The sequence below is a fragment of the Pseudorasbora parva genome, chromosome 20 (genome assembly GCF_024679245.1).
Source record: "Pseudorasbora parva isolate DD20220531a chromosome 20, ASM2467924v1, whole genome shotgun sequence".
Classification (NCBI taxonomy): Eukaryota; Metazoa; Chordata; class Actinopteri; order Cypriniformes; family Gobionidae; genus Pseudorasbora; species Pseudorasbora parva.
Genome location: NC_090191.1, coordinates 10,802,292 through 10,874,380, shown reverse-complemented (window position 1 = coordinate 10,874,380; position 72,089 = coordinate 10,802,292). Strand labels below are relative to the sequence as shown.

The following is a 72,089-nucleotide window of genomic DNA, read 5'->3' as shown; positions in this document are numbered from 1 at the left end:
AATGTCATGACACCGGAACATACCAGTTGAATAGGTACCGGTGCTATATTAGCACCGGGTTTCGGTACCCAACCAAGAAAGACCAATTATAACCTAAAGTTAGCCAGTCATTCATTAATGTCAATAGCCACGTTTACATGCACACTTTTTTGTCATTCCAATTAAAATAATTCCGATTGAAAAATTCAGTGGACTGTTTACATGAGACGTTATCTAAACCGATCTGGGGTTTACGTGTGCTGACTTTCAATCGCAATCATCACAGAGCAGTTTGTCTCCCGCATCAGAAATGTCAACGCTGTCCTCTCCAGCAGCTGGAATGTGTTCACGGATGCCATCAACTCTCAATGGCCACCAGGACTTATACGGTTTTATAAAAGCTATTTATTTATTGAAAAGTGTAATCATCTCAGAAAAAAATAATTCATCTGTCAGGCGCAGTTGAAGTAAAAAGTGCCTGGGACAAGCGCTGTCAAGATGAGAGGATGTAGCCGGGCTATGTCTGTCATTATGTCAACATTATCTTTATAACTTCTTACGAAATAAAAAGTTTACCCATCAGAAAAATTTACTTTCCTCTCAACAGCCTGCGTGTGAGCGCGGCGCTCGGTCAGTGGTGAAGGTGCATGCTGTGTATCACGTCATATAAGGACGCACACTGAAAAGAAATCGGGTCAGGTCGTTTACATTGTAACATTTTTTTGTTTGATCGGTTCATCAAAAGGTTTATCCCACTCCTCTTAAACCGATTACAATTTCATTTGATTTGGGCATTTTTATTCCGATTGAGGTGTTTATATAGAGCATTTTCTTTCGGATTGGACTTTTAAACCGATTACAGTGCTCCATGTAAACGCACCTAATGATAAGCATTTCAATAAAAAAATATAGAATAGCATCTATATTTTTATGTTAGTAAGTGGTGTTTAAAAGTGGTTTTGGTGTTCTGTGCATAATGAGATGGTGAAATGGAAAAACTTTTCTTCGAAAGCAAAACTAATTTCCTACTGTCAATGTAAAGCTGCTTTGAAGCTGTCTGTGTTGTAAAAAGAGTTATATAAATGAAGGTGACTTCATTAACATCATTAACACGTTCACGTAACACTTACAGTAGCTACATGTGTTTTATTGAACTAAATACTTTATAATCAGCCAAAACGAATACAAAAAGGTTTTTTCCTGAACAAGAGCGCTCCCCAATGCTGCGTTCCAGTTCGTTTTTATCATCGTTTTTATTTTATTTTTATTTTTTTCCTTTACGAAATTGTTTAATGCAGCATTCTATATGTATATGGATGTTGTTTTAAATGCTTTTAAAAATAGCATAGATTTGTTTGTGGTGGGGTAAATTAAATGCGATATGTGGGTGACGTCACAATCGCGTTGCATTGTGGTATATGAAGCTGCCTGAATTGTACATATGAAGTAGACTCGCTCACTCGGTCAAAATCGAGGGAGCAAGGGTCTGTCCATATAAACTTCCCTTGTCCACTTCACGAAGTGGAACGCACTTCAAAATGGAGGCCGGGATTCCCCCAAGGGGAAGTGCTTACACTCTAAAAACTAATACTATGATTTACTCAATTTTTTTGGTGAAACATTTTTACACTAAAAAAATTGAGTAAATTTTAAAGCAGTGAAATCAATTATAGACACCATAAGAACTGAGTAAATGTAAGTAAAAAAATTAAGTAGATCTGAGTAACTGCATTTGTTACATTAACAAATTCAATTGAGTAGAAAAAATTGGGTAAAAGGCATTTAAAAAAACAATATTTATGACTAATATGAACTGTTTTTATTTATGAGTATTACTAACTTGTATAGTATAACTTTAATTTCCTCTAAACCTTTGTAAAATACTCCACAGTCCACACAAACACACTTATACATGACATGGCCTTTATTGTCGACGAGTACAGCAATAACGTTACAGCATATAACAGTTATTAGGCTACTGTTTTGACATGTAAAGAATAACAGTTATTTTACAACATTTAAACTCATGTAACAAACATTTTAGAAGTAAAAATTAAACATTTAAAAGTAATTCAAGTGAAATCAACCGGTCTGTTATCCCATTTTCAACGTATCAGCGCTGTTTCTCGAGCCTGAGATGGACTTACGTTAGCGGTCTGCGGGTGGACTTTGAACTTGAGACCGCTGTCCTGCATTTCATTTGTAGCTGAAAGATGCTGCGAGGCGCCAGACTCCATAACCTGACAATAAACAAACAGTGCCCAGTTTTAATAAGATTGTATCATCCAAATTCATTATATTCATTATCTTTACGAATAAAGTTGTGTGTTTTGAGCAACACAGCAGGCGTTTCAAAGACCAACGCCACACGTTAACTTAAGGTGACTCACACTGTCCCTGTATGTTGTTTTGAATTAAATAAAATGCCTTTTAGCACAGTAATGTTTATATAGATAAAACAAAACATACAAACCTGAATTTCACTGAGGAAATGCCCCAATTCTGCGATGCTGAGAAGAAGAAACTGCTCTGGTGACTGAGGAGAATTCAAATATCCGCACTCACTCAACCGTCCAGCTGTCTTCACGTCAGAGGATGGGGGAGGGGTGCATTGTTTTAATCGAGTAAACTTACTCAATTTCTTCAGTGTGTGTTAAATATTAATAATCTTAATTTTAATTAAGTAATATTTGTGGTTCTTGAAACAGATCGATTTAATTATCCATTCTCAAATATTTTGGAAATAAATTTCACAAATGTATTAAGTATATTTAAACTAAATAATTGGTTATTTGAATACTAAATTATTTTAGTGAAAAAAACTTAAATATAACTATACATTTTAGACAAAATTAACTGTTGGATTTTTTGTCAATTATTTTGGTATGTTTAACTAAAAGCATCAAGTAAATGATATTGAGAGATTTTATTAAGTTAATAAAGTTAATTATTACTGTGATATTTACTAAGCCACTGAATTATTTTTTAGAGTGTAGTAAAGTTTGCAAGTGCGTGTCTTAAAGTGGAGTAGAACACAGCACAAGTCTGTGTTTCTGTCACTGTTTGTGTAAGTTGCGGGACAGTTCGGCACGCGCACAAAAAATACAAGGGGGTAATCTAGCACTCGGAAAGCGCTCCACCCCTAGGGGCTGCCATTGCTAACCAAGCCATCACCTGCTGTTAGCATCCCATTGACTCCCATTCATTTTTGCATCACTTTGACAGTGAATAACTTTACATCTGAGGCGTTTAAAGTCTCCATTTTTCCACTGTTTATTTCTAAAGAAACACGACTATGTATAAAAAGCTCCTTTACCTTGTATCTTACATTATCACCCCGTAGAAGCCGTAAAAATAGGCTAACGATTGCGTCATAACCATGCGACTCTCTGTCGCACAGTCGAGAAATTACCGTATAGACCGGTATAGACCATAGACCAGTAAAAGAAGCAGACAGAAGGAGAAGCTCGCAGGCAATCTTTATACTGTCTATGTAATCGGTGGGACATGGAGGTATAAAGTCAAGGGAGAAGCCCATAGAGATCCAAAAGCAACGGGACATAATATTTTAACAACGTTTTTTGAGGAATTTAAAAAATAATAATTACAAGTTTAAAATAATCTACATGAAATAATGATGTATGTGGTATACCTGTAATTAACAGACGATGGATAAATTATCAGGAAATGAATTATACATTCAATATAAGAAGAAAAAAACTCTATGTAATTTGTGGTTAATGTTATTCCTTTATTTATTTACAGATCTACGCTTGAAGATGATGTGATCCCTTCCGAAACCTCATGTGAAATAAAGAAAAACGTTTCTGTTGAAGTGTTTTTGTCCATTATTTATTAGCCCAAACTACATGATTTAATACCTAGCTCACAATTTTTTATATACTGGAATATTATGGTCAAATGTTTTAAGTGAATAAATCATGTAGAACAATGACCAATTTTAAGAGACAATTTAAAATGAATATACGAAAATGACATGGGGATAGATATGGCTGCGGGCTTTTATTAGGTTATTATTCGGTTTGATGTAAATAGAAAACGAAGAAGATCTGTAAATGGGAATAGGAAAACGATGTTGCGTATCTGTGGGCATAATATTTTAATCATCACTTTTATTAATATTGGAAGATTGTGCTGAGATGTACATGTACTATGTTATTTTTTGTGTGTATGAATCATATATATATTGTTGATGAACAGCAGGAACCCTCTGGCAAAAGGTTCCAAAGCTCCTTTGAGAAGTTGTAATAAACTTCACTTGCTGAGTCTGTTGGAGAGAGCTGAAAATTTCCTTCTGCCTGGGAGAGAAGGGGAAGACCATTGAACAGTGTTATGTCTACCAATGTGATCATATATATTTAAACTAAAGACAAAAGGCACATACACAACTCCAAAATAATTCAACAATCTTCAACCGTTTCATTTTTAAAACATGTTGAGAGGTTTAATCCAGCATCACCCCTACTAGATTAAGACTCTTAAACCTTCAGCTAAATTATTTTAAAAAATATCATTACCCATAGTAGATAAATGAACATTGTCCCTGAGAAACAGTTGAGGCTTGTTAAAAACAATTTGAGGGTGATGCACGATACCCCCCTGCATTCCCAAGACAAAGGTAGCCATGACACTGTTCACCCATTTACGGGCCTTATCAATTTTCCCCGGAGGGCCCGATCTCCACCGACGTCTCTGGGTGATGTCAGAAAATACAATGATCATCTGAGGGAAACGCCGACGGAGATGTTGCAGATCCTGCTTCATTGCTGCGACGAGATCGATGCTCTTCCTGAATCCCATGTCGTTCCCGCCACAGTGAATCAGCAGGACATCCGGGGCTGCTCTTCCGCTAAGGGACAGGTAGAAGAAGGGAAGGAGTCCGTGCCATCGCAGTCCACCATAGCCAAACCAGTGAACCTTGGCCGCTAGGCCAAGATCGGCCCCATGGTCTCTCTGGCCCTCTCTTCCCCACGACGAATGTAACTGCTGCCCATTATCCAAATCACTGGACCTGTTAATAGCATACAGCAATCACAATCAAAACATTGTTTTATCAGTTAGTACACATTTTAACTTTCTATCAGAAAAAAAGTCTATGCAGATATACAAAAACAAAACAAATGAATTGCTCTTATCTGTTCATTTAAATAATATGACAATATAGGTATTAACACAAAGTTCATTTATCATTTTATTCTCTCATGGTCAATGTGTTACTTTCCATATTTGATTTTAGGTTTTATTAGTTAGTGTATTAACTAACATGAACTTACCATGAGCAGTTCATTTGTTCCTGTATTTGTTTATCTTTGTTAACATTAGTTAATAAAAATCCAACTGGTTTGTTCATGTTGTGCATTAACTAATGTTAACCCCGATTTTAACAATGCATTAGTAAATGTTGAAAATATAATAAAGATAAATTAATGCTTTATTAGTGCAGCTCATCATTAGTTCATGTTAACTAATGTAGTTAACTAATGAACCTAAGTATGGCTTACCTTTGTTGTTAGCCATGGTAACGTAGTTCGTTCTTCAGTGGACACGTTTCTTTTACTGTCTATGAGGGGACAGTGCAACAATAAAACATAAAAAAGGGGCAAAATTAGATGTTATTAATGACGTTCGTTATTGTCCATTTATTATCTATATGTTATTTAACATGCCAAACCAGACGTTTTTGTCCAAAGTGATTCACTAAACTTTTTTAAATGATTGATTTATTTAATATCACATATGACTCCATTTCTCTTGCGATGTCGATAACAGTTAACGCCATTTTTGGTTATATTCGGCGACCATTAACGTTATACAACATCATGTGCATAAATTAACCATACCTAACAGTTATTGGGTATGAATTAATATCACAAGTTTCTTGAATATAATTTTACATGACTTCTTAATATTGGATTAACTTAATATGTCGTTAACAGGCGTTACATTTTTAAATAAATACTTATTAAAATACTTATTTATTAAATACTTATTTTAAATATTTTTTTAATAAATACTATGCAAAATAATTAATCAGAAAGAATACTTACAAAAAGTTGCTCCTTCTCACGCTTTCCGTCTCTGCTAGATTTGATGATGGTTGATCATAGACAGTGGGTGATGGGCGATTCGGCTGATTCAAATTTCCTTTTGCACAACTACTAGAAGACTTACAACTATAAGGCAGGTTGTTTACGTCACATGCGCACCTGCGCAGTACGCTCAGCCATCAGAAGTGAGTTCCCCTAGGTTGACTTCATTTTTTCGCCGTTGACGTCAATGGGATCGCTCTGTCCATTTCTTTTACTGTCTATGAAAAAATACCGGCAGTTCAATAGGAAACGCGCAGCTCTTAAAGAGGCCACACTATATTTCTACTCGTGGAATATGGGCCTCCTCTAGGTATGGTGTTACTGGTGCGCTCTCAGGTCCGTCTGCATGAAAGCTTTCACATTACCAATTTTTCATACGAACTATGCCCTGTTTTGAATTAAACTGCTAGTGTAAAAACTCCCTTTAAATACTTAAAATGAGTGAAATCACTGCTTATTCTAAGTTATTTGATAAACCTCTGTAACTTTTGATAGCCTACATGTCTAGTCTTCATGCTGCATTATTGATAATTATTGAATAAGTATGGTTTCACTAATAATAAACTTACATTTGCATAAATCATGCATATTTGTCCATACCCATGTTAATTAGAGAATTAAAAACGTAATTTAAACTTATTTTAAGATACATTTACAACTGATAAAAATGTGCGATTAAATTGTGATTAATCGCGAGTTAATGTATGACAATCGTGCAATTAATCGCGATTAAACATTTTAATCGATTGACAGCCCTAGTAATGAGTGCTTCCACTTGATGAATGTAGTGCGTTTTTTTTGCTTCGATGGCGATTTTTTTTTTTTACTTTCGCGGAGACGGAAAGGGTTTCAACCAATCACATACAAGGAAACAAAGGTGACGAAACAGCAACAATGACAGATCTTCTTATTGCTTGTGTGTCTACTCATCCCATTTTGTTTGATAAAACAAACAAAAACTACAAGGACAACGACATGAAAGACAATGTGTGGCGAAGCATTGCAACCAACTCGGCTATCATTACTGTGAGTATGTTGTGTGTTAGTAATTTGTCGGTGTATAATCCTGTGAACAGGGTCTGCAGCAATCTTGAGGAGGATCAGGTGATAGATGATGCAGGTCAGGGCACATCTGAGAGTGAGGAAGAGCCTTCCTGTCCACCTCCTCAGAAAAAGAAATCTAAGGGGATTAGATTTTTTGAGGATTATTTATTGAGGAAAGAGGCCAGGGAGGAGAAGAAAGTCAGGGAGCGAGAGGAGAATCATTTTTTAATGAGATCATTTTTTAATGAGCCTGGCCTCAGCCACAAGAAGGCTGTTGTCAGAGCGGCAGTCCTGGCTTAAAATTAAAATTCAGCAAATGGTTTATGAGGCTGAGTTTAGCCTTCTGTCTACGGCCACATACACTGACCTATAAATTATATTTTTTAATATTGTGTTATCAGTTATTCTTATTTTGTGTTCTTATAAAAGTGTCTGTCTGTTCTTGTTTAGTTATAGATTTCAAAAATAAATAATAATCAAGACATTGGTGTTTTTTCACTTTTCAATGATGCAAAGCGAACAAAAGGGAGTTAATTAAGAACTGGGGTTGTCAATAGAAAACTGTTGCATTAAATGGATTCACGATAAGTGTGCTGTAGCATGATTTTGTTAAATTTTGCATGATTAGAAATAAAACATCACTCGTGTCATTGAGAGAGACCTCTGTTCACATGAGGAACCTGCCATGGTACTTGGCCCCCAGGTGAACTAAAATAACGTCTGAATGTGTCCCGCACCCTCATTGCCTCAGCTGATGCCCTATTCCCTTGAAGACCTCTAATGTCACCCAGCTCATTGCCCTCTGCGGCATCAGAACTGTCAGGCTCTGCACCGTGGTTCCCATTGGCCCTTCGCAGGAAGTTGTGCAGGATGCAAGTTGCCTTCACAATGTTCTCGGCTGTCTCTGGAGCCACTTGCAGACGGCGCTGGTAGACTCTCTGGCACTGGTTGAGAATGCCAAAAATATTCTCAACTACATGCTGGTCATCTGGTAGGCATCTTCCAGGGAAGGGACAGGGGAGGAATATATTTAATGGAAATGCCTCATCTGCAACAATAACAAATGGTAACACCCCTAGCTCTGGTGCAGATGGCAGATGAGAAAGCTCTGGAACGTTTAAACTCTCAGTATTTAGGACCTGTCCCATTAAAGAACTGGAAAACATTCCACCATCGCTGTTGCTGCCTGATGCCCCTACATCCACCACTAGAAAGTGGTAGTTGGCATCAACCAAGGCAAGCAGAACCACAGAAAAGGTTCCCTTATGATTTAAAAACTGGGAGCCAGAATTAGCTGGTGCCTGAATCACAATGTGCTTCCCATCCAAAGCACTGATACATTTGGGGAAGTTCCATTTTTCAGAGACTCTTGGGGCAGTTGTCTTCCAGAGCTCCTCATTGGGGACTGGCATGTAGGTGTCTTTTAAACTGTCCCAGAGGACATCACATGTTTGCTTCACAATGTTGGACACCGTGGAAATTCCAAGGCGGAAACTGGCAGCTATGGTGGTGAAAGAATCCCCTAAGGAATCTGAGGAATATATATATAAGAATTGATTAGTAGATTTGAATAATGTACATTTCAGAGTATAAATAAACCATATTTTATTAAAAGTGAAAAATTGTTGTTCAGATGTGATAAATAAAAGGTAAAACTGTTGCTGGGATTTTCAGTTATTCATTTAGTTATATCTGTCATTGTGTGTTATTATACTCTTTTTTTAAACCTAGTTTAATGTTTATTTAAACTATAGGTCTAGTAGTTAAACTTCTATTTGTAGTCTATGTGCATACAATTTTCCCACTGTGGGACAAACAAAAGGTTTTTGCCTAGGCTACTTACAGTCCCCAAATACTGAAACGGTTAATGCGAGTTTCTTTCTTTTCTGTAAACGCAATGTCCAGTTGATGTCACTAGCTATACAATCAAAAATTAATCGTTGCCATGTATAACATTTCTTTTATACAGAATATTGTATGAAAATGTCAATTTAAAAAGACATACATAAGAATACATATGTTTTACAACACCCACGCGCAGAAATTAAGAAAAAAAGTGCCTGTTCTAATCTATGCTCCAAAAACCCGCCTTTTCCCAGAGAACGCGTCATATGACGCAACGACAGGCAAACATAGGCGCTGCAGCCCTGGCTCTCATTGTGGGTTTACGTAGTCTGAGAGGTGGAAACAAAAAATAGAGATTTTCGTTATCGTAATTATAGTTATAGTTTGAGTCGTCACAATGGTGAATTCTGTTGTCACAATGGTGAATCAATAAAAGATCGTTGTTACAATGACTGTATTTACATGAACAGCATATTCCCGTCCTAGCCGAAAGACTAACTGCTTTCATACACGTACTCCACAGTACATGTGAGCTCATTTACATTATGTCCGTCGGAAATACTAAAAGGTGAGTAGTATAACAGCCGACTAAGGTCGGAATTCCAGCTGTCCGGTTATGTTGTTCAGATATGCGGCCTAAACGCTTGACATCTGCAGAAGCAGAATATGCGGATCGGGCACATAGGTCTAAAAGTAGTTAATGATTAAACATCAGCTAGCAATTTCTACAAAATTTCACGATAAACTATGTTGTGTAGAAATGCACAGAATGTCTATCCCTATCTGACCGTCACATGTGTAAGCTATAGCCTACATCCTACAACATTCATTTAAAATCTGGGATCTAAATTAATTATTTTAAGACACATATTGCTGGCATAGATGGTGACAATCTACATGGATGCTTGAAAAACAACAAAGTCAACAATAATATTGCTAAATATGATTTATTAAAGATACTGCAATGTGATAAACATGGAGACGTTAGCCACAATTAGCTATAACGTTACCCTGTGGACACTCACCAATGCCCCTTTCACACTGCACGTCGGGCCCGCAATATTCCCGGAACATTGCCGGGTCGCCTTCTGTGTGAAAGCAACCACGTCGCGGAATTAATTACCGAATTGAACCCGGGTCTGGGACCTAGTAACATTGCGGGGTTCGACCTGGGACGAGCGCTGTGTGAACAAAAGCCAAAACTAATGCCGCAACGTGTACGTAGTTATCCCACAACTCTATCTCTCTCCTTTGTCCATTTACCCTTCCCCTTAACTCTCCCTGAACCCCCTCTCGCCTAGGCGGCTCGTAATTATACAGCAATAGCCCATCGTAAGAGTTGACATGTATCCCAACTGCAACCTCTTCGCTGTCTGACTCCATTACAAAGAGACGATGTTTACCGGCTGTTGCGTCACTTCCGATCAGAGCGTTTTTCACAATGGAAGTAATTTTACTCACAATTTCTTTTAAAAAACTGTTTTAATGCACATTTATGATTCATTTCTTCACGCAAGTCGAGTTCCTATACTATTTATCTACACGTTCATTCACAGTGATCTTCAACTTGAAAGATGGGCTTTAAGCAAACTCCCAGACGCTGCTCCGGATTGATTGGTTCCCTGAAGTTTGTGATTTTTTCCCCTTTAGATGCGGTGCCGCTGTCTGGAGGAGCTTCTCAAACTGTCCCACGGACATCCGAAAGTAATTTCGAGATTGAGACAAGATTGGCATACTCTCCTTCAGACTCTCCGTTCTTTAAGATTGGGTGCACCCAAAACCTTCTTTTCGGTCTTTGAAATAAAATGAAAAGCTTGTCTTCATTGGATGATGAAGTGTCCATGTTTACTCAGCTGTCGCCGTGAATGTTTTGGAATGTTGGAGGTCAAAAACGTCACAGACATCGCAAATTAGCGTTGCGGCTGATGTAAATGGTTTTTGATGGTTTTGATGTTTTTCTGCGTTGCTTTTCTTTTACACGTCCAGTGTGAAACGGCCTTTAGACTAAAACTAAGAAAATGTACTTTTTGCTTGTCTAATCTTTCATATTTTTACTTTGAAATTTTCAAATGTTTCATTGTATATTCATCTTCTTTAGTATGAGCTGAAGAATTTGACATGAATAGAAGTTAGAATCTTTTATAAGATTAACAAAACATGCACTTACAATGCTCTCAAATGCCGTTACTCAATTTCAGGCAAATATTGCTCTTTATGGCTATCTCTAATACTTGATCTGCTTTAGAGACGACATTTAAACATTTATTTTAAGACTTTTTACATTCCACTTAATTTTTTTTTTAAAAAGGGAACACATCATTTCTTGAACAACTGTAAACATGAAATTTAGATACCCTACTTACTCAAAGGCACAGAAGAGTGATTATAATTACACAGTTTAAATGAAAGCTCCAAGTATATGCTTGCGTACCAATATCTCTCACAACCAACAAAAAATTATTGGCACGCCAACTTGTTGCCTAAGAGGTCCAACTTGTCTTGGTGGACATGACAAACTGCCACATGAGTCTGTCTCTTTTGTGACATACTTGAGCGTAGCCATTTGTTTATAATCATTCTTAAAATTCTAACAGTAGAGATTATAAAAAGAAAGAAATTATTTATTGAAACCGCGATTCACTGTTTTAATGTGTGAGGCACTTAAATTTTGTCTTTTGTCATTTGTCTTTTGTCACTCCTACTCTTAATCTATGGGGTTTCTCTGACTTCCTTACCACTCAAGGACATTCAGAGTTGTCCCGTAGCCACTCTTTTGTTATCTTGGCTGTGCTTCAGGTCATTGTCCTGTTGGAAGATGAACCTTCGCCCCAGTCTGAGGTACAGAGCACTCTGGAGCAGGTTTTCATTGAGGATGTCTCTGTACATTGCTGCATTTATCTTTCATTCAATATTAAATTGAGGGACTGCAAGCAGGACATTTAAATGGCTGGACACCACAAAGCCTTTCAACCTCATGCTGGGCAAAGGTCCACTCCAGAAAGGCTTTCTGGAATGTGTCTCCACATATTTTACCACTCTGAAATAACCGAACCAATCAATCACTTTACGGAACAAACAGCATGTTAATAGTAAACACTGATTAACAACGTTTACCACGACATTGTGCTCTGTTCTTCGGTCAGACGTTCCAATGAATGCTTGCCAAAGTTCATAAAAGACCTAAAAAGGTCAGCCTAATATATAGTTTAAATTATATATTAAATTACATATATAAAATTTAGATTAGAGCGCAGTATTCTCTGCTCTCAAATGCTGAGAGCAAATTGGGTTTTTCTTTCGTTTAAAACCCATTTTCAACTACACATAGTTGCTGGTCTTCTGACGGCTTTAGTGTGGACTGCTGAATATCATCATTGCAACACACAAGCTGAGAAACAGAATATGCTCTAAATTGTTCAGATAACTTTTCTGTACAGTTGTTCATGAAATAGAATTGAAAACTCAAATGGATTACAATATCTTTAGTCACACTGTGAATTAAACTGTAGGTGCACCTGTTGAGAATGCAGGACAATAATTTACATTAAGCTGTATGTAAAGATAAACAAATGTATCTCCGACAATGATCATTACAAGTATGTATTCACAACCAGTGGAGTATTAGATCTCTAGCAATAAAACACTCCAACGTAAAGTCTGGCCGAACCCCTATTCCCTAAAGAATGCCCCAAACACCTACCAGGCAGACCATGGGCCACTGGAGATGAAGGAAAGAGCTGTGTAAATTAGACAATAAAATAATTAGTATAAATTTTGAATGTGTAGAAATTATGTTTGTGTTGAAATAGCAATACCTGTCTTTAAAAAGTCACATTATTTATTAGGGGTGTAACGATTCGTTTTAACAATGATTCGATTCGTATCACGATTTGAGGTTGTCGATACGATTAAAGGACAATATTGGTTCATTTAGAACGACATGATCCGAAACGATTCAGTGACTTGAAATCGATTCAGTAACTTTTTTAATCAGTGTGACTGATTTATTTCAGTCGAATCTAATCATTGTTAAAACTAATGGTTACAACCCTATTATTTCTGCAATCATATTACGAAATTATGTTTATTAATGTATACATAATGTTTTGATGAATTAAACTGCCATAGGTTCGAAGTCATGGTTCGATACAGGTTTAGCAGGGGAGAAAAACTATATATATTGTTTTATATATATAAATATATATATATATATATATATATATATATATATATATATATATATATATATATATATATATATATATATATATATATAATTAAATTAATAGTTTATGCATTATGCATTCCCTTTCATGAACAGTAGCGCATAGTTGCACTTTAACCTCTAGTGGACTATTGTGCATCATCCTATACATTGCAACCATGGCAAGCCATTGCATATCCATTTTTTCCCCTCCAAACCAAGATGGCCAATGGCCAGTCAGAAATGTCAAGTTGCTCCGAAATATCTACCCATTCCATCTATCTTAGGAGACTCTTGCAGGTAAAAAAAATTTTTTTGTAGCATCAACCAATATCTAATGAGTCATAACAGTCACATTTTCCAAGTATTGGTTTTAGATTGGGAGAAAATTCTGATTAATCATCTGTCCGCATCAACAGCTATAGTTTAGCTACAATTGTGACTGTTATTTGTGAAAATACCTAATCAGCAGTAACTTTTTTTGACTAAATACATTTATTTGTTATTTAAATTTAGATTCAAAAAGCTATATTGTCTATCTCCACTTGGGGTAGAAAATTGTCTTTAGATAAAGGCTCGGCAAAAAATTAATAAAAATGTATAATTCATCTTAAAATCCTATTTAAAATATCTAAAAGTCTTTCGTTCTTCCAGTTAGTCCCATAGAGTCTATGCTGTCAGTAACGGAAACAGAAAAGATTAGTTCTACCAGAAAGACTCGGGGAGAAATATATTAACAATAGTGCATTTATTAACAGCTCAGCAAGCTGATAGTGTACAGAGTCATTTTGGCGTAGGCCCCGTCCGAAGAGCATAATCCGAGGGTCTCGGATCTGCAATTCCTGCCTGAAGACGAGGGCAGGGGCGCAGCCGACCCCCAAAATGGGTGGAGTGTAAATCCACCAGGACGGGGCCCGCCAACCCCCAAAAGTTGGTAAATGGTTATACCCACCGGTCTAAAATCTTGGGATTCCTGAAATAGAGAATGAAGTTATTATATATAGAAGTAAAAAGGAGAAAAGATACAGCATGCCTATGTCTTAGAGTTTTTTTGTTTTGTTTTTTTTAATACATATAAGACGTTTGCCAGTTCACTCATAGGAACGCAGAGACAAGGTCTTATTGGATCATCCGAACGGCCGCCTTGGCGGAATAATAATCAGGCCTCATTTCACCACACAGACGAGCTGCAATTTTTTTTTTTTTTTTTTTTTTTTTTTAAATAACATTTGCCAGTTACTCCTAGGAAAACACAAAGACAAGGCCTCATTGGACCATTTGAACACAGAGATGAGGCCTCATTGGACCATCTGTACTGCCGCTTTGGCAAAAATAATAAACAGGCCGCATTGGACCACAAGACAAACACAGAGACAAGGCCTCATTGGACCATTTGAACAGCCGCTTTGGCAAAAGTAATAAACAGGTCACATTGGACCACATATAGCAGGCCACCTAGGGCCGTACAACACAAATTCTGGCCTCATTGGACCACATGGCCTTTATAGACCACAGAGACGAGGCTCTGATGAGCCACGCGGCCTCTACAGACCACAGAGACGAGGCGTCTAAGCCACAACGGCTGCTAATGCCACATAGAGACGAGGTGGACTGGACAGCACATGAACGAAGCCACTTGGCTAGATGAAAACAGGCGCTTCCTTAATAAAGCAAAATGCTACGGGTCTAAGACCACACATAACCTATGCCCCGAGGGGCGACTGGCCAACTTGGCATCTTTTAAGGACGAGACCAAGCCACTAGGGCAACACATAGACAGACCACGCAAAACACCGGCATCTAAGCCACATTGAGCATATGCCCCAGAGGGGCCACTGGCCGATTAGGCATCTTTTTGAAGGACGAGGCAAACATATGCCACAAGGCGCCAAGCCCCACATAAACACGAGGCCCACGTGGCCACAAGGCCACTAATGCCACACATAGACAGACATACTTAAGACAAGGCTACTAGGCCACATTTAACCATGCCATGAAGGCCACAAGACCACGAGACAAGGCCACATTAGGCTACACGGTCACAGTAGACCACACAGAACATAGACCGTTTCCTCGGCCATGATTCCACATTTAGACAAGACGTACAGACGACGGCTGTTAAGCCACACGAAACATGGTCATGAAGGCCGGACGTGGCACGAGGCAATATGTACCATGAGACTGACATAGAGACTAGGCCCCATTTTTTTGTCTTTTATCTCTTTTTTTTCTGGGCCACAAGGCTACTAAGCCACACTGAATGAGGCCAACGAGACAAAAGCCACTAGGCCACATTTAACCATGCCATGAAGGCCACAAGACCACGAGACAAGGCCACATTAGGCTACACGGTCACAGTAGACCACATATAACATGAATATCGCATTAAATATATGAATTTATTTATTAATTTTATTTTATTAATTTTTTATTTATTTATTTATATTTATTTATTTATTTTTATTATTTTTAAGATTTATCACACATAAGATGACTAGAGAGTCGTTGAGGAGTGCTGGCTATAATAATATAACGGGATGAATAAATAACGACACCACCACCAGTAGTTGCATAGAAATTTACCTTATAGTTACTGTAGAGCTTGCTGAGCTTGAAGAATGGTGTTAGAATCTGGTCTTATGTATGATTCGAAGGCCGAGGAAGACCATCTACCCAGAATCTTGATGGCTGACGTGGGGATTCCTCGTTCAGCTGCTGTGGTAGCTGCCCCAATTCTGAATGAGTGGCCGGTGTAGAGAGAGGGGGATAGACTGCAGCTTTTAACGACAGAATTTAAATGGGTTCTGAACCAGCCTTTTGAAAGAGGTGCACCGTTAGGTAAGATAAAGAGAGGGGCAACATTAGAAGTTTTAGGGCGGATTTTGTTATTGATTTTAGGGAAAGATAAGGTGACGCCGGAGCTTTGGGCGTCGGTTTTTTTACTCACTAAGAATTAGAGTGAAGCAATTAGGAGAGAAATGAATATCAGAAAAGGAAATACCGCGAGAAGGATCGAAAGTATTAGTATCTGAAGAGAATTCGCCTGGACGCATGAAGCCGTAAAAAGCAGCTAGAAACACTGCTTCTAGCAAGATATTGATGTAAAAGGAAAAGAGACCGTTGCGGACGAAATTGATGAATTTATGCAACAACGGCAGAGTAATGGGAAGACGTTTATCGATCGGTTTAATAGAGGATTTAGCTAAGCCTTTAAGGAGTAAACGAATGGAGGTTTCGGAGAAGAGACTTGTAAAATTAGGATTATTTATTTTTGCATAGAATTGAATGCCTGCGAGGAGTCGGCGGATGGAAGATATTTTTTGGTTTCTATTTTCGAAATTGAAAACGAGAAAGGAACAAACGGTCGAAATTAAAATGGGAAATACTGGAATTTGGAAGGCTAAACAGAACATAGAAAAAGCTGACCATGCGGACGTGTAAGCTTTGAAAGTGGAGGGGGCGACACCTTTAGACATATATCTCCTAGCCGATTTGAGCAGATCGTTTAATCCAGAATTATTGCTGCTAGGGGAGGGCAGGGTACTGGGTCCGGCTTGGCTAACGGGCAGATCCGTCTGAAAGTCTGAAACCGAAATCGAGACAGCGCGTCAGCAATAACATTACAGTGGCCAGGAATGTGTTCAGCTTTGATGATAAAATTACAAACGACTGATTGCCAGATTAACCGTCTCACTAAAGGCATAATGGTAAGGCAAGACGATCTGCCTTTGTTGATGATGGCAACTGTGGCTTCGTTGTCGCAGAGCATCAAGATGCGTTTGCGAGACCATGAATGGCCCCAGATCATGCTAGCGACGGCTATGGGGTAAATCTCGTAGAGCGCGGATGAAATTGAACCGGATAGCGTTTTAGGAAAATCGTTTGGCCATTTCTCTGCAAACCATTCTCCTTGGAAGAAACCACCGAACCCGATAGAGGGGGCAGCGTCTGTGAATAAATGTAAATCGACGGACGATTCGAAAATGTCGTGGTAGAAAAAGGAAATACCGTTCCATTCGCTTAACAAGCGCTTCCAAAATGTAATGTCAGACAGACACCCTTCGTCTAGATAAATTTGGTCGCTTAGTTTTTCTACTGAATGGGCCAAGGTAAGCAATCGAGAAATGAAAGCTCTGCCTTGGGGAATGATGCTCATGGCGAAATTGAGGTGGCCGAGCAGCGAAAGCATGTCACGCTTAGAGACAGTTTGTAGTGATGAGAAAGATTCGAGGAACGATCTAATTCTTGCGAGCTTTTCAGAGGGAAGAGAGGCTTGCATTAAAGCTGTGTCGAGGGAAATTCCTAGAAATTCTAATGAAGTGGAGGGACCCATGGTTTTTTCGGAGGAGAGGGGAACGCCGACGTCGCTGAAAATCTGTTTGAGGACGTCTAGAATTGAAGAATGTTGAGATGGAAAATCGATCAGCAGAAAATCATCGAGTAAATGTAAGACGAATGGAAGCTTACAGACGTTCAGCATGATCCAGCACAATGCTTCGGAGAGGCTGTTAAAGATGTGGGGGCTACTTCTGCAGCCGAAAGTGAGCCGTACTGCGAAATAAAATTTTGAATTCCATTTAACGCCGAAAAGTGGCCAGTCGGAAGGATGTATTGGCATCGTTTTAAAAGCATCGGTAATATCAGCTTTAGCCAACCAAGCACCTTGACCAGCGACCTTGATTAATTGTATAGCGTTATCTACTGAAGCATAATGAAGGGAAAAAGGTGTTAGTGGTATACATTCGTTAACACTCGCTGTGGAGGCAGAATGCGGAGAGGACATGTCGAAAATTAGACGTTTTTTCCCGGAGTATTTCCGCGTTGCAACGCCGATGGAATTGATCCGGAAAGTCGAGAAAGGAGGAGAAGCGAAGGGGCCTATTACATAACCTTTATTAACCTCTTTTTCTAGCAGAGTAGATACCACTTCTGGTTCTTTTATAGCTGACTGTAAGTTCTTAGCTATAAAAGAGGTGGTGAGATGGGAGAGGATACCCACCCGAAACCCCTGTGACAAACCTGTGATAAGGTAATCGACGAAAGTCGGGTCAGGGTGAGAATAGAGATAACTAGAGAGTTTAGAAATATTAATGGGGGTTGAAGGGTGCTTTTTTAGAATTTCCTCCCCCTCCCTCTGATTGGAGGTTTGTACCGGCGAGGGCAGACCGATTTCGGGTGGGGATCCTTGCAAAAGCTGCAGATGTGAGCAAATTTGCATTGAGAAAAAGTACAAACAGATTCATTGAAATTAGCACAAGGAAAACCATAGCTAGCTGGAGCGTAGCGTTTCTTGATCTCTTGTGGAAACCTTACGTTTTCAGCACCCTGGACAGCACCTGGCACTTGACTCGCAAATGCTTTCGGGCAGAGTGAGGCCGAATGTCCGTGAGCGCTACAAATGGAACATGCCAGCATTTTTTGGCCACCGAAATGGCGAACGAGCAAGTCCGTGTCGGTGACGGACCAGTCTAGTCTGGAGTTATAGAGCGAGATGAAGGAAGCGGATTTGGCTGAGAAGGATTTATGATATTCGTAGAATAAGGTTCCCCCGTACCTTTGGTTAAAGTCAGCCATTAGAGCTAGATACAGATCTAACTCTTCCCTCCGATCAGGAAAAGCCTGGCACAGTATATCTCTGTAAAGGCTGAATGCGATGACGAATTCGCCGAAAGAAAGATTCGTGTTTAGTCTGGGATCGGAAGTTTTGAGAAGCACTGCCACGTCACCACAGTCTACCATTTTTCTGTCAATGGCAGGTGAGGGAAGCAGAAGTGAAGCCAAGTTAATGTCCTTACCTTGGACAATGTTCGCTCTAATGAGAGGGGACACTGTGGCTGTGGCTGGAGAAACGAAACGCCTACCGAAAGACTGAGCTGGGACTGCTGAAGCAAGGTTGAAGGAGGAAGTTTCGGGTATTGGGGAAGCTTCCTGAAATGTTGAATCTGTCGGCGGGAGAAAAGTTGGCAGGGCAGAAGTAGAAGGCCCGTTTGATGTGTCGCTTGATCCGATGGCTGGTTGAGGGAGCTGGGAGTTAGCAGAGACGTTTGTAGCTGAGACCGAGCTGTTGGAGTTATTGAAGGAATGTTCGAATTTCGACATCTTTGATTCCAGTGCCTTAACGGTTTTAGAGAGACTTTGGACAACTTGAAGGATTTGGACATTAACTCCGGCGGGCTCGGTTGGATCCAGCGAAGTAGAAGCTTGAGGATGGTGCGTGGCTCTTTTTGTTGGGTGTGGCGACGAAGATTTAGTGGTTCTCTTCCTGCCGACTTGTTTCGTCTGGCCCGGTGCAGGAGCGGTTGCTGGGTTGGGAGAAGCAGGTTCTGGTGGATTGCCCAGAGTATTAAAGGCCAAGTGCAGGAGGTCCTCTCTAGATAGACTTCGGCTGATGGGAATACCGGCAGCCTCCACGGCTATGACAATGTCCTCCGAAGGCCAGCTTACCCATGGCGAGCCGCGGCACTGAATGCGCGAGCTGCGCCGGGTTGGATGAGGAGAAGGCGGAACGACAGCGTCGTCAGTATCTGAGTATTCGCATACTGCAGGCGTGTCAGTAGACATGGCGGTTTAGCAGGTGAGCAAGACGTAATCGTCACTTCAGTATCTGCGAACTCAAACATGTGTAAGTACAGAGCCTTTATACCGTGAGCATGAGAATATCATTGGATTAGAGTGAAGGCATTAAGTGACGTAGTAATTGAGTCTTCCCAGCAGAACTTATGCTAAAGCTTTCATTTCTTTTGAGTCTCGGGTTTGAGTCTTTCGTTCTTCCTGTTAGTCCCATGCTGTATGCTATATATATATATATATATATATACACACACACACACACAGTTGATTCAAAAGTCTGTCTAATTGAATTTGTAATGTTAGACTTGAATAGTCAATATATTTCCCATATTTGTATATGTCTGATATTAACTGAGAATTATATAAAATATAAAATATAAAAAATAACTACGTGCTTGTTACTAAAAATGTTGTGAACTAGTGTTCAATACGGTGACAAGTCACGTGACAAAAGAACGAACAACTCAAACTCGAGACTCAAAAGAACTAATCTTTTCTGTTTCCGTTACTGACAGCATAGACTCTATGGGACTAACAGGAAGAACGAAAGACTCAAACCCGAAAGACTCGTAAGCACTAATCATTTTTGTTTCCGGACCTGTGTTACATGGTTCAGGCGGCCCAGCCCCAGATCTGATCAGAGTCAGACACAGACGAGTCGACAGCTAACGTCTCGAGGAGTTCAAAGACACGAGAGGCCGAGAACAAACGTGATAAATATGAAGTTGCAAAAGAAAGAATGTCTCGGATCAGGAGGTAAGGTGAACTAACAGAGTTAGACTGCAATAGCCTGACCCAACAGCTAATCAATTAATTAAACATTTCAGTTTCTTATAATTTGGGTTTGGTTGCAGTACCCTATAGTTTATTTTTATTTAGTTTTAAAATGTAATCAACATTTTCATAAGTAGGCTACTAGATGTGTTGGGCTATTTAACATGTTATTTTGGTGAAATGAACGAAATGACTCAAAAAGATACGTTCATTTTGCTGAGCAAGACTCAAAGATCCAAGTCAGTAAAATGATCAAAACTTCCCTCTACTAATGAAGTCTGAGAAGTGGCCCAAACTTAACGAAAGGCTCTTCTTCTTTCACAACGAAGTATGCAATGTTCATCTTTTTTTTCAGCTGCCTCCTCTTCTCCTCCTCAGATAGCAGCAATTGCCTCCTCAAGGCTGCTGACACTGTGCCCGATGGTTTCTCCTGTCTCAGCAGGTACATATCTCTACACTGGATATGCCGCTGCAAGATGTTATGTTTCGCTAAGCTATTCTTTTCAAATGTGGATAACCTGACACGAACAACGACTTGCCAGCCTGTTTCTGCCCTCTACAATATTTGCAGAACATAAGGTTGTTCTCGTAAACCAGCCATGGGAAAATATTCAGCCAGTTTACATCAAAGTTATATGTTCTCCCTCTGGCGGCTCCAGAGGATGTTGAAGCGGCAGCGGGAGTCATCGTAGGTCCGATGCTCTCAGCCTCAGCTAAATCTTGTGAAGAAACTGTGTTCATTGAACCTTCCACACACCCCTCACCGGATTTCTCTCTGTCTTTTTTTTGCTCAAAATAAAAATCGATGTGCTTCATTTTCATCAAAGTAACCTATTATATCACTTGACGGACGCTTTACTACTATTTCATTTAAAATCCAGCTGTTCCCGCACATCCCCTCACTACTTCAGTGATTGGCTTATTGGTTGCAAAGGCTTTGAATCGTCGCTCTCATTGGTATAAAGTTAAGCGCGTCATCATGCTCTAGAGATCGTATTTAGGCCAAGCCCACACCGGGAGAAAACAATCCAATGCTCTCCATTGACTTTGTATTGCATGACGTGAAGCTCCCTCAGCTGTCTCTATGTTTACACCCCGACAACTTCACTTCCTTTCCATGTGAAAGCAATGCTGTTGTTCAGTGTATTAAAGGGTTAGTTCACCCAAAAATGAGAATGATCTAAAATACATTATCTGAAAATTATTTTGGAAAACAAAAGAAGATATTTTAGTTGAAAGCTGATGGCTGAGAAAGGCTTCAGATAGGCCTTGATTGACATTCAATATATTTTTTACTCACTTGCCCATAGAGGCTCTAAAAACGAAGCACCACGACGCATGCGCTAGAATATGACGCAGTCCACCGTTCTGACACGTGACCCAGAAGCGGGGAGGTTTGTTTACATGCAGAGAAAAGGAAGACACCGTATCTAAGCTTTTGAATTCTACACTGATCGTGGTTTAGTTCTTGGCTTAGTGGTCAAAATGGGGCGGCTAAAGTGTGCGTTTCCCTGGATGCCCGAACCGTGAGAATCCCATATATAATTTTTCTTACTTTCTTTTTTACTTTTATAAAAATAAAGGTTACAGAAGCATCAAGTTCTGTTGCAATGGAGCCCTTAGGCTTTAGGAGATGTCTAAACTCTATTTTGGAAAAGATAATTGACATTGAAGTCGTGACTACGGACCGATCGCGTCTATACGAAAGTTTGTGAGGGTTGATTATCCACAAATTCACCATGAGTTTGATATCTGGCATGTAGTGAAGGGTAAGTACATCTTGCATTACTAAAACTTGTTATACTTGTTTACGTGTGTGTATGTATGTATTTATATACTATAGCAGCACAAAGTTGTTTGTTGTGTAAAGATGTTGATATAAATGTATGTGGCAAGGGGGGCGTGGTTCAGCGAGGTCTGCAGCGGGAGAGAGGGCCGCGGGACGAGCGGTAAGGGAGTGGGTTGGACGCAGATTAATAACACCTGTCTCTTGTTCTAGTAATGAGCGCGGAGACGGGATAAAACACCAGCGGAACCGGAGAACAGGGAGAGAGAGAGTCGGACTGTTGATGCGACCCACTGAGATATCCGGAACCCGGAAGTGCGTGACCCGGAAGCGAAACTGAGCATATACAGAAACAGACACACGCTGAAGCGTGCACGTTGTGATTTGAGTTATTGAGAAAATAAAGAGCATCAACAGTCCTGCCGACCCCCGTGTCCTCTTCCTTCCTCACTATATCGAACTTGCTACACTGGTGCCGAAACCCGGGAAGGAAGCAGGACAGAGCCGCCGCCATGACAACGCCCTCCGCCTCGCCATTTGCGGAAATCATCAACTCCCTCGCGGTCCTCCACCAGAAACACCATAAGGCATTGCTGGACCTTCGGACCGAACAGGAGCGCCGCTTCGAGGCAATCGTCCAAGGCCAGCAAGAGGACCGCGAGCGGTTCCGGAGCTGGATGGACCGGGAGGTTCGCGCCGAGGCCGCTGGGCGGGCCAGCGCACCGGTGCACGTGCCCCTACAGAAGATGGGGCCGGAAGACGACCCGGAGGCCTTCGTGGATCTGTTCCAGAAGGCCGCGGAGGTCTGCGGGTGGCCCCGGGCACAGTGGCCGGTGCGCCTCATCCCCCTTCTATCCGGCGAAGCCCAGGCGGCCGCGCAACATCTACCGGTCGCGAACCTCCTGGATTACGACGACCTGAAGAGGGCCATACTTCAGCGGGTCGGCCGGACCCCAGAACAACACCGCCAGCGTTTCCGCTCCCTGGAGTGGGGTGAGTCCGGTCGACCCTTCGCATTGGCCCAACAGCTCCGGGACGAGTGCCGCAGATGGCTGCTGGCCGGCGGCAGCGACGTGGACCATGTTGTCGATCTGGTGGTGCTGGAGCAGTTTATCACTCGGCTCCCCAGGAAGACCGCCGAGTGGGTCCAGTGCCACCGGCCCACGTCGCTGGAGACGGCCATCCACCTGGCGGAGGACCACCTGGTGGCGTGCCCGGGGGTCGGCGAACCCCCACTAACTTCTCCCTCTCTCTCTCCCCCCTCTCTCTCTCTCTCTCGACCTGTCCCTCTCCCCAGGTCCCGCCCTCCAGGCCCTCCTCGCGTCCCCCCCAGAGGCCGGGGTGGGATGGGCCTTGGACCGTCTGGGAGTTCGCGGGTCCCGCCCAGGGGGGCGGGGCCGCTGGGGGCTGGTGGTGACAATGGCTCTGGTTCCGCCCCCTTTCCGCGCTCATCCTCCAACCCACTCCCCGCCGCCGGGGCGGCGGGTAGGCCTGGGCTGGCCTGCTGGCGGTGCGGCGATCCGGATCATTTTGTGGACCGATGTCCGATGATGGACATCGGAACAATGATCCGGATCCCGGACGTCCAGCGGACCACCCCCGATCAAGCAGGAGAGTACCAAATTCCTGTAAGTATCAAGGGGGGTACATATCAGGCCTTGGTGGATTCAGGATGTAACCAAACCTCGATCCATCAAAGCCTGATGCAGCCTGGGGCATTGGATACAAGCCGCATGGTTAAGGTGCGGTGTGTGCACGGGGATGTGGTGGAATATCCGGTTGTCCCAGTCACGATACAGTTTAGGGGGAAAAAGCATAATGTTGAGGTGGCGGTTAGTCCCCACCTCCGGCATCCGCTAATTCTGGGGACGAATTGGCCCGCCTTTTCGGCGTTATTGGGGTCGTTATGCGCGGATGCCGCTTGGGGAAACAAGGCTAGGAACGGGGCGGTGCGAGTGCAGGTTGGCGAGACTGATACGGGACCCTTGGGAACAGCTTCAGAGGAACCGAGCGGGGTTGAGAGACTGATTCTCTCGGACCGCGATGACTTCCCTCTGGAGCAGTCCCAAGATGAGACTCTAAAACATGCTTTCCAACAGGTCCGCACTATCGACGGTCAGTCCCTCCAGCCCGCATTGCCCGTCACGTATCCTTATTTTGCCATAATTAAGGATAGGTTGTATCGAGTGACCCAAGACGCTCAGACAAAAGTGGATACAACCCAGTTGTTAGTACCAAAGAGCCGCCGGGAAATGCTTTTCCAGGCGGCTCACTCTAACCCGATGGCGGGCCACCTGGGACAGGCGGCCACGCTGAATCGTTTAATGACCCGATTTTTTTGGCCAGGCATTCATGACAATGTGCGCAGGTGGTGCGCGTCTTGTCCTGAATGTCAGTTGGTGAACCCACTGGCCGCCCCAAAAGCGCCATTGCGCCCCCTACCATTAATGCAGGTCCCCTTCGAGAGAATTGCGATGGACCTCATCGGGCCATTAGAGCGATCCGCACGCGGACATCGTTTTGCGCTAGTTATCGTGGACTACGTAACACGATATCCGGAAGCAGTGGCTCTCCGCAACATCTCGGCGAAGAGTGTTGCGGACGCACTGTTTCGTTTGATCTCCCGGGTGGGGATTCCAAAAGAAATCCTTACTGATCAAGGCACGGCGTTTATGTCACGCACGTTAAGCGAATTGTACGGATTATTGGGCATTAAATCCATTCGAACCAGCGTCTATCACCCACAAACAGACGGCTTGGTCGAACGATTTAATCGCACTCTTAAATCCATGATCCGTAAATTCGTACAGGAAGACGCCAAAAATTGGGATCGGTGGTTAGAACCCCTCTTATTTGCTGTGCGCGAGGTCCCGCAAGCCTCCACGGGGTTTTCCCCCTTCGAGCTTCTCTACGGGCGACAGCCACGGGGGGTGCTGGACGTCCTACGAGAAACTTGGGAGGAGGGGCCTTCGTTGGCCGAAAACGAAATTCAGTACGTCATGGACTTGCGAACAAAACTCCACACATTGGGGCGGCTATCTAGGGAGAATTTGTTGCAAGCCCAGGACCGCCAGAGCCGGTCATATAACAGGGGTACTAAACTACGCAAATTCACACCGGGAGAGAAAGTGCTCGTTCTACTCCCAACGTCGAGCTCAAAATTAATGTCAAAGTGGCAGGGGCCGTTTGAGGTCGCACGGCAGATAGGAGAGCTCGATTATGAAGTGATACGATCCGATAGGAACGGGGCACGTCAAATATACCACCTCAATCTGCTTAAAAAATGGAATGAGGTGGAATCGGTGTTGTTGGCAACGGTGATCGGGGGAGAGGATGATCTCGGGCCAGAGGCGAGCATTAAAGCGCAATCAGTCGCGTTGGCCCCGGGGGGAGATCACCTCTCACCGTTACAACTCGCTGATTTATCGAAATTGCAGGCGGAGTTCGCTGACGTGTTCTCGCCCCTACCGGGACGTACCGACTTGATTCAGCACCATATCGAGACCGAGCCGGGCGTGGTAGTTCGCAGCCGGCCGTATCGCTTGCCTGAACACAAGAAAAAAGTAGTTCAGGACGAATTAGGCGCAATGCTCGACATGGGAGTAATCGAGGAGTCCAACAGTGACTGGGCGAGCCCGATAGTTTTGGTCCCCAAAACAGACGGCTCGGTCAGGTTCTGTGTGGACTACCGCAAGGTGAACGCTGTGTCGAAGTTCGACGCGTATCCAATGCCACGGGTTGACGAATTGCTTGATCGGTTAGGCACGGCTCGATTTTATTCGACACTGGACTTAACAAAGGGCTATTGGCAGATCCCCTTGTCTCCATTGTCCAAAGAAAAAACAGCTTTCACCACGCCGTTTGGATTACACCAATTTGTCACGCTTCCTTTCGGCTTGTTCGGGGCGCCCGCAACCTTCCAGCGGCTCATGGATAGGATTTTGCGTCCCCATGCTGCATATGCTGCTGCGTACCTAGATGACATAGTGATTTATAGTCACGATTGGCAGCGGCATATGCAGCATGTGAGGGCGGTCCTGAGGTCGCTGAGGAGAGCGGGGCTCACGGCCAATCCGAAGAAGTGTGCGATTGGGCGGGTGGAAGTAAGGTATCTGGGCTTCCACTTGGGTCATGGACAGGTGCGTCCCCAAATTGATAAGACTGCCGCAATTGCAACCTGTCCGAGGCCCAAGACCAAAAAGGAGGTAAGACAGTTCTTGGGGCTGGCGGGATATTATAGACGGTTTATACCAAATTATTCGGACCTCACCAGCCCTTTGACTGATCTTACTAGAAAGGGGCTACCAGATACGGTCCAGTGGACGGAGCCGTGTCAACAGGCTTTTACCCAAGTAAAGGCTGCTCTATGTGGCGGGCCGCTGTTACACTCCCCTGACTTTTCTCTCCCTTTCTTGTTGCAGACTGACGCGTCGGACAGGGGGCTGGGCGCAGTCCTGGCCCAGGAGGTGGAGGGGGGAGAGCGGCCGGTGCTGTACATTAGCCGTAAGCTCTCCAAGAGGGAAGCTAAGTACAGCACCATAGAAAAGGAGTGTTTGGCCATCAGATGGGCCGTTCTCACTCTCCGCTATTACCTCCTGGGGCGGGAGTTCACTCTCTGTTCGGACCACGCTCCTCTCCAATGGCTCCACCGCATGAAGGATACCAACGCGCGGATCACCCGTTGGTATCTGGCTCTTCAGCCGTTTAAGTTCAAGGTGGTCCACAGGCCGGGTGCTCAGATGGCTGTGGCCGATTTCCTCTCCAGAAATGGGGGGGGGGGGGCTGCAGGCCGGACGGCTCCCCGGCCTGAGTCGGGCGGTGGGGGTATGTGGCAAGGGGGGCGTGGTTCAGCGAGGTCTGCAGCGGGAGAGAGGGCCGCGGGACGAGCGGTAAGGGAGTGGGTTGGACGCAGATTAATAACACCTGTCTCTTGTTCTAGTAATGAGCGCGGAGACGGGATAAAACACCAGCGGAACCGGAGAACAGGGAGAGAGAGAGTCGGACTGTTGATGCGACCCACTGAGATATCCGGAACCCGGAAGTGCGTGACCCGGAAGCGAAACTGAGCATATACAGAAACAGACACACGCTGAAGCGTGCACGTTGTGATTTGAGTTATTGAGAAAATAAAGAGCATCAACAGTCCTGCCGACCCCCGTGTCCTCTTCCTTCCTCACTATATCGAACTTGCTACAATGTATTATTACTTTTATTTACATGCATTATGCTTCAAAACCTCATAATGTGTGATACATATATTTCATTTTTTAAGGGTTCTTCAAAAGACTACTGTCAGTTTCCACAAAAAAAGAGAACAAAGACCTCCAACCATGGATTAAAAGTATATGCAGCCATTTGTGGTATGCATGTGCATCCTGCAGCGGTGACCCTGAAATATCTTCTAATGTACATCTGATAGAAAACACCTCTTCAAAATTGACATTGTAATTTGTTTTACACAGGTATTGACAGAGAAGTGGAAATCACTTCTCTATCACGTTTGTGGAGTACACAGTTGAGAAGAAGATGGACAGCAGCATCAGTGTGCCCATGATGACCTCACTCCTGACCAGCAGAGAAGAAAACGTTGGATACAAAAGGACTCTCCAGCGTTTCGGACACTGTCTTCTTTGGTTTTGCATGTAAATGGACCTGCGGCAAATGGCGTTATTCAGGCAAATTACTACTACACAAATGTATTTGAGTTCAAATGGAAAGCTTAACATTATAAAATGTATCCATTTGTTTTCTCAGTCAGTCTTGAGGTGTACCATTCTGTGCTTTTAAAATACTGTCGCAAGAACCTACACTTTCACTACTCATCGATGACAACTCGTACTCAGCTTGCTGTATTAGATCACAATGAAAATGTACACCATCAACAGGCCACAACCACCTCTGGTAAGTAGTCAGCTACATAAAAGTGCTGATTCCACTAAAGAATGCACAGTGCATGCATGCATACATAAATAATTATTGCACTCTGAATATTTATTATGTTTTTATAGGTGTTCCACGATACAACGTCGTCTATCCCAAGCAAACAAAAGAGTGGCTGACAAGGAAAATCTATGAACCCACTAAAAAAAACTTCAGGGATGAACTAGTTCATAAAGTACTGGAGCGGGACGATTCAGATTTCAAGGACGCAACCTCTCAAATTTCTTTTCCTGAAATGCCTTGCAATATTGCAACAAAACCCAAACCAGACAAGGAAGCAGCTGTTGCGAAACGTGTCGAGGTTTAAAAAATAAATGATTGACAATCATACAGTAATAGATACTGTAATTTTTTTCTTTTCTTGTATTGTTATATTTTTCTTTTAGTGAAATGCCATCTGCACATGTACGTTTATGTATAAATTTGAGTAAATAAAAAAAAAACTATTATAGTGATGGTAAAGCCATAATCTGACCAAAATTTTTCTAGCAGCTTTGACATAACCTGTTTGGTATACAGTAACAGATGTAAAAAAGCCTGTTTCGGTTTATTTTTATTATAACATAACTAAAACAAGAATATTACTAATAATAATAAATAAAAGATGTTGAAAAAGTATACTGTTGTGTAGTTCTTTTGTTTAAATTAGTCTGAATGCTTCTTCAGCTTCCCTGAAACCCACATAGGTTCCTGATGACGATGGGTATCTTGCCCGTATGGCTAGAACAACGCAAGACGGTAAACACACTACACGTGCTTCTTGTGTGCATTTTGAGCGCTTTTTGTGTGATATTATATTTTGTCCATCAAAAGTGTGCTTTCACTTTACACCGTGACTGGAGCTGCCAGAGTCTATAGCCTATATACCTGTCTGTCTGAGGCCTAGTCCACACGTACACGGGTATTTTTATTACCGGAGTTTTTCCTCCTCAGTTTTAAAAAACAATCGCGTCCACACAAGCACGCATGGCATGCGTGGCCATGATGGCCATGATGGACAGAGGCCAATGGGCAAATTTGGCCAGGATGCCGGGGTTACACCCCTACTCTTTTTCCGAAAGACATCCTGGGATTTTTAATGACCACAGAGTCAGGACCTCGGTTTAACATCTCATCCGAAAGACGGTGCTCTTTTGTCAGTATAGTGTCCCCATCACTATACTGGGGTGTTAGGACCCACACAGACCACAGGGTGAGCACCCCCTGCTGGCCTCACTAACACCTCTACCAGCAGCTACCTGGTTTTCCCAGTTGGTCTCCCATCCAGGTACTGACCAGGCTCAGCCCTGCTTAGCTTCAGTGGGAAACCAGGACACTTAAGGACAAACCAGTGTTTTGTTTTTTTTTACAAAAATGTGATGAACTGAAGCATTCAAAGTCCACCATTCAATCCTAGGGCTGGGCGATATGGCCAAAATTTCATATCCCGATATAGCTCATTTGATATCCCGATAACGATATACATAACGATATAGCAATTTTTCTGTTAATTCAGTTTTAGAAATAGTCTATACAAAATTGCAATGTGGAAATGCAGTTTGAAATGATATACAAAACAAATAAAGGTAGTATGGACTACATTTTTATTTTATTTAGAACCATTTTTTCAAGCAAGACTGTTGATAAAGTTAACACCTGCCTAGGCATGTTTGACGGATGGTTGACCGTATCAACGTTAACCGATTAAAGTTGTCGATAAAAAAAAAAAAAAAGTGATCTCTAAATTAGGCTATTATACAGTGGACTAAACGCTACTACAGTTAGACATCTCATTCCAAAATCTTTTTGTGTGAAGTGAACATATCCCTCGCACTCAATTTTTCATAACTCGCCTATTTGTACTTAATAAACCAATAAAAACATTCAGCGCGAGGTCACAGCGTTTGGGTTTGCATGCTCACAAGGTTTGCAAAAAGTAAACAGACTAAAACACTCGAGGTTAGAGCCAGGGCAGACGACAGTATGAGGCGTGCATTTCGCTTAAAATGGGCTTACTTTTGGAAATATATTACATCTACATTTCAGTGGTAACACATAAGGTGTTGATCATCATCTTTCTTTATTATTGTTAGCACTACCTCGAACTAAAGAAATGTCTCTTCGGAGCTGTCATTTTCTTAAATGAGCCGCGGCAATGTTTCAAATGAGCTTCTTACGCTAGACAATGCCTTTATTTTCAACGCGATCACCTTGTACCCAAACCATTTCGAAACTAAGGAGCCATTGTCCTCAGATTACAAATAAACTTCTCGGCGGCGCGTTTGTGGGACTCGTGTTTCGCGCTGTGGGGGATTTTTAAAAAAGTGACGTGAGTGGAAGGGAGGCGGCAGCGCTAGGACAGTGTGTGTGTGTGTGTGTGTGTGTGTGTGAGAGAGAGAGAGAGCGAGAGGGGCTCGCGGCAGTTATTTCAAATAGCGCAGCATATTTTAAACTAATCGGTTAACCGGTTCCAACCGGGTAATGAGGCTCGGTGGTCGGTCAAGAAAATCTTTAGTTTTCGCCATCCCTACACCTGCTATTAAAATATTTCAATATATGGCTATATGGTGTGCAACGCGTAAAAGCCCGTTGCAGCGTCTGTGTCTGAAGTTTGTTTTGAGCGCTTATGCCACCATTCTGGCATAATTACTCTGAGAATTACCCTTGTCTGAACCGCGTCTACTACCGTCTTCCTCCATCTTTGTTTATGTATTGCAGCATGCATGGGCATGCCATGGCGTGAGGTGCATCTTGACGTAAAATTCTGACGTAAACGCCTTATCGTGGCGTAAGCGATAGAGCCTTATATAAAACGAGACATTTTCTATCGTCCAGACGATATATTTCGTCATATCGCCCAGCCCTAGGTACACCCATAATCAAAGCACAGGTACGTGGTATGGGTTTAGTGGGTTTATTTTCTTCTCCTTTTCATGTTACCCTAAAATGTGGTCTGGTATTTTGCCAGTAGAGGGAGTCAACATGATTTTGGGGAATGATTTGGCAGGCAGCAAGGTGTGGGCAGCTGGTAAACCAAACATTTTTGAGAAGCAACCTTCAGTGCCCTCTGCAAGTGTATCCCCAGATTTTAATAGTGTGTCTCATGAGGCAGTTCCAGTTAGTGCTGTTAGCCGCTCTGCCTCTCGGAAGGAGCTGGAGAGTAAGCCGGAAAGTCGTGAGTTGCCAGTTGAACTCCAGGTAGAACAGTTAACTAGTTCTATAGATTCATTGATGGCTGAGCATAAGCCTGATACTGTTTTGGCCGATCTGTTTGATAAAGTTGTTCCTGATTCAGTGGTGAGGAATAGTGCTCAGGGTTATTCTCTTCTGGATGGGATGTTAGTCAGGAAATGGGTTCCATACTGTGATCAAGGTCTAGGAGAATCTCTGGGTCATAAGTCCTCTAAAGTGTGCCATGTGAACCTGTTAAAGGGTTATAATTCCTGTGATTTCATTGTGGAAGGCACTCCAGCAGTGAGGTCAGCGTTGCTTAAGTTACTGCTCCAATCACTGCATCTTGTGGCTCTAACTTAGTGGATGGGGGAGAAGAGAAGGTTGATACGGTTTCGGAGGAGGTCTTACAAGGTCGTTTGAGAAACTCCCAGACTTTGGAAAACCTCAGGGTTTTGATAGCTCATTTTAACTCTGAGAAACGTGATGAATTGGTAGCTCTTATTAGAAATTACCCTGGTTTGTTTTCTGACAACCCATCGCAGACGCACTTGACTGAGCATGACATGGCCATCGGAGATGTTAAGCTTAAACAGAGATTCTATTGTGCATCTGAGGCGAAGAGATGACAATTGGAAACTGAGGTGCTGTGGAGTAGGTGCAGGAGAGTTCAAGTCCTGTTTGAAAGATTGGTGTGGGCCAGGCTGACTATCAATTTGGAAAAATGTGAGTTTGTTAAAGCTACAGTCACATACCTTGGCAAGGTTATGGGGCAGGGTTTTGTCTGTCCCGTGGAGGCCAAGGTCCAGGCTGTGAAGCAGTTTCCACAGCCCTCTAAAAAGAAAGAACTGATGCGCTTCCTAGGACTGGTGGAGTCCTACCGTGCTTTCTGTAAAAACTGTTCTGTAGTGTCCCTCAAGGCTGAATTTATCTGGTCCACCCAGTGTCAAGAGGTATTTGATGCAGTTAAGGTTCTTTTGCACGTGATGTGTTGGGCTTTGTTCTTGCAACCATTCAACTTTGATATTAGACATTTTAGGGGAAAGGATAATTGCTGATGCCCTGTCCTGTGTTCCTTTAACCTAGTTGGGATCTTTTCTCTCCGTTGACCCCTACTGGCTGTCTGCTCGTTCTCTTAAATTGCTCCTCAGGTACCAGGGCTGCTGAGTTGGAGGTTGGACAGTATGTCAGAGTCTACGGGGTGACTTGTAGGAGCCAGGACTGGTATTGTCTTTTCATTATTTTGGTAATCTTTGGATCGTCAAAATATGTTGGGCCAATTTTTGGTCTGAGGGTGGGACCCTCATTTCATGGAGGGGGGTGTCACGGCCCCTCCCCTGCCTTGCAGGGGCGGTGCCTCCTGCAGGCAGAGGAGGGTCGTTAGTGATTGGAGCCAGCTGATCTTAGAGAATAGAGGGAAAAAATACACAAAGCCGACTGGGATCACTTTGAAAAAAGGGAGAGATTCGAAGAAAAGTTTTGCATAGTAGGCGTGAAAAAAGCAGGGGAATATTTAAAACAGATTAAAATGATCTATGGAAAGGAGTGCCATGTCTTTTTGGTACATGATAAAGTATCTACATTAAGGAAAAAGTTGGACCTGCATTGGGCTCTCCTGGAACAGGGCTCAATGGAAATGCTTCCAACCTTGGAGAATGCAGGACTGGCCGTTCCCACTGCACATTTGAAGGGATTGCGCGAGCAGTTTCTGGATTATTTTGGAGAGGACACAGGCCCTACTTGACCTGATCGAGCTCTAATATGGAGTTGCAGAAGATGCGTGAAGTGTCGCTTGCACATGTGGCTGTCTGTGGAGACATCCTGTTCCTCTCCATAAGCACTTATCCCATTTACGTCCACTTGTGTGATTGCGGATTTTTAACACAATCATCTTATTTTTCTCCTTATTATTGTTATTATTATCAATTATATTAATATCATGTATTTTATTCAAATTGGAAGGCCCCGCTGAATTGATGTTTTTTCAAGGGAGGCTCACATTGCACTTTGAAAACCCCTGCGGTAGGATATTCTGAACTGAGATGCATTACCGGAAACCACAGACTGGAGGCGATAGGCAAAATCTTTTTACGGTCTATGGGCGATAGAGGTTAGCCTGTTTTACTTTCCCTGAGGAGAGAAATTGATTAATCGCACCTGGGTCATTAGAAAAATGGACACAGTTTTCAGGGGCAACAGACAGGTCTCTTTGAAACTGGACGACATGTGAGCAGAGAAAATATCTTGGATTTTTCAGGTTTGTCCAACTGTTAATTGCTCAATTAGCCTATTTAAATTGCAAAATTTGAATGCATGGCTGCTAAAAGTTAGCTACTACGTCGATCGACATATGAATGCGTTAGCTTGTTTCTAGTTTTGGTTTTCTTGTAGATCAAATTTAGTGATATTGCATGACCGTGTGCAGGGTTTGTAGGTTTAATAACAGTAAATTAGCCAAGAAAATATCCTTCTGAAAGTGAACAGCAGTGTTTGTAACACTCTTCCAGTGTTATTTTAACATTAGTGTAAACCATGGGGTTTAAGGTTTAGGCCTACATTTGTTTGTTTTTTAACAACTGAATAATGAAATGTAAAAATAAAACACTGCGTAGTTTTCAATGTATTAAATATACAGTGTACTGATTCCTATTAAAGCTACAAAAGTTAGACACCAATAATTGCAGGCTGGTACGATATGCATATTGTAACATTTGTAATATTTATATAATTTCTGTATTTTGTAATAATAATAATAATTCATTACATTTATATAGCGCTTTTCTAGACACCCAAAGCGCTTTACATATAGAAGGGGGGAATCTCCTCAACCACCACCAATGTGCAGCATCCACCTGGATGATGTGACGGCAGCCATTTTGTGCCAGAACACCCACCGCACACCAGCTGATTGGTGGAGAGGAGACAGAGTGATTAAGCCAATCAGGATATGGGGATTATTAGGAGGCCATGATGAACAGAGGCCAATGGGCAAATTTGGGATTTTTAACGACCACAGAAAGTCGGTTTAACGTCTCATCCGAAGGACGGTGCTCTTTGACAGTATAGTGTCCCCATCACTATACTGGGGCATTAGGACCCACACAGACCACAGGTTGAGCGCCCCCTGCTGACCTCACTAACACCTCTACCAGCAGCTCCTGGTTTTCCCATTTGGTCTCCCATCCAGGTACTGACCAGGCTCAGCCCTGCATAGCATCGGTGGGAAACCAGTCTTGGGCTACAGGGTGATATGGCTGCTGGCGATTTGTGCAGCTCTAGTCTATGTACAGCAATGTTTTACTTAAAGGGATAGTTCACTTTGAAATTAAATTGATATGTTTTAGCTTACCTCATGGGCTTACGAGATTTAGGAGTATTTGTTTCCCCAGTAGTTTCAATTTTGATCAGTTTAGGTCAAACCGTTCTTGTCTGTGCCTCACATAATGCAGGTCCATGGTCACCACCTCAAAGAGCATACACAGAGAAGTCCAAATTAAACAATCCCCCATCGTAAGTACACACCAATGGCCTAAGACACGAAACGAGCAGTTTGTGTGAGAAAACGAACAGTATTTATATCGGTTTTACCTCTTGTACACCACTACGTGCGTGTTCTCTGTTGTGACATTCGCACGGTCTGGCTTTAGTCTGCACAAGCGCGGAAAGCGCCGGAAGTGGATCTCTCGTGCGTGTACGTCTCATTGTTTACACAAAACAGAGATTACAGGTGAAACGGCTAATAGAAATGGTACTCATTTGCGCTTATCCTGGATGTTGAAACTGACGTAGAAGAAAACAATTATGTATGCTTGCGCTAACTCATCCTGGAGTGGTGACTTTTCACAAATTCCCAATTTATGAGCGTGCTCTCTTGGAGTTATGGTTGATTGCTCTTCGGCTGGATATCAACACACCCTTAAACGTACTAAAGTTGTGGAGGGCCTGCAGCGATCATTTTTCCCAATATTGATGGAAAAAAGCATCCTCTTCACATGCGCAAAAATGTGCTTGACTTGAGAATAGAGACCTGCACTCCCACGGGACTCGTGGATATAGAGTGCAGTGTGGGACTAAATTTGATGGCTAAGTGTGCGGGCGGTAAGGTATTGTGTGCGGATTTTGGGAGAATAAAACTAGTTCCATGACTACCGCAAAATAAAAAAAATCTAAAAAGAAAACATCTGGAAACAAATAAATTTGTAAAAAATAAAATAAAAACGATTTACAGTGGAGGCAGAGTATTAGGCCGGGGACACACTGCAAGCGTGCCGTGAGCGTCTCGGCTGTGTGGCGTGTCCGTTTTTATTTCGGCTCCCATGTTAACCGGTTAGAGCTTGCATACTGCCTGGTGCATGCTTCAAATAGAAGAGACGCCTATTTTTCACGCGACACACGAGCGTGTTGGAAGCGTTTCTAGGCAAAATAGCATAGGAAAAAATGTTTATATGCCATTTTGACACGAATACATATTAATAAATGACATTTTCATGTTTGAAAGTCTGTAGGTTAACATAAATGCAGATATAGGCCTACTTGTGATAATAAAAAACAACATAATTATCGATTTTGAAATATTAAACCTGTCAATAGCCTACAGAACGAAATATTCTGTAGCCTATTTTGCCGTCAATACCATATATATGTATGGTCAATGGCTACTGCCGACGTTGTCTTTGCTGTATCAATAGGCAATCTATTTATATTTAACATGAAGTATAGGGCTTCCCTGCAGCAGTGCCGCGTCGGACACGCTTCTGGTGTGCGAAGACCATAGACTGTAAAAAAATATGGACGTAGTGTCCGTGACGTCACCCATAGGATTCTGATAAGCCGTTCTGAAGCTTAAAGTAGGGGCGAGCTGGGCGTTGCCATCTTGTGAGCGAGTCAACGCGTGTCACTCACGGATAACAGAAAATGGGCAAAAAGGCGGGATGTGCGCGGAGCTGAGGTGACGCAATAACTATAGACGGCGGATAAATGGCTATCCACTTGTAACCACGCCCTTAATTATGCAGAACCATAAGGCTTTATATAACGGAAACAAATGAGTTATAAAAAAATTGTCATGAAGATCAAAATTAGCCTTAAAAGCCAAAACCACAATTTGTACCAGGCTGTAAACATGTTTTTTTCTGCTTTAAAGTTAAGAATTTTAACATGGGGCTCAATGAGATTCTGCTCCCTTCTGGAGCCTGCCTCTAGTGGCCAGTTAAGGAATTACAGTTTACATTACTTCCGTATTGGCTTCAAGAGAGATCGTGGGAGGTTGCCGCTTAGCAAAGACAGAGAAAAGGCCAGGCAGCCGCCCCGCGGCTGACACGCAGCAGAAACGCCCCGCTTGTAGTGTGTCTCCGGGCTAACACGTTTTTGCTGCATTGTGCATTACAACCAATAAATTGGTTAAACAGCCTATATGTTTATTTCTAGAACGCAATGGCCAAACAGAGAGCTCAAAAGAGTTTTTGCGCAGTGCTGAATTCTGTATGCTGACAAATCCTCTGATTATAACAAAGAAAGTTTAGACATTATGAAAGATTCATTTTTATTGATAATTAGCTTTGTGAGATCACATTGAACTAAGATGATAGCTTTTTTTGGAATTATGAAGGTAGCGCGCACTTTGCGCGTATTCTGCCATTCCAAACCATGCACACGCTTGCTTTTACGTTAAATTACTTCAAATAGTGTCATGGAGATACAGAAAAAAAACATCTTTATACTTATCTTCTTTATACTAAAGATCTTTATACAGGAGTGGGACAAAACATGAATGTTGCGAGCGGTTGTCTAGAAACACCTCAGTGGAGCAGTGCTCAACAACTTTCCTGTACGTTAAGTTTTTTGTACATTTGTATTAATCATTGACCTTCATTAAAAAGGCGTTGTATGCTACTGGCATATAGATATTTTTTATTTTATACAAGCAAATAATTTAGCTGTTTAAAGGGGGGGTGAAATGCTGTTTCATGCATACTGAGCTTTTTACACTGTTAAAGACTTGGATTCCCATCCTAAACATAGACAAAGTTTCAAAAACTAATGTTGGACGTTTGATGGAGTATTTCTGTGTCAAAAATACTCCTTCCGGTTTCTCACAAGTTTCGGAGAGTTTTTTTCGAGTATGGGTCGACTTGACATTAATAGAACAGAAGGTCCTTGTATGTGCCGTATGGGCACTTCTCCCGGTAGGGTGCACGCACGCGCGAGACTAGAGCGAGAGAGGAAATGCATGCCCGTAAACACTCTCAGCTGCAGATCCAGTCGTCCGTGAACACTTATGTCGGTTATAGTCCGCGCCGTGCTCCACTTTATTCCTATGGTTGACGTCGAGCGACTTCAACGCTTCAGCACAGCATTCTGGGAAGGCAGCGCTGCATTTGAACCGATTTGAACACAGAAATGACGGGAAGCTTCAAGGCATCGCTTCAGTCGCGTCGCAAAGTGGATTTCCACGCCACTGCTGTCACAGGACTTCACCAAACCATACCAAAGAAGTGTGTTTTTGACGGAGCGGTCCCAGCGATAAAGGTTCGGTCCTGCTTTGGAAGCAGCTGGTGAGTAAAACTGCTTCAAATGTCTCTGCTATTGGCTACCATCGCATGAGTAAACATCAGTAAACAACACGATCGCGTGCTTCGTCATTCAAATGCGCTAACGGTTACTCGCTAAAGTCTCACGTTAGTCGCATACAATAGTCCATAAACCGAATCATGTCCTCATAAACTGCGAGTAAAGACACACAAATGTTGACAGGCCACTAAATACAGTACATACCACAGAGACGGACGTCCTGATGTTGCTGTTTCTCCTGTTCAATTTGTTTCTGCCTCAGATTTGATTCTGGATCATTATCTGTATTAGCTGAGATAGCATGGGTTTCTCCACGCTTGAGGACGTCACCGCTTTGTTCGCGATCGTCATCGAAAGACTCGGTACAGCCTATATTTCTTTTATAAATATAATAAAACCAAAGACTTTTCGGAGATATGAAGGATGCAATACTACTCTATAGGTACTCAAGATTGACTGAAACTGAGTGTTTCACCCCCCCTTTAAACTGGGTGATGGTGTGATGAAGTTCGTGCTCGACCAGATTCAGCTTGAAGCGGTTTATTTTCCTATGCGGAACAGTGCGCATTAACAAAATCTGCCGTGTACACCACCAGGCCAAATGGGCCCTTCCGTGCCTGACCGCCCATACGTCATTTTTACCGCGTGTACATCAGAAGAGCATCGAGTGTGACGTCTGGTCATGGCTGCTTTAGTAGAGTACAGAGATGACATAATATTAATGTTTAATACAGGAATGACTCATGCAGCGATCGCTGCAAACCTGAGTCGTACGGGTGTCTATTGAGGATGCTCATTGATGAGTGTCAGAAGATTTTGTGAGCAAAACAACCTCTCGAGGTGGGAACATTTGAACAGTGATTTGGAGTTGGCTGTGAGCAAATAATCAGGTAACTTTTTAATTTTGGTTGCATAGGACACCTCAAACAATCTCATCAGGATTTATAAGGCCCCTAACGTTAATATTTCATTTGACAGACCAGACCAATGTACGGCCGTAGGATGATGACTGGTTATTTGTCTGCGAATGGAGTAAGAGCAGGAGAGTGCCGCATCGGTAGAGTCCTTCGCACTGTCCAGCAGCCGTATAGTGAAGCAAGACGTCGAGTTTGTCAAACTTCCTTTTTTTACATAGCACAAAAACAAACAAAAAAACAGTTAGTGAAATAAACAAAAATAGAGAGGAAAGAAAGAAGGCATTACTTAAATGAAAATAAATATAAGGTACATATGAAGCTGAATACACTGGCCACAAATTGCACATGGACCAAAATGAAAAACTGGTCATGTTTGGAGTCACGCATGTCCTGGCAGTGGATGGCTTCAGCAAGAAGGTTGTTGGCCATGCTACCATGCCTGTAAAAAACAACCTGACTATTTATATATGAACAAGTGTATAGGTCAGTAGAAAAGTGCCTCAACTGCAGAATATATTTATTGTTAACATCAGACATTTTTTCTTTTTGTAACAAATCCCAAGTTCTCAATCACTGGTTTCCATTTTGCTTTTATAGTTAAATGGAAATGGCAAAGCATTAACTTGGTTTTAGCCTAATCAAGCATAAATAATGACCCTGAGACATCGCTATAGATCAGCTGTTCTGGGCAATGGCATTGGGATCAGGTGAGGGTGGACCACGGAAAGGAATTCTACCTTACCTTGTTCATGCAAGAGAAGCTCTGTGTCACCGGTACAACCAAGGGAGGAGACCATGCCTTCAAACACCATCAACCTCAGTATTATACTCTGATCATTCCTGCTGTAATGAGGAGTCCACCGGTTGAGGATCCATATGCAGCTTTATTTAACAGGCAATAATGTCAACAGACAGGCAGAGGTCAATCACCAACTACAGGAATAAACAGGGAAAAGCAGAGGCGTTGCCCCTACGCCTTTGATTTATAGAAAAAAAGCACTCCCTGGAACACAGCAAACTGCCTCTTTATGTCCCACATTTAACAATTAAAACTGGCAATACCATTTAATATAACTTTCTCCATAGTAAAATAAAATATATTGAGCCTATCATCAGACAATTATATTCATTAAAATCCTTTTATTTGCAATGTCAGAGGATTGCAAGAAACCTTACTGCATGTGTAGCTATAGTACTATTAAATCAACTAGGGACAGCTTACAGTTGATGTCTCCACTTTGCCCATGTTTTTTTCAGGCAGAGGAGTACCAAATCACCTGGCTGAGGGTGGATGCAGAGCCAGGATTGATGAAGTGTTTCTGCCAAATGCCTCTGCTGCAGCTGATCCCTTACGAAAGGAAAATATATTTACCAATTTTCTTGAAATATATTTTAATATATGGAATAATATATTGATGGTATTATAAAATATATTATATATTCATTCAATATATTGCAAAATATACAAATGATTGCCGCTGGCAGTGATCCCATCACATCTGTAGAGGACCGAGTCAATGTGGAACATCACTTCACAGAACAGTGGCCTGACATTTCTGTTCTATTTGATGAGGCCGTGAACTACAATGGCACACCTTTCAAAAATGCTTTGATGTGTCTAATAAACACAACAAAAAGATTTTCCTATAAATTGTGTTAATGGTTTATTGATTAAGTCGAGGTGGGTCTGAATCTGGATGTCCCGAAATCAAAGTAGTTGTCCTGAATAAAGGAAATACAGGGTTGGTTATTTCTTAACAATGTGCCATTAAAGAAAGCTTATTTAGGTTCATATTTATGTTTAAATATTATAATACTATTTTTTTATTGAATCTATTGGTTATGAAAAGTGAGCACAACCAGAAAGGGGAAAAAAAAAAACAAGTTTAAAACAAGTTCAGCTAGCCGTGTTTCCATTACAGATTTGCGATAACAAAAGTTTTTATTTTCTAAATATCGATAAAACCTATTGTGAAATAACAGTGTTTCCATTAACCAATTTTATGTGACTAAAACTTGTTTTTTTACTCTTGTGATAAGTCATTCCAAAAATTATGCCACTTGTGGAGTTTATGTGTATCCCAGCCACTACATACTAGCCATTATTTTAATGGAATGACACTTATGACTGTTATTCAAGCAATACTACCTAATCATTAAAAGAGGGAAATGTTGGAATTTCTTCTTTTTTTTACCATTTTGTTATTTTGGCTTGGAATTTTGTTTGTTAGAAATATGAAATGAATTCATTGCGAGTTATATCCGCTGTCATAAAGAAAAATATCCATCAGAAGCACCGCCGCCTTTCGTCAGCCATGGGTTAAAGAACACCACAGAACATACTGGCCTGTTCCCGCGGCCTTTGAGTAAGGCTAAAACTATATAGCCTCTTTCTGTTTAATACATTTTTGAATACATATCTTAATTATAGTAAGGTATTCTAATTATAAATGGGAGTTTTGTTAAATTGTGACGCAGGGTGCAAAAAGTATAAACGCGAACACAAGTAATGACGACGGAGAAGTTAGTTATGGAAAAACGAAAGTAGGCTAAAGTTCTCAAAGTGATCATGGCTGAAAGCTGCTCAGGAATATTTTTCTCATTCAGATCCATACTGTAACGCAATTAAACAGTGAAACTGCTTCATAATAAGGAAAAAAAATGTTTATTTATTAGCCTGCTTTATTTCATCTGCTGTCAAAACTGTTAAAATCACTGGAGGTCGTTGGTTTGGAGTTCATCGGAGTTCGGAGTAATTTTTTGGAAGTGTTTCCATGCATATTGGAAATGTAATTTCAATATCATCTTAGTGAAAGCTACATTTCAGATGAGAAATGTGGATGAAGACTAAAATTTCATCTAAAATTTAAAGAATGGTTAAAGTCTCTCTGTGATGTATTAACTCAATCTTACTGTCTTTTCGTGATCACGGAGTAGTTTGAAAGACGGAGGGGAGCACAGAATAAAAATACCCGGTCCTAAATATCCTCCGACTGAGCTTCGAGGCCATAATCAAACGGCGCAACCAGAATATGTATCTTTATTTCGCAAAGAATAGCACGCGTTGATCCACATTCTCCATACGATCGGCTAGGCTACTTTAAATCGCTTCAATTAGGCTTTTAGTCCAAAAGAGCGCACATTTAGAGAAATCTTGATACATTGCCATATGTTCAGGTCTCATTGCTTTATCAACCAATCAATCAACTTTATTTATATAGCGCTTTTACAAAGACGATTGTTTCAAAGCAGCTTCACAGTGTCAAACAGGACAATATTGCAACAAAATTTGATTTGGATAGTTTATGGAATTAAATATGACCTAATTAATACATTTTATTTGTATATTTAGTAGAATAACTTGGATCATAATTTTAGTGTCCCCAACTGAGCGAGCCAAGCCAAAGGCGACAGTGGCAAGGAACCAAAACTCCATCAGGGCATGATGGAGAAAAATAAACCTTGGGAGAAACCAGACTCAGTTGGGGTGCCAGTTTTCCTCTGGCCTATTATTTACAGTAGGGATGCACCGATACCGATACCGGTATCTGGTATCGGCCTCGATACCACATTTTCGAAAGTACTCGTACTCGTTAAAAGTCCCCCGATACCGGGGACGATACCACGGTCTGAGAAATGCCTATCTTTGAGCAGCGTGTAAGGGGTTAATCACAGGCGCCGAGTGCCCGCCCCCAGCTCAGAGCGGGGAAAAGGCGAGAGTCGAGACGAGACATGTCAGCCGTGTGGAACTATTTCAAAGTGAATGAAGACGACAAAACAAAGGCGGACTGCAAATTGTGCTCAGCGAAATTGTCCAGAGGAGGCTCAAAAGGTAGCGCATTTAACACAAGTAATTTAATCAAGCACCTAAAATCCCAACACGACAATGAGTACAAAGAGTTTACCCACGCTTCTAAACCAACACAACCCACACTGCAGCAAACTCTTGCAAGAAGAGAGAAAATGTCCAGAGACAATCCACGTGCTGTGAAAATAACACAGGCAATCATCGAGTACATTGCATTGAGTGACCAGCCACTTTCGGAGGTAGAAAACGTGGGATTCATGCGTCTCCTCCATGTTCTGGAGCCCAGATATGATGTCCCAAGCCGCCGCTACATGACTGACACAGAGCTGCCTAAACTACACGACTCCGTGAAAAAACACATCCACAGCCTACTGCAAGCCTCCTCTTCGTTTAGTTTCACCACGGATATTTGGACAAGCAGTGTTAGCCCCGTGTCGCTAATTAGCTTAACCTCCCAGTGGATAGACGAGAGTTTTATGCCGCAACGAGCCATATTACATGCGAAACAATTCCGCGGCTCGCACACCAGCCAGGCTATAGCGCATGTGTTTGAGGAAATGCTCCAGACATGGGGTATACCTAAAACATCCGTACATGTTGTGCTTCGTGACAATGCCAAAAACATGATTAAAGCCATGAATGACGCAGGGCTCCCAAGTCTGCCGTGTGTCGCGCACACGCTCCAACTGGCTGTTCACGAGGGCTTATTAGCACAGAGGAGCATAGCTGATGCTATAGCAGTGGGACGGAAAATTGTTGGGCATTTTAAACATTCCGCCTTAGCCTACTCCCTCCTCGAGGATATTCAGGGACAGCTCAACCAGCCAATAAAGAGACTGCAGCAGGACGTACAGACGCGCTGGAACAGCACGTACTACATGCTCCAGTCCCTCATTGAGCAAAAGCGAGTGCTGGGGGTGTATCAGAGTGCGGATCGGGCTGCATTTTTCTGTCCGAGCCCGACCCGCGTCCGACAGAGCAGTAACCGAACCCGACCCGAGCCCGACAGGCATTCAAATATTTATGTCCGAGCCCGACAGTTAAAATCTATTTTTTCCCCTCATATACTAATGACACGCACGTTTGTTTGTGTGGAAATCCCGCTTTTATTAAGCAACTGTAAGGAAGGCATTCTGAAATGTTTACAGACGAGCGCATCAGCGCGCACACGGGGCATCAAACGTTACACAGAGCCCAATCAAATAGCCAACTGAAATTAAATGAACAAAGGTCTGCTAAAAATGGCCCAAGCTAACAGAACAAAACATTAACGTAACACAATTTAAATGCTTATTGAAATGAAAGTCATCTTACCAATTTTCTCAAACTGTATGTTTCCTAAACTGCAACATGGGATCTATTTACATAATCTATCCATCAAAGTTTAGGCTAATCGAGGTTTTATGTAGAAAAAGGATTGCATCAACTGTGGATGGCTTCAAGGCTGTCCTGCTGCCAGCAGCGCTGAAGTTGCGCTCACTGGAATGACAAGGATGCCGCGGGCAATATGCACGCACGTGTTGCGAGTTGTTGTCACGGCGACATAAACAAATTTCCGCATGCAGGAAGACGGATGTTAGGGTTATATAATGCATGTATTTTAATCACAAAAACAAACCATTGCATCAAGTTAAACAGGCCCATTGGCTACTTGCATAATAATCAGTTTTAAATTTAAAAGGTTCAATGCCTTTTCGCGCTGACGTGACCGAGCCCGACCCAAACCCGAACGTCATTTCTAAATATCTGTCCGAACCCGGCCCGACCCGTCGGGTACTGTCGGAACCCGTCGGGCTCGGGTCGGGTATCCATCCTCTAGGGTGTATGTGTCCGAGCATGAACTCCCTAACTATCTTACCGCTCACCAATGGGCTCTTATGGAGAAGACCGTTGCCATCCTCGCCCCCTTTGAGGAACTTACTAAAAAAGTGAGCAGCTATGACGCACTAGCCTCTGATGTCATCCCAGCTGTGACCGTGCTAGTGAGACTTCTAAACAGAGAAACAGACGAGGACCAAGGCGTCAAGACAATGAAAGCAACCTTACTGGCAGCTGTCAAGAAGCGCTTCAGTGACGTCGAGACCAACCCACTGTACTTTATCTCCACCATACTTGACCCAAGGTAAAGTCTGTGTGCTATAGGTATTCAATGATAAACAGTACTAAATTTAAGATTAATTTCCATCTGAAATATTATATTATATTTTTGTAACTAAAATACACAAATACAAACGTATGCAATATATAATATGAAATATATTTCCACTTATTACTACCAGAAAGCCAAATGGCAGGCATTTGTGACAGTGGTTTTGGGGAAACTAAAATATGTCCTATTTTTCCACATATTAATACATTCATGAATTTTGTTCAGGTATAAAGATCGCTTCTTCTCCAACAACACTGCTCCGGAGGCCAAGCTGCACCTGAAGCAGGAGCTGCAGATGATGTCCAGAGCTGAGGCAGAGGGGAGTCGGGCAGAAGCTGCAGAACCTCCTGCTAAACTGTTCAAGGCCCAGGCCAGCACTAGCAGCAGTCTGGACACTGTATTTGAAGAAATCGCTAAGGAGCAGCCCCAGGCAGCACAGCCGCTGGCAGCAGGTGCTGCCATTGAGCTCGACACATACCTCGCAGAGGCCCCAAGCCCTCGTGAAGACAGTCCTCTGAAGTACTGGGGTGTCAACAAAATCAGGTTCCCCACTTTGGCTAAAATGGCCCATAAATACCTCTCAGCCCCATGTAGCAGTGTGGAAAGTGAAAGGCTTTTTAGCTCAGTGTCGCACATTATAGATGAAAAAAGAAACAGGCTGACTGCTGATAATGCAGAAAAGCTACTTTTCTTAAAAAAAAACCTGCCACTCACTTTTTCTAAATAGGCTCCATTAAGTGAGTCGTCTTAGACTTGATGTTAATACCTACCTCAGTTGCACTGACTGCCACAGTTCTATGTTGGTGGATGTTGTTAGTTTATTCAAATATTGTGCACTAAATAGCAAAGATGTTTATTAATACCCTTGTGTTGTCCAAAGCAGCAGAGTTTACAAAAAACTGAAAAAAATACTTGAGTTGCACTGTCACTGTTTAATTTTTGTTTTATATAATTATTTATTCTGTAATATGTTGCATACAACATGCTTTTCATTTTAAATAAATGTTCTTAATTCCAAACTAGTCCCTTGTTTTTTTGTTAAATTATATGACTAAAGCTGTTACCTGTAAATTTAAATCATGTTTTTTTTTTTTTTTTTAAGTACTCTGTATCGGTATCGGCGAGTACTGAAATGCAAGTACTCGTACTCGTACTCGTTTTCCAAAAAAGTGGTATCGGTGCATCCCTAATTTACAGTGTATGATTATTATTCTGCCAACCCTGCCAGTCATAAATCATATTAGATAGGAATATTAAAAATTTTGGGTATCATGCAAGAGACGGGTTCATTTAGGATGGCACGTTGATTACCAACCCTATCTCTTGGCGAACTCGTACTAATTCGTACGAATTAACCAAGTGCCTAAATCGTACGATATCGCACGAGCTGGGTGGTACGAAATCGTACAATTTGTTCATCGCATGGAACACCTCCCTATCTAACGGAGAATTCGTACTAATTCACACGAATCTATTAAAACGTACTATATCCTACAATTTTGTACATCTCATTCTAGAAGCCAAGTCTTGTTTAAATACATCGCAATATTTTTCAGCCGTTTACCCGCTCTTGCGCTTCAACTTGGTGAGTACTAGTTCATCAGACGTGCCTTTTGATGTTCGATATTAAGTCCGTTATATGTTCTTTATTAGACATTTTGGCTCCTTAATGTTACGTAGCTGCTTTATATCTGTCAGCTATACTTAGGCTTAAGTTATTTTTGCGTCAGCTTTCACGTAACGTGACATCTTCAATAATTTATCATATTAGGTTAAAGGATGTCATAATTATTTCCTCTGTGGTGTGGTAATGTAGTAAAAGCACAGTAAACGCAACCCTCACCATGCTTTTACCGTAGTACTGTAGTTTGACCCTGTTATGTGTAGTAAAAGCACAGTAAACACAACCCTCACCATGCTTTTACCATAGTACTGTAGTTTGACCCTGTTATGTGTAGTAAAAGCACAGTAAACGCAACCCTTACCATGCTTTTACCAAAGTACTGTAGTTTGACCCTGTTTTGTTACCACAAAATTGCCATGCTCTTAATTTTATGTAAAATCCAAAATGTGTTCATTAATTCTGTAATTTTTTGTTTTGCAGTTACTTACACATACATCACATACTCCTCCATCTACACTCTACAAAATTTAATCCAACGGCTCTCACACACGTTGCACTCTCTCTGTTCTCTTCTTCAATATGGCATCTTGTCAGAAATCGTCAGGTTTTGACCAATTGTGTCAGGAAGCAGCAAATATTTCAAGGGAACTTGAACTCATAGCTGATAACACTGAACTTGAAGCAGCTACCTGGGAGGCTGAACAAATTCTACAACTGTTTACCCCCCCCCCCCACACACACACACACACACACAGGGGTAATGCTAAATACAAATTAATACAAACATTTAATTAACGTACAGACACAACAACAGATTTTTTTATTTATTTTTCCCCCAGATGAAAATGAAGACCAAACGAGCCTGTCCAAAACCAGTCTCTTTTGTGGAAAGGGATGAGTTAGGGAATCTTGTACCTAAACAGAGAAGGCCAAAATTCACAAAGGCAAATATTTCCGATGGTATGTCTGCTATAATATGGTAAATGTACCCTTTGCAGCTCAAAATATGTAGCACCATAATTTGCCTGTACTGTATATTTCTATTTATACCTACAAGGATCAACAATTCAGCTAAGTTGTCCACTGGAGACACTGGTTATGGTGAGTAATGACATCAACAATTTTCACAAGTCATGGAGAGTTATTATTGACATTTTGCCAGCAGTTGAAGATATAGGTATGCTTTAAGCCCCCTTCACACTGCACGTCGGACCCGCAATATTCCCGGAACATTGCCGGGTCACCTTCTGTGTGAAAGCAACCACGTCCCGGAATTGATTACCAAATAGAACCCGGGTCGGGGACCTAGTAACATTAAGCGGTTCGAACCGGGACGAGCGCTGTGTGAACAAAAGCCAAAACTAATGCTGCAACGTGTACGTAGTTATCGTGCGACTCCTAGAGCTTCTTTTTTTTTTTTTATAATACAACCCTGCAGTGCCAGAAGATCTAGTCGGTGTTTTAAACGCAGAAAGTGTTCGTATACAAAATAAAATAAAATTAAACAAGCAGAAATGTGTGGAAACTGGACACAAGTCGAGACCACGGAGCTCCTTACTATCCGCGCTGAAGCTGAGATCACTCGCCGTTATACGTCACATCCGGATGTCATGTGTCAACTCGATCCGGGACCGTTAAGGGTTGTGTGTGAAAGCGCACATATTACGGTATTTCGCTGCCAGTGTGAATGGACCAAATCTAGCAGCACGGGAACAAATGCCGGGTCGCATTATCCGTGTATTTGCCGGAATCGCAGTGTTAGATGGGCTCTACTGTGTCATTACTGTATTTGATGTATCATTCTAACCAACCACCATGTACACTATAATTGCAGTTTTTTCTTATACAGAAAATCTTCAACAAGAGGTAGAGGATCTGTTAGCTGATACCACTGACATTCTGATCTCAAAATCAACTTCCTCAAACACTTGGTCATTTCGCATTGCCCAGAATAGAAAGAAGTGGGCAGGTTTGAGACCAGAGATGGTGGAGTCTTTATTAACAGCCGAGTATACAGAGATTAAGCAGTGCCAACACTGCAGACTGTTATCCGCTGTAAAGACTGTATTCCTAAACAGCTGTACTGTGCAGACTGTGATATATTGGCCCATGAAAGCAAACTTCACAACCAAGAGACAGATGTGGAAGGATTCTTTCAGCCCCTTTCCCCGCATTTATATAGTGCTTTCAACAGACCTACGGCCATCCAAAGCGCTTTACATATTGCCTCACATTTTTATATTTGTAGCGATAAACAATAAATTAAGATACCAAATATATGTGTATACTGACCAGGATGTGCAAGGTTGCCAACGGAAAATATATTATTTTCTTCCCTTTAAAAAAACAGATAGACAATGAGGTATCAACATCTGTGTTGCTGCAGAGGTGGAGTCTGTTGCTGCAGAGGTGGAGTCGTTGGCCACAGAGGTGGAGTCTGTTGCTGCGGAGGCGGAGTTGTTGGCCACAGAGGTGGAGTCTGTTGCTGCAGAGGTGGAGTCGTTGGCCACAGAGGTGGAGTCTGTTGCTGCGGAGGCGGAGTTGTTGGCCACAGAGGTGGAGTCTGTTGCTGCAGAGGTGGAGTCGTTGGCCACAGAGGTGGAGTCTGTTGCTGCGGAGGCGGAGTTGTTGGCCACAGAGGTGGAGTCTGTTGCTGCGGAGGTGGAGTCTGTTACTGCGGAGGTGGAGTCGTTGGCCACAGAGGTGGAGTCTGTTACTGCGGAGGTGGAGTCGTTGGCCACAGAGGTGGAGTCTGTTGCTGCGGAGGTGGAGTCGTTGGCCACAGAGGTGGAGTCTGTTGCTGCGGAGGTGGAGTTGTTGGCCACAGAGGTGGAGTCTGTTACTGCGGAGGTGGAGTTGTTGGCCACAGAGGTGGAGTCTGTTACTGCGGAGGTGGAGTCGTTGGCCACAGAGGTGGAGTCTGCGGAGGCGGAGTCGTTGGCCACAGAGGTGGAGTCTGTTGCTGCGGAGGTGGAGTCGTTGGCCACAGAGGTGGAGTCTGTTGCTGTGGAGGCGGAGTTGTTGGCCACAGAGGTGGAGTCTGTTGCTGTGGAGGTGGAGTCGTTGGCCACAGAGGTGGAGTCTGTTGCTGCGGAGGCGGAGTTGTTGGCCACAGAGGTGGAGTGTGTTGCTGCAGAGGTGGAGTCGTTGGCCACAGAGGTGGAGTCTGTTGCTGCGAAGGCGGAGTTGTTGGCCACAGAGGTGGAGTCTGTTGCTGCGAAGGCGGAGTTGTTGGCCACAGAGGTGGAGTCAGTCATTAGAAGGTCACGTGGCGTTTGCTTACTTAATCGCAGACGAGTTGGAAGCGATAGAAATTCCATTGTTTTTGCATGAAATTGAACCCAATGAGCAACGAAGGTAAGGTTCAATGTAATGAGTTATTTTTATTTTATTAATTTTTTTACAATTTACACATTTTTATAAACAACATGCGTATAAATAAATTTAATTTTACAACTACTGCCTATAATAATGACTTTTATTCCTATTTCAACAGTCCTGTATCCCCTAATTATTTGATTAAAATCCCAGTTCAACATAAAACATTGAACATTAAATTTTAACTAGCTGTGTCTTCACATTGAACATTAAATTTTAACTAGCTGTGTCTTCAGTTACAAGCATATAGTGAGCACAGTTTTCTTTCTGTCATACAGAATGGTTCCAAAAATAGTGCATTTTGTGGAGGATGTTGTCCCTCTCTACAGTCCCTCGGAATTTAGAGGTCATTTCAGGCTTTCCAAAGAGCAAGTAGAGGTGTGTACAATATAAAATTAATTGAACTATTGTAAGTGTTTGCATGTTGTCTTGATAACCTATTCTCTACTTGTGCAGGATGTCATTACCACCATTCTTGGTCCTGTTTATATGAATTTACAACAGACCAAACTGCCACTCACAAACAGTGTTCTTGCCTGCCTTTGGATATTGGCCAATCAAGAGTCATATCGTGGGGTGGCAGATAGATTTAACATATCAAAATCCATTCTTGCCAAGCATCTCCATGAGTTTTGTTGTTATGTCAATACATACATGGCCCGCTACATTTCCTGGCCCAGAGGCCAAAGGCTGGAGATGTCAAAGTTAGGGTTTGACGCAGCAGGTTTCCCCAACACTATATGTGCAGTGGATGGTTGTCACATTCCTACACTGAGACCCCATTGTGATAATCCCCTAGCATACATGAATAGGAAACAGCTTTATTCTGTAAATTTAACTGTTTTTTGTGACAGTCAGCGGCGCTTCTGTCACATCAGTGTGGGTCACCCTGGGAGTTGGCATGATGCCAGGGCATTTCGCTTCACAGAGTTTGGCCGTGTTCTAGATGAAGTTCCTCATGCCCTTGTTCCACAGGGTATGCACATAATTGGGGATTCTGCCTACCCCCTGTTGCCTCAACTTATGAGGCCTTATAGAGACAATGTCCACTTGTCTGCTAGGCAAAGATGCTTCAACAGAAAGCTCAGTGCTGCTCGTGTGGTCATTGAGCATACATTTGGCATTCTTAAATCTAAGTTTAGGAGGCTCCAATGCATGCATATGAGAAACATTTCAAATATCAGCAGTCTCAGCATGCTGCATTTTGCATAATCTTTGTTTAGAGCCCAGTGACCAAGCTGTTGTGTTTGATGATGGTATTGATGATGAACCACACCCCCAGCAACAACCCCACAACACTAACGCATGTCATTATAGAGACCAGATTTTTTATGGCAAGATTTATCTTGTAACTCATTAACATAGAAACACTGAAAATAAATGTTTATCTGGCCTAAAATGTTTTGTTCTTATGACAGTAGTTTTTATTATTTTATTTTTTATATTTGACAAATGATACTCTTCCAGTGATTTTTGTTATTGTTGTTGACCCACTTAGTTTAATTAAATGAGAATGTTCTTGTTCTTTGAGACTTGGTGACTTTTCTTTCTCTGGCTGAACACACAGCAAAGTGGACTCATGTCTAAGTTGGTGGTGGTAAAAAACAAAACGTTTCCAAAATGGAGATGTTAATGGTATGTAATCAGGGCCGTACCCACCATTGAGGTCCCCGAGGTCCGGACCTCAGTAATTCTCCGAGGTGTACATAATAGAAGTTGCAAAATAATAGCCTATTAAGGCGGCGTGTACAAACATGTGTTCTTGCCTCGTCCAGCGTATGTTTTCAATTGTTTCCAATGGATGCGCCGCACTTTTCAATAGCGCCAACAGCTGGCAGGTTTTGTCCATTTTTAAGCGTTGAGCGTCCACAGTTCAACTTTGGGTGAACATCAATGTCCAATCGCAGTGGAGGAGAGGCGGGACAAATGCCACAACCACCAACCGGTGCTTCGAACAACAACTGATGTTTGACATCACAACACCGCAAGAGTGCTTAATAATCAGGGATGCAAACTAATAACGTTTTCTTGACCTGGTTTTCTTGGAAGCCTTCAGTAAATTTACATTTACAACTTTGTTTTTAACGATACAGACGAAAATGAAAAGACTGCTTCAAACAAAGCTCAGCTTTGAAAAGAGAAAAGATACAGGGCAAGAGAAGGAGACTGGGGAAAAAAGAAAGAGAGAAGATGATGGCGATGAGACAGAAAGAGCAGGTAGCCCACTGTGCTCAGAATAGAAAAAGCATTAGCCTACAATATATTCCCAATTGCTACACATAATGTGATTCTTGTCTGTGAATTCCAGGCTAAAGTCTCATAATCTAATATTGAGATTAGGAGCATCAAATTTTGATTTTACTCACTGGATATGTTCAAATAATGTTCGTTACATAATGTAAATCACAAAAATTTACTTTAGCTAGGTTTTCAAAGACGGAGTCACACATATGTCGTCTTTGGCTCAATTTAACAACAAAACAGATTTTCTGATTTGTAGTCTAATTTTTTTTGTGTAAAATTTAACCAGATTCTCATTTATAAAAATCTGTTGTCTTCTTAAAATAATTTATACTGCACACTGACATGGTTTTAAAGCTACAGTTAGCTGATTCTTTGATTTTCTTATGTCTTAAAATGCATATGTAAAGGAGGGAATTTTTTTTTTTCAAATCCTCCAAAATTCATATTTGGACCTCGGTATTTAGAAAATCCTGGGTACGGCCCTGTATGTAATAGATTTTTTTTTAAATATAGTGTTACGACCCTGCGTTTTACTTGCTCGCCTGCTGGTGGCATAGTTCTTCCAGGAGAGTGTGGAAGATCGCACACCCCTGTTACCTGTTCACCATTTAATTATAGAGAGGATAAAACCTTGGATTCAAGGACTCCTCTTCACTTCGTCCAGGGGATTGACAGCCTCTGGAGAAGTCACTCGTTTTGCGACCCTTTATTTGTCTACAGCCCATACCAACCTTTTCTGCTCCCCAACTGGATTTTGCTTTCTGCCCTTTGATTTTGAACCCTAGACTTCGTTATATTAAGTTATTTGTATTTTTGAAGACTAATAAAACCTTGCAAGTCATTATTTGGTGTACTTATATAATTTATGTACAGTCAAAACGAGCTGGCCGTAACAATAGATAAATGGGTTAGTAAGGAGTTGGATGTATGGTGTTCACAGAAAGGCAATGGGGTTCTAAACATGCAGACAGGTTTCAGGCATAAACATATTTTTTTTTTTTACACCGCTGCAGTAGACTAGACACTTGTATCAGATTGTGTATCATTTTATCCAAGTCTTTTTGGATGCCTGTATTTCCGTACACTTTAAGTAGATTTATATTCAAAACTTTGAAATACAATAGATTGAACATTACCAACATGGGGTTGTTTCAGTGCAAGTATCTTAAGTAGCTTATAGCTTTAGCACTTATAAATTACATTTAACATGCACAAAAGTGTGTAACAGATAAATGGCTGGATTTGTGTTGAAATAGAGAAATATTAAATGAAAGCACAAATAAATACTTGAATTAGGTAAGAAATGGTAACTCTGTGGAGCATAATTTTTTTGAAGTTCACAATTTGGGGAAAGGTGTAAATTAAAAGAGATAGCGTTTACAGATTTAAATAAATTTTATTGCATTTCATGTTGGTTTTGTAAAACCTGTATGATTTTCTCTTGTCGGTTTCCTATTTTCTTCAGCTCCTCCACAATTGTTCCTAAGCTGCTCAACAACTTTTTTTCAAAAGAACATCTACGCCAGGTCTGGCCTCACTAGGGACTCAAGCACAGCAGTCCTTCTTTCTGCATGGGCTTCATACGACTCCAGAAATGGAGATGGTTTTGGCCACCTCTGCCTGCTGGTGAGGTTTGCATGTTCCTTGGCAGAGCTTCCAGGCTCTTCATCCATGACTGCACCAGTTGGCTGGTCTTGAGGAGGAGTTGTGGGCTTGATTTTGGATGGCTCTTCCAAACCAAGAGCAGTCAAGAATATAGTGCCAGATGGTGCAGTGCCAATCCCAGAGGACCCAAATAACTCCTCCATTAGCTGTGAAATTAAATAAATAAATAAATCAAGTCAAATGTACTGAAACATTGACAAATTTAATTATTTTAAGACATGACCATGTTATGTCAGATACTTGTAAATGAGTAATATAATGTGGTTTTAAAAACTTACTGTATAGTACTCCCAAGTCTGTTTCCCCTCACCAGTTGCACGGCGGCGGTCCTTTAAGCGCTTGTAAGTCGTTAACATGTTTGCTAGTTTTTTTTTTGAATTCTCTCACTTGACAAGTTGTATCCCTTTTGTGAGAACGCTGTTTGTACCTTCTAATAAAATGCCATTTTGTTCTTAATATAGAGCTGCTGATGAACTCTGGTTAGGTCTAGTAAGAATAAGGTAATTTTGTGTGTTATTTCTGTAAAATGGAGGGGGTGGGGAGAGAAATATTTTAACCACACACACAAAAAAACCCACTTAAACCATAGTATTGACATTTATCTTTCTTGCAGTGTTTGGTGCAATACCTTGTGATTCATATCTGTCTGACTGGATGGAGGTGGGTGAAGTTTGAATAGCTTCTGAAGGGTTTCCAGGTTGCAGAGTGGCATATGGTGGGTCCTTGACAGTGGGGGTAAGTGATACAAGTGGTCTAGTAGTGATGGGGCACTGGCTGGTTGATGATGGTGGTACAGGTGTTCTAGTAGTGATGGGGTACTGGCTGGTTGATGATGGTGGTACAGGGGGTCTAGTAGTGATGGGGCACTGGCTGGTTGATGATGGTGGTACAGGTGTTCTAGTAGTGATGGGGTACTGGCTGGTTGATGGTGGCTGTGGTTTCACAAAACTGAGGTTCAGGGGTTCAGGCGACCTACTGGAGGTAGTGGGACACAGAGTAGGAGGATGGGGAGCTTTGCAGCACAAGCTGGGCCACGGATGAGAGCTGTTTGGAGAGGAGGCTGTAGATGTGGTCATTGTCACTTAAGAAATATTGTATGAGATCATTCATCAAATAATGTGTACCTTGTTTTGTTTCAACAGCTGATACAGTCTCCATGACAGAGGAAAGGAACTGTTGATCTGGAGAAATAAATCAAGCAACAAATCTATCAAATCAAGTGACTTGTATTTATTCCACAGTTCTGCAGTTTACTTACCATTCTTCATCCTTTCAGCAATGTCCTTGGAAACTGTCAGCGTGACAACATTGCCTTTGCTGTCTGCCACGTTAATTGTTACATTGTCCATTTTGTTGTGTTACACAGGGTAATGCAGGTTCATTTTATGCCCAAAGGAACCATGGGCCAACAGCTGATTCATTCATTATTACTAAAAGTTACCAATAAAAGCAATTACCCTTTTAAGTCAGCTTTCGGTATTTGTTTAACATTCAATTATCAGTGATTGCAGTGGTGTTTTTATGATTTAGTGATTAAGGGTGCTTTCACACCTGCCTCATTTAGTTCGGTTGAATCGTACTAGTTTGTTTCCCTCTTTGGTGCGGTTTGTTTGGTCAGGTCTGAAAGCAGCAATCGCACTCGGGTGCGCACCAAAAGCGGACCAAACAAGCGTACCGAGACCTCCTTGAAGAGCTAGTCTCGGTACGCTTTCAAATTAATTCTGGAGCGGTTTGTTTGTGGTGAGAACGTGATCCGACCTCGAACAGAACCAACTGCAAAAGTACTGATCATTTTTGGACTAAACCAGCTGCCGTAGTTAGCTGCGCTGACATGTGCATGACATTAATACCTGATAGATCGTTGGAAATATTTTCGGGAAGATGAGCATGTCAGTTAAGAATAATTAATGCATGCCTCCGCTTGAAGTGACGAGTGATGCGCGCTCGCAATCTGCAGTGAATTAGAATGTTGTTTACACGTTGCATCCGCGCTTCATTATAGAAATGTTTTGTTTGCATACTGTGGTAAATACACACAGTGTAGTAGATTATGGCCAGGGACAAAACTGGCCCACGCAGTCGTCTCTCCATAGTGTTTTTATAGTTTGCTGGCTTTGCCTCTTCTGTTGGAATTTTTTCCACACGTAAATTCTGACCAATCGAAAAGCAGTTAAGGAAATACGCCATGGCCAATGAGTGATGTGGATGTTGTCACGTGCCTCCGTTTTGTTTTATAAGATGAACACGACGTGAAGAGTAAAATGTACGGTTTTGGATGTTCGTATATTATAATTAGTTGAATAGGCGTCTGAATAAACTCGAAACGCACGTCATCGGTTTCATCAGTGAATCCGTAATTCATGTAAAAATTATCCTAGCTGTGATGCAAAAAGGGTCTACTCCTCCCATGTATAAGACCCTTTAAGGACAATTCAAGATGCACCGAGAGGTGCCAGCAAACGAAAATCGGCTGTCGGTGTGGGTCTGTGACTTGCTGCAGTGTAAATGGGCCTTTAGTCTATACATCAAGTCAAGTCCCCTTTATTTAACCCTCAGAGCCCGACGGCATCATCCGCGACGTCACACGGGACCTCCGATAAATATTTATATTATTTAATGAAAGTTTTATCGATTTTCTTACCGTTTTTCCCAGCAGAAAGCTAACGAGCTAGCCATCACGGGGGTGTCTTTGGTGTCTTTGTAGCCTTTACAGAAGGTTTTCTATCCAGCCTGGAACATGTGCATCTTTTCGGAGTTGTTCAGCAATAAATCAAAACGCTTACATCCAAGATTTATCCACTTGATGTCCATAATTTATAAATGTTCCGTCATTTTTGCCGCTAGCTCGATGCTAGCTGCCATTTTGGATATCTCATGACGCTTTGCGTGAGGCTTTGACCAATGACAGGCTGATCCGTCAGCCACGTTGGTGTGCGTCATTACGCATGAACCCCAGCTCTGTTATTGTGGAGAGAGAGAGAGAGCGAGAGACGCACGGCAAGTAGTGTTGAGGAGAGAGAGAGAGAAGCGCGGCAGTTTTGAGTAGTTTTGTGGAGAAAGTTTGAGGAAAAAGTTTGAGGAGAAAATTTGAGGAAAAAATTTGAGGATACACGGAGAATGGATCGTCGGCGATATATGGACGCAAATCAAGCGCTGGCCTTTTTTGAAGCCATGCAGGATGGTGAATATTCAGGAGAAGAGAGCTTTTTGACGGATGAGGAACTTGATTACCAGGATGGTCTAGACCCCGCTGAAGAGTAAGTGATATTTATTTATTTACTGTAAAAGTATAAATAAATAAAAAGTAATATGATAAAATAAAAATGCGCACAGTAGTTTTCTAAATATAGCCTAATAATAATAATTATATTGCCGTTTTCTAAATATGTAAAAATAAGTTCTGTAAAAGTAGTATTTCGTTTTTTCTGTTTGTTACAGAGTAGTAAGAGTTGTGGATTACACTTTGTCTCAGCCATTTTTTGTCTGAGGTTTAGTGAGTTTACCTAGAGATGAGCAAAAGGATGTTGTAGTGGGGGTAGGGCTTTCAACACTGCTCACCTTTTAGCTGTAGTGGGTTGGGTGTACAGTAGCAATCTCAGCGATTATTGTCTTATGTTTGAAATAAAATACAAAAACACTCATTGATCTGATATGTATGATCTAATATTTTGCTTTATTTATTTGTTTTACAGTCATGATAATGAAGAAGACACCAGCCCACCCACCCAAGCCAGACAGGAAAGCTCCGATTTTTCCGCTGTGGAGGGCCCTTCCACTTCTACTGCAGCACCCCAGCCTTCCACTTCTGCTGCAGCACCCCAGCCTTCCACTTCTGCTGCAGCACCCCAGCCTTCCACTTCTGCTGCAGCACCCCAGCAGCTGCCAGGAATAGGACGGCTGCAGTCACGGTCACGAGGGAGAGCGCCGTCAAGATCCAGATCCGGCAGCTTGAGGGGTCGACAGAGTCCTGAATCCACTAGGTCGAGATCTAGATCACCACAGCCAGCAGCCCCAACTCCATCATGGAACAGTGAGAGTCAGCCAGACATCCCACCAGTGCCCAAAAGGTTCATCCCCACAAGAAAGCCAGGACATCAGCTCAGCCCCACATCCACATACACACCATTGGACCTTTTTAAACTTTTTGTCAGTGACAGTGCAGCAACCACTTTGTGTAATAACACAAACACAAACGCTGCAAAAAACATTGCCAGTGGCAAAAAATATTCCTGGAAAAACTTCACTGTTGAAGAATTTTTCAAATATTTAGGACTGACTTTCTTTTTTGCACTGGTGAGACTGACAAATATCCGGGACTACTGGAGGACAAATACAATTTTCAGCCAACAGTTTCCCCACTCAGTGATGGCACGTGACAGGTATCAGGTAATTTCCTGGAACATCCACATGAGCGACCCTGATGAAGATGTCCACAACGACCGGAAGAGAGGGACACCAGCTTATGACCGGCTGTTTCGTCTGAAGCCCCTTTTAGATGACATCAAACATGCGTGCAGAGCATTTTATCACCCACGGCAGAACCTTTCAGTGGATGAGAGGATGGTGGCAACAAAGGCTCACACTGGCATGACGCAATATATGAAGGCGAAGCCAACTAAGTGGGGCTTCAAACTTTTTGTGCTGGCAGACAGCAGCATTGGGTACACTTTAGACTTTGCTGTATACACGGGGAAGTCTGTGTTTGCTTCTGGTGTAGGACTGGCATACGACTCCGTTATGTCCCTCATGAACAAATCATCCCTAGGGAGTGGCTACAATGTGTATGTAGACAACTTCTACACAAGTCCAAAGCTATTCATGGATCTCTACAGCATGAACTTTGGAGCATGTGGCACCTACAGGGACAACAGACGAGGATGCCCCCGCACAACCACAAATGCCATGACCAAAAAGGATCCTAGGGGCACCATCAGGTGGATCCGTGACGGCCCTCTGGTTTTTGTAAAGTGGATGGACACTCGGGAAGTCTCTGTCTGCTCCACAATTCACCCGGCCTTCTCTGGCAACACAGTTCAGAGAAGGGTAAGAACTCAGGATGGAGGCTGGGACACCAAATCCATTCCATGCCCAACCCCTGTCACTGAGTACAACAAACATATGGGAGGTGTTGATCTTTCTGATCAACTCATCCAGTACTACTCCGTTCACCATAAAACGATGAGATGGTACAGGACATTGTTTTACCATTTTTTGGACATTGCTGCGACCAACAGCTACTTACTACACAAGGAAGTTTGTGCAGAGAAGCAGCAACAGCCCATGACCCACAGGGATTTTCTGGAGGAGCTGACAGCCCAACTCTGTGGTGTTACCGTTGCTGTTCCCCCCACCCAGCAACAAAGTGACCATGTACCTGTGCCAACATCTGACCAAACTGATACCAGCAAGAAGGCGTCCTATGGTAGAAGGCAATGTGTGAATTGCAAACAGACAAGGCAGGTCAAACAGGCCACCCCCTGGAAATGCAAAGCCTGTGATGTGGCCCTCTGTTTGATTCCTGATAGGAACTGTTTTGAGGCTTGGCACCTGTAAATTTCCAAAATAGGCCAAAAACGCCTGGACTTTTTTTGGAAAAATGTAAATAGTTTTTGTTCTGTATAAGTTCTTATGTTTATTCCTGAGTTCCAGGACTCCAAAGACTTGAACAAACTGTTTTCCAGAGGAAATATGCTTAGCTTTTATTTATTTGTGTGTGTTTTCAATAAATATTTGAGTGATTCAATTTCCGTTTTATGTTTTCATTTGTCTTTATGGTCCCATAACTTTTTTTACATTCAGGTGACATCAATGCAACACAAATATACTGACAGTGCAACTTGTCTTGAAAAAAAAGAGGTGTGTCAATTGTCTGTGCACAACAGGGTTGATGTTTTACAAGCTTTTTAGTAAATTAAACCAGGCGAAAAATTAATTGTAAAAATACCCTTAGGTCTTAAAGGGTTAAATAAAACTTTTTACAATGCAGATGGTTTCAAAGCAGCTTCACAATTGTAACAGGAAAATAATGCAACAGAACTGAATAGAAAGTAGGGCTGGGTATTTACACAAATTTCTAGGGGTGTAACGATTCGTTTTAACAACGATTCGATTCAACTGAAATAAAACAGTCACACTGATTTAAATTTTGGGCTAAAAGGTTACTGAATCGATTTCAAGTCACTGAATCGTTTCAGATCATATCGTTCTAAATGAACCAATATCGTCCTTTAATCGTATCGACAACCTCAAATCGTGATACGAATCGAATCGTTGTTAAACAAACCGTTACAAACCCTACAGATTTCACAAATCGTTTTGATTTCGATTCACAAGCTTGCAATTCGTTCCGATTTTGATTCTGATTCGTTATCGATTATTTTGAATATATATCAGCTACAACATGGCAAATTTTCTCAAGGAAAACAAATCTTAACTAATGTTGTAAATAACTATAGGAGTCAGTTGTAGTCTACTTTAGTACTGAAAGTAAAAATTAACTGATTTGTATACAAAACACTTAAATAATTTTCTTTTTTACATCATAACAACAATCTTCTAGACAAGTCAAAGAGTAAATGAGTAGTTATGGACACTTGGAGTAGTTGTTCACTACTATGAACATAGAGTAGTACTATGGAGTAGTTATTCACATTTCTGAGACTTCTCAGAAGCAGAGGTATTATACATGATACATGAAAAAAAATTATATATGTTAGATTTGGGATGTTAATAACTGGGGAAACGTCATCAGTCTGTGAAAAGGAAACAACATAAAAGCAAGAGCTTTTTAATTGGTAAATGCAAATGTACAAATAAATACCTCTTTCAACAAGGTATTTGTCGTTTGCTAGATTAAAAGAATTAGGATTTTTGAAAGACTCGTTTGAATAAAGGATTCGAATTCAACTCTCTCATAGCCTAGAGATTTGCTGCCACCTACTGGCAGTGTTAGGTTCATAGTTAAAAAGTAGACGTTTCATTCTATACATTCCCAATGTATAAAATATAAATTGTTTCCTCTACCAATTTACATTAGCGGCACTTCAAATGTGATGAGATAATAGCAAGAAAACACGTCTTTCTATTATTGTGTAGTAGACCAACAAATGACTCCTATGAACTACTTAGATCTGCAAAGCAAATAGTTTGATCACAAATAGACTGCCTGTTATAGTATATTCTGTCCCAATGTTAATTACAGCTTTGTGGCTGCGGGCCGGCAGTGCTTTTCAGGAGCGGTGCGTCTGCAGCAGCGTGTCGATCATTTCTGCACCGAGTCTATTATTTGCTGTGTTGAACATGCTAAATTAAATTAAAGTGACAACGTTGTTCGCATTAAAATAAACATGCATTGAAGTAAAAATATGGTTATTTCACCAAAGATGCATATAATTTAAAGTGTAATCTGTTTCTTTTTGCCTCGGGTAAAGCAAGGAAAAAGATACATTAAGGTAAATAGGGAGACATAATGGAGAGCTCTCATCCTTTCTTGAAGGTGGAGAAACAAAGTTATTTATGACCTGCAGGATTTCTTAAAAGATTTAAAAATTAAAGACTCGATTTTTTTGTCCATTGTGAGTTTTAATGCAAACTGTTTTTGATTTTAACACTTTGGCCCACTTTAAATGTTTTGCCACTTGCATGAGCAATATAATATATAATAAATTTAAAGTTAATATAAAATGATTGAGTAAAATGTTATTTAAATGTAGGCCAAGTGCGTTTAAACGTGACATGTAAAGGGTGTATTGTAATGCTGACAATAATCTGTATTGTTTTGTAAATTAATATTAATATGGACTTGTAATCACTTTAAGTTTCCAGTCCAGCTATCAGGTTCAGGAAAAATCTATCACACAACAAGTCTTTAATCTTTATAGACCGTTACTTGAGTCCACAAAAACCATGCAAAGATGCTTGCTTCAGTGTTGCCACCCCTAATATTTCTCATGCCACCCCCTTGCCATCCCATAAATCATTTTCTAGATCCGCCCTGGAGTGATAGCCTATAGAGGGAATGCATCGCCGTAACACGCCCCCTCAGCCGGGGCTGAGTGGCAGAAGAGCGGCTGCCTGACTGGAGTTAATGGAGGAAAACACGAGTAGAGCAAATGATTAGGGGTGTAACGATTCGTTTAACAACGATTCGATTCGTATCATGATTTGAGGTTGTCGATACGATTCAAGGACGATATTGGTTCATTTAGAACGATATGAGGAGAGCGGGCCAAGATGGCGACTGAGTAACATCCATGTGCCGAGGCTCTGCATTCATTTTATAGTTTACTTAACATTAATATGTAAAAGGGCACAAAATAATTACTTTTTTATTGTTTTGAGTAAGTCTTTTTTCGTTCTTTCGTTTTCCTAACTTTCAACGAGCGCGATGGACGAAGATAAGCCCACTCGAGGTGCCATGCATTCTTACGCAAAGAAATCTCTGGATGACGCGTTGAAAGTGAATGATGCTAAGAATCCCTCAGGATTTAAAGTTCCCCTGCCTGAAACTCCTAGACAGCCGCCCAAAAAGTCAAAATTTGGCGAGAGATCGGCGTCGGATAATCAGGTGATATCCAATTTGCAACTGATGGAAGTTTTGGAGAGAGTTGAAAAAATGCAACTGGACTTTACGCATCGTATGCAGTCTCTCGAGGCGACAGTGAAAGACAACACGGGCACGTTAAACAGTGTGACTGAGGCGCTTGGCTTTATGAGCAACCAAATAGAAGAGGTGTCAGTCAAGGTGAGCTCGCTACAGAACCGCGTGGAGTCACTCGAGAAGGAGAACGGTGTGCTACGGGACAAATGTGAGGAGCTGGACGCTTACAAACGGAGGTGGAATCTACGCGTGTCCGGTATTCAGGAGCAGCGAGGAGAAGATGTCCGGAAAATTCTAATCGATCTCTTCGGCGCAGTTTCTCCGGAGATCGCAGACCAGCTCGTGTACGCGCTCGACATCGCCCACAGACTGGGCCCGCGCTCGGAGGGAGCTCGCGCAAGCCGGCGCATCATCGTGCAGTTTCTGTCACGCAATGTCCGAGATAAGATCTGGAGGGATGCCAGAACCGCGACCATTCTCAAAGAACGGAAAATCCGGATTTTTGAAGACTTGACGCAAAGCTCCAAAGACGCCAGGAATAAACTTTGGCCACTTGTGGAGCGAGCAAGAAAGGAGGGGAAGAGAGCAGGCTTCAGAGGCCCGTTTGAATATCGACGGTAAAAGGATCTCTGCAGACGATCAGAAAGGCTGAATGATGCTGTGGCATCCTCGTCAAAGTTTCAGCACACCTAATGACTTCTGTGGTACTCACAGTTTATGACAATGATCATATGGAACATTTACGTTTGAAACCATTGCTGAGAAGTGCGCTTGTTCTGAAGAAGTAAGGTGTCAGAACTTGACTGAAAGGGGAACGAAAGTCAGAATAAGAACAAACAAAGGGTTAAAAGAAACGAAAACGAAGACGACTTTTACTCATGCCCTTATACTCGTTATTTTTTTTTTATTTGTTCTATATTATGTTGCAGAGTCAGGCGAATTATCGCAGTTTTTGTTTTTTCTTCTGTTCTAATTGATATCCTGTTATATACCTAGTTCTTCAGGTATTATACTCTTGTTTCATTTTTATGTCTTTGTCTTTGTTTTCTTTAAATGCCAGGGGTCTGAAAAATAATGTCAAAAGAAAGGCTTTATTTTTATTTTCGAAGAGGCACAAAGTAGATTTTTGTTTTTTCCAGGAAAGTCATTCCACATCTAAAGATGCCAAATTTTGGAGGTCACAGTGGGGCAATGATATGGTTATCACATGGGTCTGAACACTCAGCTGGAGTAGGGATTATGAAGTATAATTTCAATGGTAGTATTTTGGAAACCAGTATTGATCCTTCAGGACACTTCTTACTAATGGTAGTTGTTGTCAGTCAATTTATATTAATTATTATCAATGTCTATGGATACAATTCTGTTGCAGAAAACTGCACTTTCTTTAACACACTAGACCAAAAACTTTCACATGCATTAGGCAAATATCCTACTGCCTTTCTGATTTTAGGTGGTGATTTTAATATAGCAATGAATAACATGCTTGACAGGCACCCTCCAAGGAAAGCAGTTTCCTCAAACTCAAATCTTGTTGCACTTATGGATAAGTTTGACTTGGTTGACATCTGGAGAGAAATGTATCCGGATGTAGTACAGTATACATGGAGCAACAAAGACCGTTCGAGGCAATCCAGGATTGATTATTGGTTGATTTCTAAAACATTAAGTAGTAATAATATCTCTATTAATATTAGCAACAGTCCACTCACTGACCATAATTCCATTTATATTTTAGTAAATTTATCACAAAATATTGCAATTAATACCTCCAAACCGTTGCTCTGGAAATTAAATAGCTCCCTGCTTAAATATGTAAAGGTCAAGCAACAGATAATTGAACTAATCCAAACTTATTGGGAAAGGGCCGAATCACAAAAAGCTTATGGACGTAACTGGGAGCTCTTAAAATATGAATTAGGGAAATTCTTGAGAAAATTTGGAAGTAATATAGTAAAGCAAAATAGATCAATAGAGGATGAAGTTCTTTCACAACTATCTGCTTTATCACTTAAGGAACCTTTGACAGATATTCAAAGCATCGAATATTCCAAATTACAAAGTAAATTAGATGACCTGTATAGATCCAAAGCTAAAGGAGCCTATGTTAGATCCAGAAAAAAATGGCTGGAGGAAGGAGAGCAAAATTCAGCCTATTTTTTTAGGTTGGAAAGATCCAATGCAATGAATGTTTCTATTGATCGTCTCAGTACAAATGATGGCGTTCTCGATAATCCTAGAGAAATAGCTTCTTTTTGCTCTAAATTCTATAACAACCTGTACACCTCAAGATATTGTGATAATTCAGCCAAATCTTTTTTTGAATCTATTAATCACAATAAAGTAATTTCATTAGAAGATAAAGTAGCTTGTGATAACAATATATCCCAATCAGAAATTCTACAGGCTATTAAGAGTTTAAAGAATAATAAAAGCCCCGGCTGTGATGGGTTAACCTCTGAACTATACAAGATGTTTGCTGAGAGCTTATCGCCTTTCTTACTAAAAGTGTTTGAGGAAAGTTTAGAATCGGAAGCGCTTCCACCAACCATGACACAAGGGGTCATCACTCTGATACCCAAACCCAATAAAGATAAAGAATGTTTAGAAAATTGGAGACCAATTACCCTCTTAAATAATGATTACAAAATTCTAGCTTTAATTTTAGCAAAAAGAATTAAAGATGTTCTTAATTGTATTATCGATGAATCACAATCAGGTTTTATGGAAAAACGTCACATTACGAATAATATAAGATTAATTCTAGATATTTTAGATTACGAGGAACTCATCCCTAACGACAGCTACTTGCTTTTCTTAGACTTCTACAAAGCCTTTGATTCACTTGAGCATAATTTCATATTTCAAGCTCTTGCCAAATTTGGGTTTGGAGATCCGTTTTGTAGAGCCATCAGGACATTATATAGAAATAATAATAGTGTTATTAAATTAAAATATGGAACCTCACCAAGATTCGACTTGTCACGTGGTGTAAGACAAGGCTGTCCTATATCTCCATATTTATTCTTGCTTGCCTCTCAATTTTTAGCTTTGCATATTTCCAGTAGTAATTTACAAGGTATCAAAATTGATGATAGGGAAATTATTATTAGCCAGCTGGCTGATGACACCACTTTATTTTTGAATGATTCCTCACAAATACCTTTAGCTTTAGAATTGCTTGATTCCTTTTCCAGAGCTTCGGGTCTCTATTTAAATATTAACAAGTGTGATTTAATGGCAACTAAGGGCTGTAATGTTCCCTCTATATGCAACATACCTGTGAAAGATCAAGTTACATACTTAGGAATTTTAATTAATAAAGACCAAAAAACAAGATGCAAACTAAATTTTGACCCTCTAATATTGAAAACCCAAAAGAAGCTAAATTCTTGGCTGCAGAGAGACTTGTCAATAAGAGGAAGAATTTTACTCTCTAAAGCTGAAGGATTGTCCAGACTAACGTATGCGGCTCTCTCCTTGGAGGTTGATAAAGTAACTTTAAAAAAGGTTGATAGCATGTTAAATAATTTTGTTTGGAAAAATAAAACCCACTTTATTAGAAAATCAGTAATAATGAATCCATTGAAACAGGGGGGATTGGATTTTTTAGATTTTACTACCTTAAACAACACTTTTAAAATTAATTGGCTTAGAAATTTCCTTAATAATCCCTCTTCACTTTGGAACATTATCCCCAACTATATTTTCTCGAAAGTTGGCGGCCTGAATTTTCTTCTACTCTGTAACTACAATGTTACAAAGATCCCTATCAAACTTTCTAATTTCCATAAGCAGATGCTCTTGGCATGGTCCCTAATGTACAAACACAACTTTTCTCCACACAGATATTACCTATGGAACAATAAGGATATTCTCTACAAGAATAAATCACTTTTCTTTGACAACTGGTTCAAAAATGACCTTCTTTTAGTTGGACAGCTTTTTAACTCACAGGGCAGACTTCATAATTATTCAGATTTCTTACAGAAATATAACATTCCTATAACTGCTAATGAATATGCTGTTGTCTTCAATGCTATTCCCTCTGGAGTGTGTTTTCTTCTGCAAGGTTCTGCATTTCCATGGCCATGTACTTACTCTTTAAACGTAACTGACACAATGGTCGGAAATGTATGGTTTTCTGTAGAGCAACAAAAAAAGAATTATAAAATCAGAGCTCTCTTCCAGAGAGAGATAATAACAATTCCTTATATAATACCATACTGGAATAATATTGTAGAGAATCTACAGTGGGAGAAAGTATGGTCTTTGTCTCATAAGTATCTGCTTACTAATAAAGTAAAAGAAATAACATTTAAATTAATTCACAAATGTTACCCAACCAAAGTCAATCTCAGTAAATATAAGTCAGACATTGAAGTGGATTGCAGTTTCTGTCACTCTTCTGAGGAAGATGTCATTCACTTGTTTTGGCAATGTTCCCACACAGAGAAATTTTGGTCAGATTTGTTAATGTTTATTCAATCTTATTTTGTGAGTGACTTTTCTTTCTGTTTTAAAGACATTTTCTTTGGTTTATTTGACTACTCAAAAGAGAACATAGGGAAATATTACATAATTAATTTGTGTTTCTTACTAGCTAAATTCCACATTCATAAACAAAAATTTTCTGGCTCTAAACCTCTCTTTTCTCTATTCAAAGATGATCTAGAGAAGTATATGGAAACTATCCAAAGCTCTGTTAATCCCAAAGCAATTAAAACTGTATCTCTATATTCAGCCTTCTTGTCCTCTTAAGGTGTAAGTTCTTTATGTTACCCTGGCAGCTTTTTTGTGTCTCTGTATCTTTTTTTCTTTTTTTTTTTCTTTTTCTTTTTTCCATGTCTATATGTAATGTGTTAATATTGTAATGTTTTATAATATTGAATAAAAAAAAAAAATAAATAAATAAAATAAAAAAAAGAACGATATGATCCGAAACGATTCAGTGACTTGAAATCGATTCAGTAACTTTTTAGCCAAAAATTTAAATCAGTGTGACTGTTTTATTTCAGTCGAATCGAATCGTTGTTAAAACGAATCGTTACACCCCTACAAATGATCCCTACAACTTACTAAAGATTTAGTGATCCATGGATAATGATATGCAGCCAGGAATCGTGTTTTCCTGACATTTTTAGGAGCCTGATTACGACATGAATGTTTATAACTGTCATTCATCACATTTTTCGAGTGAATCCCGCATGTATATGTGGATGAGTCAGTGTTTTGAAGCGTGTAGTGGTGGTAATACACTTTATATTCACTAAAAGCTGTCACTCATTCAATAAACGCAATCTCACAAAGTTCCGCAATGACGTTGGTATACAATGAATCTTATTTTCACAATGTCTGCACTTACAGAGGATATGCGCACGTGTGTTTAACTGAACTCAGCACCTGGACAAACATTAGAGCAAACGGTGAGTGATTACAAGGTCAACAGCACTGTGATTGGCCAACTGCGTAGAAGTGTACAAACATGTCTGTGAATGGCTACATTACTCACCGAGGCGAAAACAAGTTGGAAATGTAATAGGGGTGTAACGATTCGTTTAACTTCGATTCGTATCAAGATTTGAGGTTGTCGATACGATTAAAGGACGATATTGGTTTATTTAGATTCGAACGATATGATCCGAAACGATTCAGTGACTTGAAATCAATTCAGTAACTTTTTAGCCAAAAATTTAAATCAGTGTGACTGTTTTATTTCAGTCGAATCGAATCGTTGTTAAAACGAATCGTTACACCCCTAAAATGTAATCATTTGACGAGTGCAAATACAGATACTAGGGGTGTAACGATTCGTTTAACAACGATTCGATTCGTATCACGATTTGAGGTTATCGATACGATTAAAGGACGATATTGGTTCATTTAGAACGATATGATCCGAAACAATTTAGTGACTTGAAATCGATTCAGTAACTTTTTAGCCAAAAATTTAAATCAGTGTGACTTTTATTTCAGTCGAATCGAATCGTTGTTAAAACGAATCATTACACCCCTAACAGACAGTGTTGCCAACTTAGTGACTTTGTCGCTATATTTAGCGGCTTTTCAGACCCCTCTAGCGACTTTTTTTCAAAAAAGCAACTAGCGACAAATTTAGTGACTTTTTGGACAAACGTCAGCTACTTTAGTTTACAAATGTCGCTAGTACTTTCCTGCGAGTGCGAGGTCTTTTTTCCCCCTCTGCCGTCACACACACCTCTCTCTGCGTCTGCCCTGTTCAGTGAATGGCTAAGGGGAGCTGCACGCATGCCAGTGAACGTACACAGACAGCAGTTGGCAGACGTGAATGAGCGAGCTATAGCCTACATGAGCACACAGGGTTGCCACGGATTTCTCACTTAATGATATCTGCTTCTTTTGTTTTATATTTAAAGAAATTAGTTATGATGAGTTCCATTCTTCTCTTGTGCTTATTGCTTATATTACTCACTATCACAGAGCTTTATTTCATCCAGTTTCTCAATTCAGATTTTACACATCACATTTTTGTAATTCACTATATCAACATACTCCAATTGTATGCCAAAAGGGTATAGAATCGAAGTTAAACGAATCGTTACACCCCTACTTATTCCTGGTCCTGGAGAGACTAATTTCTACTGAGTTCAGTTTCAACTGTCCTTCAGACAGCTGTAATTTTAAAAGCAAAAACTTTTCTTAGTTGATTCAGGTGTGGTCAGTAACAGCTGGAACTAAATTATGTTGTCTCTCCAGGAAAAGAAATTAGAACCTGGCTGTAAAGTCACTTTTAAAGGGTTACTTCAGTGATTAGCATATGGCTTTGTATTCGTAGAATCAGTAGAATATTCAAATGATTGTAAATATTTGACACGTTGAAACGCGAGCAATAAACATGTCGAAGTTAGCAAGATAATCCTTTGTAAACAAGACACAGATCAACACTGTATTTGCAGGCATATTGAGATTAAAACATAATGCTGTTCCTTCTATATTGGATCCAACAGGTGCAGCACACTTGTGTGAGTAAAAAGTTTATATATATATATATATATATATATATATATATATATATATATATATATATATATATATATATATATATATATATATATGTGATAGTATTACTTTGTTACAGATTGATTATGTGTATGTGTCTAACAGAACATAACTACCATGCTGTCATAGGCTGGAGAATCCCTTATTTGTTAGTTCATTGCGATTCGGTATCAGAACAGATAAGATTGGAAGGACTTGATATTTGAAGAGCGTGCGCCCACTTATGTGTGTGGTTTGCACTTATATCCACCAATCGGACGGGCCAAGTAATAAAAAAAGAAATCAATCACGGGTGGATGAGAGCTAAATCATTGTGTTTGTTTAATAAATATGTTTTGAGAGCCCTGTCAGAGAATTGTTTCGGTTGCTACTTTCAAAACAATCCCTCCCGTGAACTGACAAAGGAGTTGAAGCTCATTAAATATGCAAATCTTCTCCAATCCTAGTCATGGGTGTTTACTCCAAAGTCTCCAGTGTTTCACGCCCATCAAAACCCAGCTTCTTGAGAGAGCCTCACAACCAGTGTAGAAAATAGGCAATTAGATATGATGTTTTTAATGCAAAACCACACAAACGTCATTAGTTGACCTCAGACAACAGTATAATTTTTTTTAAAAAGCCATTCCACAACACAGGGCTGGACTGGTAATCTGGCATACCGGGCATTTTCCCGGTGGGCCGACGCACTTTGGGCGCGATATTTATTTTTTATTTTTGTCCCACTGACAACATGCAGCGACAGCGGCTGATTGGTTTGTCTTCTGAATTGACAAGCCGAAACGAGAGAGATGATATTAAGCGCTTTTTTCTATTGATTTATTATTTGAGCGCATGGAACTGCAAAAGGCGAATATCCGCACAGCGCAGCCGCTGACGAATGTACTCTAAAGGTAAAGTGAAAAACAGCAATACACACAAATGTTTCACTTTAGCAGAACCACAATTTACCTCACAGCTACTAACAGCGAAGAAATATGGTGTTTTGGAAGAAACATTTATTAAAAATGTTGCTATTATTATTTAAATTATTATTGCAGAATATAAATTACTTTCACAGAGGCTGTTTTCGTATTTTCTACAGGTGTTTACAATTTGTATTAATTACAAATATGTTAGTTTATTATATATGCCTATGTTTTATATATTTTAGGAGGCCATATAATGAGGAGCAAGGTTTTTACAGGCTATGTTTTTTACCCTGTGACTACCATGATCTTACATTTAAACTGGCCTAAACTACAAAACAGCTTTAAAGGTCTCATGGTATGGGTTGTTTTATTGTTTTATAATGTTTCCTGGGGTGTACTTATATTGATAGTATGGTTTTTACATCAAAAAATTTCATAATTTAGAAATAAAAGGCATTTTTTCTATACTGATATTAGCCCTCTGTTTATAATGCTCTGTTTCAAGAGGTGTGTCTGCTGTGAGTCTTCAGTGAAAACACCCACTGTTGTGATTGGCTGACATTTTTGCATTTAAAATTAGATAACGTGCGGATGGGGGCGTGGTTTAGTCGAGCAGAGCAGCTGCAGTGCTGCCCGGAGAGAAACGGAGCTGGGGAAGGATTGTTGGGAAAGTGTTATTGTACCGAGTTTTTGAGAGCGCAAGTTTATTTTGTTTGTATCTGAGAGCTCTGAATAAACACGAGTGAACTTTGCAACGTTATTTCTCTCACAAAATGCTTTCACCACAGCTAACAGCAAACACGACATCGACATGAATACAGTAAGAGCTTCTGTTGAGCATAATGAGCAGCATCATTCAAACGTGTGATTGACCGATCTGAACATTATAAAGAGTGTTCTTTGATCGCTCTCTGTAGTTTAATAGTTTTAATAACAGATTTGTTTCATGCTGCTAACAGAAATGACGTGAAGTTGATGGTTTTAGTCACTGGCTTGATTCACTGATGCATCAAGACGGCCAGCTGCAGGACTAACAGTTTTAAACGTTTTAGAAAGAAAATCTGTGTGAACCTAAATGATTAGCTACACATCTGAACTCACTGATCCCAGATCAGGCATTAATGAACACTGTTACTCACTGTTTGTGGCGGTGCTGTTAATTATGGTAAAGCCTGTGCTGCTGCTGACATCCACTGATAAACTGACTCCTTTCTCTACTAATTCTCTGGGTGGGCAAAGCAGAAGAAGGGGCGGTAACCTTTCCTAGTATGACGTCATAACAGGAGAATTCAAGATCAGCTCATCTGAGCTCTCATTTTCTCAAAGACAAAGAAAGACAGCCTGAACTCGCTTTATACTGATCAAAATATCTAGCAACTTTGGGAAAACATTCAGGCTAGGGGAACTCATATTAATGTTGAAAAACCTCATAAAATAAGAATTTCATGCCATGGGACCTTTAAAGTCTGGATCCCATGAATTAAGGACAAACTTCTTTTTCCTCTTTAAAAGTTGTATTAACTTTTTTAATAGATCTAATGAAATTGTATTAAATTATATTTCACTGATAGCCTCATGAAAGATAGATATCAGTGTCTTTCTTAAATGATGTGTTAACTCTTGAAAAATAGAGTGTTTTTAAAGGAGAAGTTCAACCCAAAAATGTAATCGTTTATTCACCCTAATGTCATTCCAAACCTAGGCCTATATGAATTTATTTCTGTGTAGCATAAAATAAAATAATTTTAGTCTGTTTTTTGTGTTCATACAATATTCAAATGGTAGCC

At 41.1% G+C, this 72,089-nt stretch overlaps 2 protein-coding genes across 2 annotated transcripts; both read left to right on the top strand.

Annotated features, from left to right (window-relative positions):
• Positions 1-42,621: 42,621 nt before the first annotated feature.
• On the top strand, positions 42,622-45,648 carry LOC137049064 (zinc finger BED domain-containing protein 4-like). The gene is made up of 3 exons (XM_067427454.1): positions 42,622-43,706; positions 44,517-44,819; positions 45,072-45,648. Exons 1-3 carry the CDS (start codon positions 42,622-42,624, stop codon positions 45,571-45,573), a joined length of 1,890 nt encoding a protein of 629 aa, XP_067283555.1. The 3' UTR covers positions 45,574-45,648.
• A 10,689-nt stretch (positions 45,649-56,337) lies between these two features.
• On the top strand, positions 56,338-59,724 carry LOC137049229 (piggyBac transposable element-derived protein 4-like). Its single transcript, XM_067427709.1, has 2 exons — positions 56,338-57,014; positions 57,450-59,724. The coding sequence occupies exons 1-2, from the start codon at positions 56,875-56,877 to the stop codon at positions 59,308-59,310; spliced, it is 2,001 nt and encodes a 666-aa protein (XP_067283810.1). The 5' UTR covers positions 56,338-56,874; the 3' UTR covers positions 59,311-59,724.
• Positions 59,725-72,089: the final 12,365 nt, after the last annotated feature.

Excerpts from the sequence above, each read along its gene's own strand:
- LOC137049064 (XM_067427454.1), top strand. The coding sequence starts at position 42,622 with ATGTCAGCCGTGTGGAACTATTTCAAAGTGAATGAAGACGACAAAACA. Across the intron at positions 43,707-44,516 it reads ACCCGACCCGAGCCCGACAG|GGTGTATGTGTCCGAGCATG; the intron begins GCATTCAAATAT and ends TCCATCCTCTAG. Across the intron at positions 44,820-45,071 it reads TCCACCATACTTGACCCAAG|GTATAAAGATCGCTTCTTCT; the intron begins GTAAAGTCTGTG and ends AATTTTGTTCAG.
- LOC137049229 (XM_067427709.1), top strand. The coding sequence starts at position 56,875 with ATGGATCGTCGGCGATATATGGACGCAAATCAAGCGCTGGCCTTTTTT. Across the intron at positions 57,015-57,449 it reads GGTCTAGACCCCGCTGAAGA|TCATGATAATGAAGAAGACA; the intron begins GTAAGTGATATT and ends TTTGTTTTACAG.